Source organism: Myxocyprinus asiaticus, chromosome 27, assembly GCF_019703515.2.
Source record: "Myxocyprinus asiaticus isolate MX2 ecotype Aquarium Trade chromosome 27, UBuf_Myxa_2, whole genome shotgun sequence".
NCBI lineage: Eukaryota > Metazoa > Chordata > Actinopteri > Cypriniformes > Catostomidae > Myxocyprinus > Myxocyprinus asiaticus.
In genome coordinates, this window is record NC_059370.1 from 8,071,949 (window position 1) to 8,144,037 (window position 72,089).

Consider the following 72,089-nt stretch of genomic DNA (forward strand, 5'->3'; position numbering starts at 1 on the left):
GAACGTCAGCAGTCAGTTTACTGTCAATGTGAGCAGCGATTGTTTGTTTACTGTGAACGTCAGCGGTCAGTTTACTGTCAATGTGAGCAGCGATTGTTTGTTTACTGTGAACGTCAGCGGTCAGTTTACTGTCAGTGTGAGCAGTGATTGGTAATTCACTGTGAATGTCAGCGGTCAATTTACTGTCAATGTGAGCAGCGATTGTTTGTTTACTGTGAACGTCAGCGGTCAGTTTACTGTCAATGTGAGCAATGTGAGCAGCGATTGTTTGTTTACTGTGAATGTCAGCGGTCAGTTTACTGTCAATGTGAGCAGCGATTGTTTGTTAACTGTGAACGTCAGCGTCAGTGGTCAGTTTACTGTCAGTGTGAGCAGCGATTGTTTGTTTACTGTGAACGTCAGCGGTCAGTTTACTGTCAATGCGAGCAGCGATTGTTTGTTTACTGTGAACGTCAGCGGTCAGTTTACTGTCAGTGTGAGCAGCGATTGTTTGTTTACTGTGAATGTCAGCGGTCAGTTTACTGTCAATGTGAGCAGCGATTGTTTGTTTACTGTGAATGTCAGCGGTCAGTTTACTGTCAATGTGAGCAGTGATTGGTAATTCACTGTGAACGTCAGCAGTCAGTTTACTGTCAGTGTGAGCAGCGATTGTTTGTTTACTGTGAACGTCAGTGGTCAGTTTACTGTCAATGTGAGCAGCGATTGTTTGTTTACTGTGAACGTCAGCGGTCAATTTACTGTCAATGTGAGCAGCGATTGTTTGTTTGCTGTGAACGTCAGCGGTCAGTTTACTGTCAATGTGAGCAGTGATTGTTTACTGTGAACGTCAGCGGTCAATTTACTGTCAATGTGAGCAGCGATTGTTTGTTTGCTGTGAACGTGAGCGGTCAGTTTACTGTCAATGTGAGCAGCGATTGATTGTTTACTGTGAACGTCAGCGGTCAGTTTACTGTCAGTGTGAGCAGCGATTGTTTGTTTACTGTGAACATCAGCGTCAGTTGTCAGTTTACTGTCAATGTGAGCAGCGATTGTTTGTTTACTGTGAACGTCAGCGGTCAGTTTACTGTCAATGTGAGCAGCGATTGTTTGTTCACTGTGAACGTCAGCGTCAGTGGTCAGTTTACTGTCAATATGAGCAGCGATTGTTTGTTTGCTGTGAACGTCAGCGGTCAGTTTACTGTCAATGTGAGCAGCGATTGTTTGTTTACTGTGAACGTCAGCGGTCAGTTTACTGTCAATGTGAGCAGCGATTGTTTGTTTACTGTGAACGTCAGCGTCAATGGTCAGTTTACTGTCAATGTGAGCAGCAATTGTTTGTTTACTGTGAACGTCAGTGGTCAGTTTACTGTCAATGTGAGCAATGTGAGCAGCGATTGTTTGTTTACTGTGAATGTCAGCGGTCAGTTTACTGTCAATGTGAGCAGCGATTGTTTGTTTACTGTGAACGTCAGTGGTCAGTTTACTGTCAATGTGAGCAGCGATTGTTTGTTTACTGTGAACGTCAGCGGTCAATTTACTGTCAATGTGAGCAGCGATTGTTTGTTTGCTGTGAACGTCAGCGGTCAGTTTACTGTCAATGTGAGCAGTGATTGTTTACTGTGAACGTCAGCGGTCAATTTACTGTCAATGTGAGCAGCGATTGTTTGTTTGCTGTGAACGTGAGCGGTCAGTTTACTGTCAATGTGAGCAGCGATTGATTGTTTACTGTGAACGTCAGCGGTCAGTTTACTGTCAGTGTGAGCAGCGATTGTTTGTTTACTGTGAACATCAGCGTCAGTTGTCAGTTTACTGTCAATGTGAGCAGCGATTGTTTGTTTACTGTGAACGTCAGCGGTCAGTTTACTGTCAATGTGAGCAGCGATTGTTTGTTCACTGTGAACGTCAGCGTCAGTGGTCAGTTTACTGTCAATATGAGCAGCGATTGTTTGTTTGCTGTGAACGTCAGCGGTCAGTTTACTGTCAATGTGAGCAGCGATTGTTTGTTTACTGTGAACGTCAGCGGTCAGTTTACTGTCAATGTGAGCAGCGATTGTTTGTTTACTGTGAACGTCAGCGTCAATGGTCAGTTTACTGTCAATGTGAGCAGCAATTGTTTGTTTACTGTGAACGTCAGTGGTCAGTTTACTGTCAATGTGAGCAATGTGAGCAGCGATTGTTTGTTTACTGTGAATGTCAGCGGTCAGTTTACTGTCAATGTGAGCAGCGATTGTTTGTTTACTGTGAACGTCAGCGGTCAGTTTACTGTCAATGTGAGCAGCAATTGTTTGTTTACTGTGAACGTCAGCGGTCAATTTACTGTCATTGTGAGCAGTGATTGTTTGTTTACTGTGAATGTCAGTGGTCAGTTTACTGTCAATGTGAGCAGCGATTATTTGTGTACTGTGAACGTCAGCGGTCAGTTTACTGTCAATGTGAGCAGTGATTGGTAATTCACTGTGAACATCAGTGGTCAGTTTACTGTCAGTGTGAGCAGCTATTGTTTGTTTACTGTGAACGTCAGCGGTCAGTTTACTGTCAATGTGAGCAGCGATTGTTTGTTTACTGTGAACGTCAGCGGTCAGTTTACTGTCAGTGTGAGCAGCTATTGTTTGTTTACTGTGAACGTCAGCGGTCAGTTTACTTTCAATGTGAGCAGCGATTGTTTGTTTACTGTGAACGTCAGCGGTCAGTTTACTGTCAATGTGAGCAGCGATTGTTTACTGTGAACGTCAGCATTCAGTTTACTGTCAATGTGAGCAGCGATTGTTTGTTTACTGTGAACGTCAGCGGTCAGTTTACTGTCATTGTGAGCAGTGATTGTTTGTTTACTGTGAATGTCAGCGGTAAGTTTACTGTCAATGTGAGCAGCGATTATTTGTGTACTGTGAACGTCAGCGATCAGTTTACTGTCAATGTGAGCAGCGATTGTTTGTTTACTGTGAATGTCAGCGGTCAGTTTACTGTCAATGTGAGCAGTGATTGGTAATTCACTGTGAACGTCAGCGGTCAGTTTACTGTCAGTGTGAGCAGCGATTGTTTGTTTACTGTGAATGTCAGCGGTCATTTTACTGTCAATGTGAGCAGCGATTGTTTGTTTACTGTGAACATCAGCGGTCAGTTTACTGTCAATTAGAGCAGTGATTGGTAATTCACTGTGAACGTCACCAGTCAGTTTACTGTCAATGTGAGCAGCGATTGTTTGTTCACTGTGAACGTCAGCGGTCAGTTTACTGTCAATGTGAGCAGCGATTGTTTGTTTACTGTGAACGTCAGCGTCAGTGGTCAGTTTACTGTCAATGTGAGCAGCGATTGTTTGTTTGCTGTGAACGTCAGCGGTCAGTTTACTGTCAATGTGAGCAGCGATTGTTTGTTTACTGTGAACGTCAGCGGTCAGTTTACTGTCAATGTGAGCAGCGATTGATTGTTTACTGTGAACGTCAGCGGACAGTTTACTGTCAATGTGAGCAGCGATTGTTTGTTTACTGTGAACGTCAGCGTCAGTGGTCAGTTTACTGTCAATTTGAGCAGCGATTGTTTGTTTGCTGTGAACGTCAGCGGTCAGTTTACTGTCAATTTGAGCAGCGATTGTTTGTTTACTGTGAACGTCAGCGGTCAGTTTACTGTCAATGTGAGCAGCAATTGTTTGTTTACTGTGAACGTCAGTGGTCAGTTTACTGTCAATGTGAGCAGTGATTGTTTGTTTGCTGTGAATGTCAGCGGTCAGTTTACTGTCAATGTGAGCAGCGATTGTTTGTTTGCTGTGAACGTCAGCGGTCAGTTTACTGTCAATTTGAGCAGCGATTGTTTGTTTACTGTGAACGTCAGCGGTCAGTTTACTGTCAATGTGTTCAGCGATTGTTTGTTTACTGTGAACGTCAGCGGTCAGTTTACTGTCAATGTGAGCGGTGATTGGTAATTCACTGTGAACTTCAGCGGTCAGTTTACTGTCAATGTGAGCAACGATTGTTTGTTTACTGTGAATGTCAGCGTCAGTGGTCAGTTTACTGTCAATGTGAGCAGCGATTGTTTGTTTGCTGTGAACGTCAGCGGTCAGTTTACTGTCAATTTGAGCAGCGATTGTTTGTTTACTGTGAACGTCAGCGGTCAGTTTACTGTCAATGTGAGCAGTGATTGTTTGTTTACTGTGAACATCAGAGGTCAGTTTACTGTCAATGTGAGCGGTGATTGGTAATTCACTGTGAACTTCAGCGGTCAGTTTACTGTCAATGTGAGCAACGATTGTTTGTTTACTGTGAACGTCAGCGTCAGTGGTCAGTTTACTCTCTATGTGAGCAGCGATTATTTGTTTACTGTGAACGTCAGCGGTCAGTTTACTCTCAATGTGAGCAGCGATTATTTGTTTACTGTGAACGTCAGCGATCAGTTTACTGTCAATGTGAGCAGCGATTGTTTGTTTACTGTGAACATCAGCGGTCAGTTTACTGTCAATGTGAGCAGCGATTGTTTGTTTACTGTGAACGTCAGCAGTCAGTTTACTGTCAGTGTGAGCAGCCATTGTTTGTTTACTGTGAACGTCAGCGGTCAGTTTACTGTCAATGTGAGCAGCGATTGTTTGTTTACTGTGAACGTCAGCGGTCAGTTTACTGTCAATGTTAGCAGCGATTGTTTTTTTACTGTGAATGTCAGCGGTCAGTTTACTGTAAGTGTGAGCAGTGATTGTTTGTTTACTGTGAAAGTCAGCGGTCAGTTTACTGTAAGTGTAAGCAGTGATTGTTTGTTTACTGTGAATATCAGCGGTCAGTTTACTGTCACTGTGAGCAGCGATTGTTTGTTTACTGTGAACATCAGGGATTAGTTTACTGTCAATTTGAGCAGCAATTGGCTGGTTTTCTGTGAATGTGAGCAGCGACTGGTGGGTTTACTATGAAATTGAGCAAAGAGTGGTCAGTTTACTATAAATGTGAGCAGTGATTGTTAATTAGATGTTTTATTATTATATAAGTGGTTTAGTGCATGCAGTCTACCCAGGGCACAGTATTGTGGCTCTGAAGGTGAACCAGCTTGCAGTCTGAAGTCTGAACTGATAAAGTAATGTCAAGTTTGCACTATTGTCTTCCGCAACATTAGCAACATAAATGTTTAATACAAACCCAAACAATGTCTGTGCTTAAGCTCTTAAATGAATCAGACCATCCCTCCATTAACAGATTAAAAGCTTTACATTGTCTCCTTCTGTTCTCCATTTCTGCCTCTCTCTCCCTCCTCCATTTATCTGCTTCTAACTGACCATGGATAGAGTGGAGTAGAATAAAGCTTCCCCAGGGACCATGGCTGGTTAGATGGAGAATCTCAGTAGTGGATCGCTCCAGTGCCTAAAGAGAGAGAGAGAGAGAGGCTCTGTCCCAAAATCTAGTGAACTGCCTAGGTTGAGAGCATTTTTAGGCATCACACGTGCCCAGCACAAAGGCTATTCCAAAAGGGAGGCAGCATAGGTGGGCAACATAACATTATATAACATGACATGACATAACATAACATAACATAACTACATAATATCTGCTCTTTGCGTGAGAAGCGCTATTTGTATTACATACTAAGTTGCTACCTATGCAGAGAATTCCAAATCAGTCACTTCCTGTACAAGGTTCTTTTTGGTTAGGATGCTGCCTTAAAAGGCAGCTGCCCATGTAGGCAGTAGACAGCAAGGCAGCTCACTAGAGTTTGGATCAGAGCCACAGAGAAAGAGAGGAAAAATAGAGAGTTGGAGTCACTGAGAATGTCTTACTGCTGATTTAGATGATTGCATTATTAAATGATAGTTGTAAAGTAATCAAGCCTGCATTCTGCCCAGAGGGAGATGCCACACTATTATAATGTGAAAGAGAAAGGAAGTTTGAGAAGCAGAGGAGGGGTGGAGGATTTCTCGAGCCATCAGACAGAGACAACTCCTCACAAAGACAAAACCCAAACATTCCCGTGTAAAATGCGCTGTCTCTTTGGAGAATTATGATTCTCATCGCAAGACTGTGGAGGTCAGGGGTGCATTGACAGGGCCGGAGTGTTTTATTCCACAGACAGTGAAGAGAACAAAGTGATAAGTGATTTCCATGAATGTAAGCGATTGGCTGGTTTTCTGATAATGTGAAAAAAGGCAAAAGCTGTTGTTACTAATGCCATTGTATTAATATCAATTCACAGACATTTTTCTGGGTGCATGATTAATTTATTCCTCAGTTGAAAATTTCAGAGAATAGAGGGATATACAGTACAGTATGCTGCCTTCAAACGCACATGGGAAGCTCATATATCAGATTTGGGCATTCGTTATTACAAACTAAAGCAAATATAAAATAAACAACAGCAATATATATATATATATATATATATATATATATATATATATATATATATATATATTTCTTTTTTTCTTTTTTCTTTTTTTACATGACCTCAGTGGTTTATTAATGCATTGAATCTGACAAATTATTAGGGCTGTCAATCTATTAAAATTTGTAATCTAATTCATTACACTGTGTGCTGATTAATTAAATTATTGTAATTAATAGAATTATCATAATTAATCGCATATATAAAATTAATTAGAAAAGTCCCCAAACAAATTTAATTTAGAATAGGCTATAATAATTGAAATAATTATAAATATATAATTCAAACCATATACATATATTGTGGTAGCAGACAAGTGAAACATTTAGATATTACAAAAAGTTGCTTTAGAAGTCAAAATATTGTTTCTTTTATTTCCATATCATTGAACATAACCCTATTATTGGCCTACCCCTGACTGTGCTATTTTTAACTGTTGGTCTATGTACTCGTATGTCCAAACGACACGTTTGGAGCGTCTCATTTTGGTTTCATTGTGTCTCATCAGTTTTCAGCGTCTCACATAAGCACTGTCTTTTAGGACACTGTGTCAAGATAAACTTAGTTTGAAACTTAAAAAAAAAACACATCTCGAGATCCCTGCATTCTGTTGTACTCATGACGATACGACCCTTCAAACATTACAACTCAGTAACTTTGGTATCATCTGGAATTCCTTATTTCCCACTGGTAAATACGATGTTGCTCTGTTATTCATGTATTCGGAACTCATAATAATGATATTTCCAACTCCACTTGAAGGCCACAATATGCTGAGTAGTATTCGGCTGGCCCCAATGAGGCAACTATGGCTCCATGTAGAATGAAACAACTTTCTAGAAGTCATGTGAATGTACATTATTGTAAACATACAGTATTTTATAACAGCACTATTCATTTCAATATGTGTGAAACTTTTTAAATAAGCAAAAAAAATGAATGAGTGGAGCTTTAAAGGAAGATCAAACCAGGCCAATAGTGACTGAGCAAATATGGCAATGACAGAGATATGAGATGTGTAAAAATGTTGCTTTTCCTGGGTCCCAAAGATCATATTTGGAGAATTCTGACTTGTGAATTCAGTGTTCATATCTCTTTCTGTGTTTCATGGAAAAAAGAAAGTCATACAGGGTTGAAGCAACATGAGGGTGAGAAAATAAGGGCATAATTTTTTCCCTTGTCGTTTCGTTTTGTCTTTTTTTTTTTTTTTTTTTTAACTGTGCCTCTGTGGCACTATCAAACAGTGATCTGTTTATTTGAGTGGCCAGTTCAGTCCGACATAGCAACATTGGCTCGACCAGTGCTGTATGTTTCAGAGGGGACTATCTTTTTGTTTGACCAGTGGCGGATGGAGGTTATTTTCAGAAATCTGTTTGAAAATTTTTTTTTTTTTTTTGCAATTCTGTTTGGTGACGTTTGTGTCGAAGAAATCACACACTTCAGCTTTAACTTTTTCGCCAAAATTATAATGGGGTCTTTTGTGTTTGTTTCTGCAGACAGTGAAGAGATGTATTCTGGGAGGAGAAAGACAGAGATCGCAGACTGTGTGATTGAACTCGGTGGGACAGAGAGAAATATGATTAATAAATAAACACTTTCTCACCAGCTTCCATATGCCAGTGAGACTCCACCAGCACCTCGGCTGTCTTTATCAGATGTGATGATGCTCTGATTAACCCAGATGCAATTAGAACAATGATGCACCCAGGGGGGGTCACCAACCACACACGTACACTGCATTCCCACAATGCACTTTACAGTCTTAAACTTTAGTTCAGAGATTGTTTGCTATGTATCAGAGTTGTTATATGCAAACAGTAAAACATATGCACACACACACATACTGTATGCACACACACGTACTGTATGCACCCAGTGGAAAATGTTGTTGCTCAGAGGTTGATCACTCACAGCTAATGAGATTTAATGGATTTCTCAGTTCTGATTCAACAACTTTGTCTGATGCTTCTCCAAAAATTTGTTTCGAGATGGTAATAGATTTTTATGGTGGTGCTTGCCCGAGCAAAGCTCCAACATTTCAAAGTGTTGTGGGTGGTTGCTAAGTAGTCGCTTACTGGCACAAGTCAAATGAGCCCACCCCTAAGTCTGGGCCCTAGATCTAATCTGACTTGGGTCCCTCCTTCAATGCAAGTCTATGATATTTTTTCCCCTGTTTTTTCAAACACAAAACATAGACAATGAATGAGTACAGTTGTTTTCCTTTATTTTGGATGGTACATTATCATGGGTCACAGAAACAGTGAAATCTCAGTTTTTTACACCTGATAGGAAACAAAGCACATAAACAGAACCAGACTTCTGATGGGAAAGAAACGGCGAAGAACCGGCACTGTAAAACAGGTCAGAAAAGTGACCCAGAGGGCAGTGGTTGAGGAGGAGGTCCTTTTTAGGGCAGATGTGTTTGAGCTGTTAAAGGCAGATCCAACATGGCATTGAAAGACATACTCAAACCACAGCAAATTCCACTTGACCACTTAACAAGTCTCTAAAAAAACCTCAAATTCAAGTAAAATGACAACCCAAAACATTATATTGTGTGCTATTTTTTCCCCCACGTAAACTTTATGATGTTTCGTCACATTAAACGTTGACAGTGACTGAGTATGTGCAACGATGAGGGAATCTGATTGGCTGGCTGAATGACATGAACATTAAATGGAAAACAATTAGACCCAGACAAAATCTGCAGAATTTCGCTTTTCGATTTTCCAATTTGAGGGATAGGGCACAACGGGGCTAAAGGTCCCAACAGGGAAAATTCTCCCAAAATGCTTAATAGTAATAAAAACTACCACAGCAATTTCCTAAACACATGTTTGTCAGTATGCACGGCAACATTTTTCAGAACTTCACAACTTTTAAAATGTTGCATATTTATGTAGCTAATGAGAATACCTTAAAGGGGTCATGACATTCAAATTTTCCTCAATATTTTGACTTACTGTAGAAGAGGTCATTGTACTATAAAAACATACTGTAAGTTTCAGAACTCAAAGCTTCCTCCTCACAGCAAAAAGGGCATTTGTTGAAACCGAGCTGCCAAAACGACTCGTTCTGTACTTCCTCCATATTGTGATGTCACACTGTGGTAGATATTTGCATCTGATTGCCTCCACAACAACACTTCAACGCCTACTTTACCTTATCACCTCAGTAGCCCTGCCCAATAGCAGTGAGCAGTGAGATGGCAGGTCAATCAAGAGCAGAGGGTCAATCACAACAGTGGACATTTACTGTCAAGTCTTAAAGGAGAAGCAGCACAAAAACCAAGCATTTCTGACAGAAGGTCAGAATAATGGGGGGGGGGGGCTGGGGGATGATATTATGCAAATGTTTTTTTGGCAAAAAACTTTACTAATATTATAAGTGAACCTCAACAAATATTACAAGTGAACTTCAAGGAAACATGTCATGACCCCTTTAAACTTACTTTTAGTTCAAGGTGTTTAAATCGAATGCTTTTCAATAACTGTTTAATAAGTTAAAGGATAGTATTTGTTGCAGGAGCTAATAATAACCCTATAACTATTGCCCCACGTGTAGCTACACTACATCACTATTACCCCAAAGTGTGGGGTTAAAGGCCCCCTCACCACCTTTTTTTTTTTATTATTATTACATTTTAATCAAAACAAACTTCCGTTATTATTTCTTATCACAAAATTTATGTTGCTCCATCAATATTCAACAAAAAAAGATTTTTTTTTCAATCTTGATACACTTGATACATTTTCCATAAGGGGAGACTTTAGCCCCATTGTACCCGTATGATATTCTGCAGATTTAAACATGGTAAAATGTGATAAACAGAGCTGACAGTACAACACTTTTATTGGCAGCTGAAAGCATGAATTACCAAAAATATTAAATAAATGAACACGCAACAGCGGGAAAACGTGTACAGCTTTGTGGGAATTTCAATTCTGCATAAATCTGCGAAGCTTTCCGTGTCAGCCTGCACATGATCAGATAGATAGACTTGAGGAAGTGTGTTCAATGTTGATAGTTTCCTTAAAATTAACTCCAGTAAAGACAAAGCAAATCTGTAAAGTCATTATTAAAAGTGAAAATACGGAGTTATGAAAATAAAAAAGCATAAGTGCACTCCATTAAAGAGGATTAAATACAGATACTATTTTTGGCATCTTCATTAGAAAAACATTAGCAGTGCTGATTGTTCATGTAATTGATGGTGCATTGTGGGGTGAAAAACAGTGACACACAGTCCAGTGCACTCACAAATGCAGAGCCAAAGGAGAGAGAGAGAGAGAGAGAGAGAGAGAGAGAGAGAGAGAGAGAGAGAGAGAGAGAGAGAGAGAGAGAGAGAGTCAACATCAGTACCATTGAAATGAGTTTCAGTACGGGTGCCTGCAGCCGCCAAATAAATCAGTGATCGCATACTATAATAATAAAGCTATGAGCCTACAGGGTAAACTATTCTCTCTCTCTCTCTCCCTCACTATCTCTCGTTCCTGCGTTTTGCCCTCATGCAATCCCCCTCTCTCTCTCCATCACGCTACCAGCTCTCTCACTGTGGTGCTTTTTTCTCTAACCCATACTCTCGCTCTCTTCTCCACTTTCTCCATCCCTTTATCCCTTATTGTGTGTTTATCTCTTTTCTGTTCTCTTGCTCCCTGCAATCTAGCGCTCGGCGCATACGATTTGCCGTGGCGAGGTTCTCCTGTGTACACACAGGCACAGATGGGCGAGGAGGAAATGGTAGATTTATATTAAGCAAATCTGTATGTGTGCCAAACCGTGGTTGTAATGCTGCACATGCAAATAAACATAAACAATGAAAATTGCTATGGCTAATTTAGTGTGGGCCTCTAAATCTGTTCCAAAACCCAGTGAGCTACCTTGTTGTCTGCTGCCTACATAGGCAACTGCCTTCCAAGGCAGCATCCTTACTGAAATAAAATAATTGATCTACGTACATTGCTCTAGTACATATGCAGCAACTTTGCATACCATATAAATAACGTTCAATTCACAACTGATTAAAATAATGCACAACAGTGTGGTTCTGGAAGTAAAAATCCAATAAATGTTTCCATAGGCAAATATGTTTTTATAATAACTTATAAACCTTTAAAGACAGACTTAGAGTAAGCTCCGAGGTTGTTAATCTATAGTATATGCTTCTGTTGAAGCCATTAGTGCGCTTTATTTTAACTTTTTTTAAAAATTATGTTTAACAGTGGAATTTGTGGTGAAGAACTACATTACCCATAATCCTGAAGAGAGACCTACCAATCAGAGAATCATTTGCATGTTGTACAGTAAATGACACAATCGAGTTGGTCTTCCTATTCTCTCAAACTACTTACAGTATATATTAGTAAATATCTGAATATTTTGCAATAAGATTTAAATATATTGTTTCTATACTTATAATAAAAAACTTGAAATCAATATTTATATGTTTTTAATTCAATTACATCATTAGCAATACTTCATGGGAATGTTGTTCATTCCCTCATGACAGATGTTAAGTACACAGTACACAGTCTTGTACTTTTGTCTTTTTGTCCGATTTTTAAATAATTTTTTGGTTCAAATCAAAGCTTGTAATGTTGTGATTCACCTCGAAGCTGGTTGGTTTGGTTCATGGCTTAGAATGCTTTTATGAAGGATTTTATCAACATTTTATCGATTTACTTTTAGCAATACTTTTAGCATTTCTTTCACTTAGTCTTCCATCTTAGGCTACGATGTCATACTGTATGCTACACATACACTAAAGGTGCGATTGCGTACAGCAAAATTCCGCAGGTGAAATACAGTCATCTCAATGGGAATCATGAATTTTGCGCTATTGAATTCCAGTGGTGAAGAATTCCCTTGCGCTGATTTCGCCTTGAGTTCAAGTTTGGCGAACTTTAACAGGCGAAATCGCCGGGATGACCAATAGGCGGTGACCTCTGTGTGGGCGGTGTTTCGTATACAGCTACACTGAATTTTCACAATGGACAAGGATATAATTTTAGCAGTGAGTTTCTTTTTAATTTAAGTCTCACGGAGTATAAAGTGCAGTATTAAAACAGGCTGCTTGATAATTATATTTTTGCTGGTTTCACAAGCGATCAACATCTTTGCCTGCAGAATTTTGCTGTGAGAAGGTACTTTTTTGAAAAGGCATTGATCTATGTTTACGCCTCTCTTCCACATTGGAACAATGTTATCCTCCAAAAACGAAGCATCATTCAAAAACACTCTCCATTACTGCATACTTTGGAAAACGATGCCGTAAGAAAACTGCAAACAGAGTTCTCAAATGAAAACAGATTTTGTTTAGATGTGGCCATAAAATGCTGTCTAAGTAGGCAGCTCACTAGGTTTCACTAGATTCTGTCTTATCCTAACACTTTGTCTTTTCCTCCCCAAACTTTCCTGCAATGTGCATTTATTTAACGCATGGCTTATTTGTTTATTTTTTCCTGAAATATTTTAATGTGAATCACTGACACCCATGCCGTCCTTTTCCTCCTCCGTTGTCACTCATTCTCAGCCTCCCTCTGTTACGGCTGGGCGGACGACAATGGCCCCTGATTACAATTAAAAAATAACAACAGCTATCATAAAGGCTGCCCGCTATTTCGACAGGCGCATCAGTCCAGAGGCGTGCGCGTTTCTTCTCTTAATTAAACCTACTGATTGAACGGGTGTGCTGCGTGCCTCGCTGACCTTGCCACGGAGGAGAAGACGTTGAAGAGCACAACGTCTGTTCAACCAGAGCATTCCCCTCTACGTTCCTCAGCATAATAGATCAGTTCACAATCTGATTGTTAAGTCGTGTCGGTGTAATCTAAGGTGCTCCATGTGAATGCGAGATGAGATATGAGCACTTTAGCTAAGCTTTAATTTCTTCTGCAGAGGAGGAGGGAGGCGAATGTCTCGAATGGCCCACACACTCTAAAGGCAAGGGTGTAATTCATTTTTCCACGTGCAGTTACGTCTAAAACACGGCCGAGCGTTCTGGCCTTTCAAAATATATTCTTTTAATCCTGAGCCCATATGGATGTGCTCGACACACGGGGACTACGACTGCTTTGTGATACTCTTTAGTACAGTCAACTCCAGTTTCACACACAGATAACACGTACAGACTAAGACAGTCCACGTGACTACAAAAATTGGGATGTATACAGATGATAAAAATGTATGTCACACACACTGTGCAACAAACAAAGTATCCTTTGGCCTTAAAGGAATATTCGGGTTCAATACAATTTAAACACAATCGACAGCATTCGTGGAATAATGTAAATTACCACAAAAATGTATTTCCACTCGTCCCTCATTTTCTTTAAAAAGAAGCAAAAATCGATGTTACAGTGAGGCGCTTACAATGGAAGTGAATGGGGGCCAATTTCTGAACATTAAAATACTTACATTTTCAAAAGTATAGCCACAAGACACATAAACAATATGCGTGTTAATATGATTTTAGTGTGATAAAATTGCTCACTAACCTTTTCTGTTATAGCCAATTTTATAACTTCGTTGACATGACGATGTCATGTCAACAAACCCTAAAATGACTGTAAAAGTACAGCTCAAATAATACATGAGTTTTAAAGGTGCTATAAGTAATATTGTTTAATGTACTAAATCATAAAATGACCATAATATGTCATTAGAGAATTAGGAAACATGCTAAGTTGAAATACTGGTTTCTCCGATAACAATGCTACAGCCAGAAATTTCCATTCCGGGCCAGAATTTCTGTTTATGTTTTGGCCTGTGTGATCCCGCCCACTGCCCACTCACCAATAGTATTTTGACACTGCTGGGTTGCCAGATTTGAACAAGTTTGCAGGCAAACAATACTGCGTGCTGCAGCCATGGGAGCCAGCAAACGAACTGGATCAGAGATAACAGATTCCACCTGACCTAAAAAGCCTCGCCATCCGTCTTAAAAAACACCATGACCAGAGGCGTAGAAAAACAAGGATAAATACTGGAGATGCCTTTGGAAGATGGAGACAGCTTAAAGCCCAGAAATCCTTTAAAATGGATCCTGTTGCATGACCTCATTCTGGCAACCCGCATGAGCTTCGAGTCTGGGACGGGGCAGACAACTCTCCAATATTTAGAATTTGGACTGCAGTACACATTTCAAACGCTTGTTGTCAATCTTACATATAGCACTTTTAACTAAAGAATGAATGGATGTGATTTTATAAAATAATAAGCTTCACATTTCTGCCTTTAAGCCTTCCAAAAACTGGCCCCATTCACTTCCATTGTAACTGCCTGACTATAACCTTTTTTAAGAAAAGAAGGGACGATTCTAAATTAATTTTTGTGGTAATCAACATTATGTCACAAATGCTGTCGATTGAGCTTAACTTGTATTGACCCCGAATATTTCTTTAAAAGGCAGACATGTGAAACTTATAACTTTATAAAAGCACTTACATTAATTCTTCAGTTAAATGTGTATTATCTGAGCCGTAAAGTTGTTTCAATCGTCGTTTTTATTTTTGTTTTAGGTTTTAGCATTTACGCCACACCAAAAGCTCTAGTGTGAAAGTGCCCTAAGAAAATCTTCAACTCTTACTTCAACAGTCGTACATGAGAATGAATGGAGAGAGGGGGTGGGAGGAACGAGAAGAAACGAGATTGAGAAAAAAGCATCAGTGTCAGCAAAAGATTTATAAGAAACAGAAAAAGCATGCGATTCCAGACTGCATGTTTCTTTTTGCTGGAGGGTTTAAGTCTCTGTTCCAACCCCCCCGCCCCCAGATCTCTTTTTCAATTTCTTTCCCATCACAAGTAATTCTTTGCCGTGAACACACAACAAGATAAACAGTTTGTGTTGTAAGCCATTATCTCTGTGAAAGTAAAACAACAGGCACCGAGAGAAGGTATCGGGTGACAAGCGGCTGGAAAATGACTTCCTGTTTCTTCCCCTCAGGTTCTAAACCCAGACCGGACATCGACACCTGCTGTGCGGCGATATATTTCTTTATTTTGCTTGTTTATTTCTTTATTACTCATGTTTTTTCTGTTCGAGGTTCTATTTATGCCCCTGGTTAGAGTGCACAGTCTGTGCTAAGTCAAAAATGAAAGCACATCGCAGATAGAGCAATAAATGAAAAATGCTTGCATCTGCGCGATCGGCTCCACAGCAGGGCAGAGGCGCACGTGTGTGTGTGTGTGTGCAATGTTAGGTGTGTGACCTGGCTTGTGAGACACAGAGGTGTGAAAAATGAAGGAATAGTGCTCGACAAGTTTTTTTTCTCTGATGTCGACGAGCAGCGATGTCAAGCAAATCAAACTTACAAGAAAACACATACATTTTTTTCTCATACAAGTTCAGCAACAACAAACAGAGCGGGTTTCTGAATGCAAGCTGCGATGCGGAACATGTTTAGGGAAAACCACATAGTGAGTCTTCAACAGCAATGTTGCCTAGTTTAACTCACTTTTCCTTTCCATATCTGAAGCACATTGACAATATACAATAGATACAAAGTATGATCAAATCACTCAGTAACCATCGGCTGTAATCAACACCAGTCAGTCCGAGGAGTCGTAGCTTTGTGATTCAAATGATTCAGCTGGGGAATCGGATTCCGAAATCGGAAATCGGATCCCTACAAGCAGATATATCTATAGCAGACCCCCTTCCCGAAAAGGAGAAACAGAATGGATGAAAAATATAGAGGGATAAAACAGTTTTCCTCTTGTTTTGCTCTCTTCCTCCCTCCCATTAGTCATTCTTGTCATCCATCTATAATATGTCTTAGAGTCTGGATGTGAGTGAGTACTTCAGTAGAGAGTGTGTTTGCATGTATATGTGTTAAGACTGTGTGTGTGTGTGTGTGTGTGTGTGTGTGTGTGTGTGTGTGTGTAAGGGGGGTGTCTACCCCCAGCTGAGGGCAATCAGCAGCAGAACTGAGAGCAGGAAGTGAGGGGTGGAGAGGGTGGAGGCCAGGCTGTGGACCCGGCCGGCCTCAGAGCCCAGGTTGGTCACTGTCGCCTTCTCTGAGAATGGAAGGATCACATTGAACCCTCCTCCAGTTTCATCTTCTTCCTCCTCCTCTTCCTCCTCTTCTTCACTTTCCACCACCTTTAGGAAAAAAAAGAAAAAAAGAGAGAGTGTTAAAGGAAGCTGTGAGCTATAAGATCTTTTCAAACTTAGCAATTTTCTAAGTATTTGACCTGTAATATTAATTCCCAACATATTAACTGGTTGAAAAAAGATTGTGTCCCCTGAAAATATTTTTTTTTTATAAATTTTGACAAAATTCCAGAATTTTAAAAAATGCACCACACCACGTTTGAGCCTATTCAGTAAATCAAAATAAACCACTCCAATTGATTTTCAGCTGTTTTCTGTGTGTCATTTAAAAAAAAAGAAAAATCATTGTTGTATGGTATTCATGGTACTGTATTCATTGATATGATGGGTATTTTTATTATTTTGATTAAACTAGCAAATATATCATAAATGTCAATAGTCCTCATTAGTTTTAAAGAGTCAAATTTCTGCTTGTCTTTAATTATGGTACCATGATTAAAAAAGTAATTCCAACTCTATATCTCACATTTGTGGCATTATTTCTTGCAATTCAAATTTATTTCTCATAATTTTGACTTTATATCTCGCAATTTGGAAGAAATAAACTTGTAATTACAAATGCAAGTTTAAATCTTAAAATTGCAATTTCATTTTTGCAACTGCAACTTGATAACTCAGAATATAAATACAAGATATAAACTCACAAAAAACAGTCGCAACTATGAAAAATAAAAATTAAAAGTCAGTATTGAACTGTGTTGTAAATTCAAACCATTTACTTACTGTCTAAAACAGTGGTGAAATTGTGCAAACCCTAAAACTCAATTGTGCAATTTTGCAACGTTAATTTTCATAACCAGTAGCTTCCTAAAAACACTTTTAAGGAGGAAAAAATATATATAATCAATTTCAGTGCTTGGGTCTCAGGGGCAGAGTTACAATTTCTGAGGCCCCAAGCAACCTTCCGCCGTACGACGGCGCTGGATGTGACATGTCTCCAAAAATTATATCATTTTTTACATATATATATATATACTGGGGGTTTTCTTCAGTATGTTGATGAAATTTCAGAATCAGAATCAGAATCAGAATGAGCTTTATTTCCAAGTATGCTTACACATACAAGGAATTTGTCTTGGTGACAGGAGCTTCCAGTACACAACAATACAAAAACAACAACAAGACTTTTAAAAAATAATTAAAATTGAATAAAAAATAGATAAATATTGAAAAGAAAAAAGTATATATAGAATACACAATAGACAATATATACATATATACATACATATATATATATACATACACACACACACACACACACATACACACACATAAACATACGTAGTGCAAATCTAAATACAAATCAGTTATGTACAGTGCAAGGGCAGAAGAGGTAGGATGTGTTGGATAATATAAAAAGACTAAGCTGTGTATTGCACATTAATTATTGCTCAAAGGGGCAGTTTTAACTGTTCATGAGATGGATAGCCTGGGGGAAAAAACTGTTCCTGTGCCTGACAGTTCTGGTGCTCAGAGCTCTGAAGCGTCGGCCAGAAGGCAACAGTTCCAAAAGGTAGTGGGCTGGGTGAGTGGGGTCTAGAGTGATTTTTCCAGCCTTTTTCCTCATTCTGGAAGTGTATAGTTCTTGGGGGGGGGCAACCAATAATCCTCTCAGCAGTCCAAACTGTCCTTTGTAGTCTTCTGATGTCTGATTTCGTACAGTAGCTGAACCAAACCAGACAGTTATTGAAGTGCAGAGGACAGACTTAATGACCACTGAGTAGAACTGTATCAGCAGCACCTGTGGCAGGTTGAACTTCCTCAACTGGCGAAGGAAGTACAACCTCTGCTGGGCCTTTTTTGCAATGGAGTCAATGTGGGTCTCCCACTTCAGGTCCTGTGAGATGGTAGTGCCAAGGAACCTGAATGACTCCACTGCTGCCACAGTGCTGTTTAGAATGGTGAGGGGGGACAGTGTTGGGGTGTTCCTCCTAAAGTCCACAATCATCTCCACTGTTTTGAGCATGTTCAGCTCAAGGTTGTTTTGACTGCACCAGACAGCCAGCTGTTTAACCTCCCTTTTGCATGCAGACTCATCATCATCTTGGATGAGGCCGATGGCAGTGGTGTCATCTGCAAACTTCAGGAGCTTCACAGAGAGGTCCTTGGCGATGCAGTCTTTGGTGCAGAGGGAGAAGAGTAGTGGGGAGAGCACACATCCCTGGGGGGCACCAGTGCTGATTGTACAGGTGCTGGAAGTGAATTTCCCCTGTCTCTGAAGCTGCTGCCTGTCTGTCAGAAAGCTGGTAATCCACTGACAGATAGACGTGGGAACAGAGAGTTGGTGTAATTTAGTCCGAGAATAGCTGGGATGATGGTGTTGAATGCCGAACTGAAGTCCACAAAAAGGATCCTTGCATATGTCCCTGGTCTGTCCAGATGTTGCAGGATATGATGCAATCCTATGTTGACCGCATCATCCACAGACCTGTTTACTCAATAAGCAAATTGAAGGGGATCTAGAAAGGTCCAGTAATGTCATTCAGGAGGGCCAACACCAGTCTCTCAAATGACTTCATGACCACAGACGTCAGAGCGACAGGTCTGTAGTCATTAAGTCCTGTGATTTTTGGTTTCTTTGGGACAGGAATAATGATTGAGTGTTTGAAGCAGCATGGGACTTCACACTGCTCCAGTGATCTATTGAAGATCTGTGTGAAGATGGGGGCCAGCTGGTTAGCACAGTATCTAAGACATACAGGTGAAATGCCATCTGGGCCCTGTGCTTTCCTTATCCTTTGTTTTCGAAAGACGTGGCTCACATCATCTTCACAGATCTTAAGTGCAGGTTGAGTAGCAGGAGGGGAGGAGGGGGGTTGCAGGAGGTGTTGGTGTTTGTGTGAAGTGAAAGTCAGAGTGGGTGTGGGGTGTGAGATTGGGCCTTTCAAATCTGCAGTAGAACACATTCAGGTCGTCAGCCAGTTGTTGTTTCCCTACAGGGTTGGGGGTAGGAGTCCTGTAATCCGTAAGTTGTTTCATGCCACTCCACACTGATACAGGGTTGTTAGCTGAAAACTTGTTTTTCAGCTTCTCAGAGTATCTTCTTTTAGCCACTCTGATTCCCTTATTCAGTGTGTTCCTGGCCTGATTGTACAAGACTTTATCCCCAACTCTGTAAGCATCCTCTTTGGCCTGACAAAGCTGCCTGAGTTCCGCTGTAAACCATGGTTTTTTTGTTGTTAAATGTTAAATAAGTCCTAGTAGGAATGCACATATCCTCACAGAAACTGATATATGATGTAACCGTATCTGTGAGCTCATCCAGGTCTGTGTGCTGCAGCCTCAAAAACACTCCAATCAGTGCTGTCAAAGCAGGCTTGTAGTTCCAGCTCTGCTTCGTTGGTCCATCTCTTTACAATCCTTAATACAGGTTTAGCAGATTTTAATTTCTGTCTGTAGGTTGGAAGATCAACCAGACAGTGATCAGAGAGTCCCAAAGCTGCTCTAGGGACAGAGCGATATGCATCCTATATTGTTATGTAGCAATGATCCAGTATGATCCTGTCTCTGGTTGGGCATTTATTATGCTGTTTATATGTGGGCAGTTCACGTGTGAGGTTTGCTTTGTTAAAATCCCCAAGAATAATAACAACTGAGTCCAGGTATTGTTGTTCGGTGTCTGTGATTTGATCAGTCAGCTGTTGCAGCGGTGCATTCAAATACGCGTTTGGTGCGATATACACACTCACCAGAATAAACGAGGAAAACTCCCATGGTGAGTAGAAAGGCTTACAGTTAATAAAGAGCGCTTCCAAATTAGGACAGCACATCTTCTTTAACGTTGTTACATCTGTACACCAACTTTCATTGATGTAAAAGCATGTTCCACCACCTCTCGTTTTCCCCGTTAACTCCTTGATGCGATCCGCTCTGAACAGCTGGAAGCCCAGAAGATGTAACACGCTGTCCCAAATGGCTTCACTCAGCCAGGTTTCTGTGAAGCACAAGGCAGCAGAGGTTGAAAAGTCCTTGTTTGTGCGGGTGAGGAGATGTAGTTCGTCCGTTTTGTTAGGGAGAGAGCGGGGATTCGCAAGATGAATGCTCGGCAGCGTTGTTCGAAAGCCCCGCCGTCAGAGCTTGACCAGCGTGCCTGCTCGTCTCCCTCGCCTGCGTCTCATAGCGCGTTTAAACAACACAGCCGCGCCTCCGACTAAAATGTCAAACAAACGTCTGACTATTAACAATCCGGGAAAAGATTGACTGGTATATGCTATCGAATGTTCAGCAGTTCGTCGCTGGTAAAACTGACTGGAAAAAGATTACTAAACACAGGACAAACAAACAAAAACAACAAAAGAATAAAAGCGCTCCACACCGAGGCGGCCATCCGCGGCGCCATCATGATGTATTTGAAATTTGTACATGAAATTTGATATATATGTTGATAATTGTTTGTGTTATTTGCTCAGAAATTACATAAAAGTTATTTTAAATCATACTTTTAAATTCATCCAAACAGCCATTGTACTACATTCAAAATGTTTAGTGAAATAAATATATACTTCAGGATAATGAATGCATGTTTTCCCCAGTTTTTACACTAATTGCACACAGGGAAGAATGGTATTTAATTTATGCTATAATAAATATAATTTTGATGCACCAATACAGTAATAAAAAAGCAATATTTACCTACACACACATATATATATATATATATATATATATATATATATATATATATATATATATATATATATATATATATATATATATATATATTTTAAAACTTGTTATTTTAATTTTTTTTGTGAGTGAACAGGGTGTGTAAAAAAATACAACTTCACTCACTTCTGTTTGGGAACCCAGTTGTTATTGTTATTTTTATAACCCAAAAATAATTTATTGTTGTCCATTTCAGTTTATTATTATAAAACAGTACTGAATTATTAGTATTTTAATCATTTGTTTTATACAACAGTAATACATTTCCGTCGTACTTCACCTTCACCTTGAGCTTTTATTTTGACGGCTGATAGTACATTGCAGTGCCTCATTACAAAATCTGGTGAAACTCTGTCACCACCTCTATTTCTGTGATACTGTGACTGATTTTTAGATTTGTATAATAACTTTAAGCGGAATCACATGTTTGGAATTGAGCGAATGGGTGCACCTGCAGCACTTTGCCTTCACAATACACGTGAACTGCTCCGAGATGGCTGAAAAACGCATATCCGCGAGTAAACACAGAACAACGCTTCACCCCTTTGAGCGTTTTGCTCAGTTTTCTGACTGCATGAGATTAAGATGGTACTATCTGTAGTTCACAAAATCCAAATATTTGGCGATAAAGCACCACTAACAAAACGTAAAAACGTAACAATCTTTTTGTATACTCCTATACTTATACTGTACACTTTCAACAGTTGACTTTAGAAGAAACATCTGAGACAAAGTTGATAAGTGAATGAATTATAAAATGATATCTTCATTAAGTCTCCTGAGCTATGAAATACCAACCCCTGAGCAATACAATTTTCCTTTGGGAAGTTGTAATGGTAGGATGGTGAGCATTTGTCAGCGAGAACGACGGAGAGATTGCAAGGGAGAGGGATAAGGAATGAACGATAAAAGGAGGAGGAAGAGAAAATGAGACAGTGAGAGATACAGATGAGTACGGATACATTAATATTAATGAAGTTTGACTGATGCAGTGCTGCTTGCAAACACCTTTAGCTAATCCGTTCAGAGAGACAGAGAGAGAGAGAGAGAGAGAGAGGCAGGTCGAGAAAGTGAGAAGCACAACAAGAAAGACAAATCAGGAGAGACAGGGACATTTGGAGAGGAGAGATTTGGAGGAGAACACAAGTGAGCGAGAGAGAGAAAGAAAGACTGTAGGAAAGAAAGAAATGACAGCTGAAACTGAATTGAATCCTTTTTGTCAGTGGGCCCAGATTATCTCTAAGCTGAATGCTGTGGTGTGCTGTGAGAACAGAGGATGTGAACAACGTCCAAACGTGAAGACACACAAACACATAGATCAGAGGACCATTTCTTGATAAAGTTGGTACGCCTCTGGACACCGGAGGATTATTTGGTTCTCTTTTATGTGGGTAGCAAATACAATCCATTTTACAATAGATAGTCTAGTAAGTATTGGTATCATGAATGCTGCCACTCCCTGAAGCCCTAAAGGCTGATTGGCTATCTAGAAATTGCTTTGGTGGGATATTAAGATAATGCTAATATCATGGCCAAAGGGTCAAGGTTTGGCCGGGTAGCTTCAGCGGTTAGCCTCTAATGGTAAATGCTTTTAGTACAATAGTATTATACTGATAAAAAGCACGTGTCTCCATTATTGGCCACTCAAAATTAGATTTTTTTTTTTTTTTTTTTAAATGCAAGCAACATATAAACATACAACAAATAAATTGCATATAGTTTATTATAATATAATAAATGTTTCACCGATGACCTAAAAGCTGACTGCTATCTAGAAATGACTTTGGCAGGATAATATGCTAAAGCTAATAACTTGGCCAGAGGATCAAGGTTTAGCTAGTTAGCTTTGACAGTTAGCCTCTGATGAAAAATGCCATAAGTATACAGTTACACTGACAAAAAGCATAATTCTCCATTGACGTACGAATCATATATTTTTTTTTATTTTGCATGCAACATATATTGCATATATTGATTTTATGCAATCGCAATCGTGCTGTATGGCCCTAAATCAGCACGGCTGTTACATATAAACACACACTACCGTTCAAAGGTTTGGGGTCACTTGCCTGAAATGTTTCTCATGATCTTAAAAATCTTTTGATCTGAAGGCGTATGCTTAAATGTTTGAAATTAGTTTTGTAGACAAAAATATAATTGTGCCACCCTATTAATTTATTTCATTATAAAACTAACATTTTATTTAAAAAAATAAAAACGTTTTTGAAATGGATGACTTGGACCAAATAATAAAGAAAAGCAGCCAATAAGTGCCCAACATAGATGGGAACTCCTTCAGTACTGTTTAAAAAGCATCCCAGGGTGATACCTCAAGAAGTTGGTTGAGAAAATGTCGAGTACATTTCTGCAAAATCTAGGCAAAATGTGACTACATTGAAGATGGTAGAATATAACACACTTTTGATTTATTTTGGATTTGTTTAGTCACAACATAATTCTCATAGTTCCATTTATGTTATTCCATAGTTTTGATGACTTTACTATTATTCTAAAATGTGAAGAAAAAAAATATATAAAGAATGAGTAAGTGACCCTAAACCTTTGAACGGTAGTGTGTATATATATATATATATATATATATATATATATATATATATATATATATATATATATATATATATATATACTCTTATTTTGAAATTGCACTTCCAGCTGCTCACACAAACAGATAAGGGAAATAAAACTTACAATCATCTACAAACTCTTTTAAATAATATCAAATATGAGCCTTAATTCATCAAGAGTAGATCATCACTGGACATAATTGTCTGGTATTCACTGATTGCGAACCGCTCTGAAACCGCAGGAAACACTGTAACATGCGCTCCTCACCTGCTTGGAGAATGTGCAACAGACCCACGACTATATATTTTTTTAATTAAATCATAGCCTTTTGCAGTTTAATGATTACATTAGGCCTTATCGCAATTCCTGTCTTTCCATCCCCAAATTTAAGACCTCTTAAAAAGATACTTAAGACTTTTGTTATAAAATGTAAAATATTTTTCTGGCCTTAAATTTTGAAAACTGAATTTAAGACTTTTGATCATATCATAAATACGAGTTTCCTAATCGGAAGTTGCACATGAACGTCCCCTCAAGTCGTAATTACAACTGGGAAACTGAGATAATTTTGATACCCGAGTTTCTAAGTTGGAAGACATAAACATTCAACATGGAGGAATTTCAATAGTGAATGACGGTTTTATTCATTTTTCTAAATGCAGCTACCATATAATCTCCTTTTCAGTCATATACATGTCCATCAGGAACTTTTTGATGCTTATTGTACATTTTTACAAAGAGAAAATAGCATTTATTTGACCAAAATTCCATTATTGTCAGCCAGTTGGCTAACATGTATTACGGTGTCAAAATAAGAGTTGCCCAAAACTCAGCTGACCTTCCAGTGGGTCCGTGGGGAGGCGCAATATATCAAGCCATTTTATCACTTAAAACGCTGAAGACCCTGGACACATAAGTTAGGCATATGTGGTATCATTTGAAAGCTTAGAATCTGAACCTTTTTAGAGAACTCCGACATTTTTGCATTTAATTACATAAAATAACAAAATATGGCCTGAAAACCTTTGTGTCACAAATTGGCCCCACCTCGAGTTTCTGTTGTACAAATTTTAAAATGAATATAAAAGTCCTTCAAGCACTTAAATAGACAAGTCATATTTCAAATTAAAGCTCTCATTCTCAAGAAGGTGACAGTATAGTTTATTTTTTGTTGCTATAACACCACAGTTTGAATTATTTAAAAAACATATCACAAAGTTACATTTTATTTCGGTAAGGCATAAAATGCAAATGTCTTTTTTCAGTGCTGACCAATGATCTGTAAGCCCCAAATAAACCCAAACTTTATATCAAATCTTACCTTGGGTTGTTAGCTTTAAAATTAGTTAAAGAAATTACTTGTTTACCTGTCCGTGAGCTTGCTTGGGTGAATAATCCAATTTTGTGTCAAATCATTTTAACAAAATATGAAGTTCGGTAGAAAGAGTATGAGAATAAAATCATCAGCAAAATAGGTTCTCATCTATTGAAGATGAAATGTTACACATCATTTTAAAGCTGGGATTCTCTGTTTTCTAATGACACCTAGATTGGGCTTCTAGACAACTCAAAAGTCAAGATATTCAACAAAACAGTGTGGAAGCTCTTAGCACTTCAAAAAATTACTTGTTGTCTATGGGTGAGCACTAAAATGCGTTAGAGCACCACCTACATTTCAGATCAGTATAATGTAATGGAAGGTGATAGAGGAAAAATTATTTTTTCTAGTACTTGCTCCCATTCAGTGGAATAAAATAAGACTTTTTGCTTGAAAATAGAGGGCACAGAACTGAAATGCATGCTTTTAAACTTTAGAAATAATAATAATAATAATAATAATATTAATAATAAAATGTATGTACGTTTATCATAAAATTGTAAACATATACAATGTTATTTCTTAATTATTGCAATAATTTCTTAAAAAGTAGGGGGTTATCTGTAAAATGAATTTATGCAATTAGTCCACGGTAAGTGTGAACATGGAGCTTTTAAATTTGTTTTAAAAATGTTCACGCGGCAGCCCGAAAATCCTGCAGAGCGTAAGAGGTTAACTTGCCGTCTTCCATGTTTCCAACAACAAAGCACTTGAATGTGACATGCTCATAATTACGATTTACAAAGTAGGATAATTCCGATAGTACGTGAAGACAGCATAAGTGCTTGAGAAACAAAAGTGGCAACATTCAGGAGCGTACTTCTGTGGTGCATGCCGAACAACTGCCATTGAGATAATGTTGAATGTTAACGGATAGCTTTCACCAAGTATATTACAACAATGGTGAGTCAAGTTTTGCAAAGTGTATGGTAACATTCATATAAAGCTTAAACCCAAAGTAACAACAGGATTGACCACAAATTAAAGAACTAATTCGGTGACGCTGTGTACTAAGTCTCACTGAGTCAGTTGAACTTTGGCAATCGGCCATAATGAAAGAAAAGTAAAGCTGACACCCTCATTCCAAAGCACAGTATAATCTGACTAAAGGGAAGAGCAAATCGATAGAGATTTAATTCCTTGCCATGATTGTGTTCCTGGGGACCTGTAGGTTCTGTGATTATTTCTGATTGAATTTAAGGTGGCAGTTCAAGCTGTTGGATTCAGATCCCACAGTGATCTCTTTAGATACATGTGACATTTCTTCACTATCTTCATGCATTATATATATATAAAAAAAAAAACATGACGTCAGGTGATCCATAAAAATAATATTTTAAAGTACGATAAAGACCAAGCAGGACATCAAAATAAGGTCATCAGTGTAGAAGTCAAAGGATAGACTTAATGTCAAAGTGACTTGACCTTTAAGCCTATTGATTAGTTGTAAGAGATGGTTCTCTTTAAGAGGCTGTAAAGAGGCATTGCAATAATAAAAACTAAAACTCTCATTTATCACATAGATGGGATGCTACGAGAGATCAGTGAACAATCCCTTTTTCCAAAATATGTGCAACTAGGGGTCATCACTGTGTCAACGTGTGGCAGACATTTTTATCATGGACACATAAAAATGCACATTTTTAATGATATTACCAGAATAGAAGTGTGAACCAAAAGTGTGTTATTAATTGGAGCCTCTTGACAAATTTGGGGTCGATTTTGCTTGCAATTTCTTTGAAGGTATCCCCTGTAATAAATGATAGTTTTGCTTTGACAAGTTCAAATGCCAATGTGAAGTAATTTTCATGTTCAAATTTCTCTTGACTGACAAAACTATATGTGAGGTTAACTTTCCCCGTTCTTCCCTCCTTTGTTTTGTTAGCAAACTGCTTCTGTTCAACAGAAAACATCTGTTTTTCCCTGTTTAACCCATTATCTCTCTCTCAGATAAAAAAAAACTCCTTTTCCCACAATGAATTACAAGTGCATTTCACTGACATTTTGTCAGATATTTCACAGTTGGCTAGCTAGATCAACTCACTGGGAATAAATGTCTCATTTGATCAAAGCTCGGCCTCTGAACCCTGAGAATTCATGCAATATTGTGCAACCTTTAAATATTCTCATAGATGACATTAAAATGTAGCTATTTAGTCAGAAATAACTTTACCAGGCATTGTAATTTGAAATGTATTGTATATACTTTTTCCTATACATATTTTTGCCATGGACATATGCGAGTCATGCCACGGACATGTTTGTTAGTGTACATAAACTTTGATGATCCCTACCTGTAATCCAAAATTAATGCAGTCAGTTAGCGAGGAAGTTTGGCACATCCCACCACACACACACAGAAAGCCAAACAAAATGCATTGCACAAGCGTTTCTGTGCTTACTGTAGCGGCTGCAGGGGCGATGGCGTGTGACCGTGTATTTCTGCAGTGACACGATCAGCCGCACATTAAGAGGTTCAGTTCACTTCCTGAGATCCATCAGTATGCTCAAAGCAGCAGGACTGTGGGTTATGTTAGATGTTTTACGAAGTTGACGTAGCAAAGGGACAGAATTAGCAACAAGGCCGAAACTGTGGTCGTTCGTTTGTTAAATCGAGGCTATGACCACAACAAGTATTAAAATTTGGTTTGTTTCAAGCACTACTGATGTGAATGAGGAACTCCCCTTCTGAAAAGACAGTTTTAGAGGAGAATGAGTTTCCAGGCTGGTTTATGCTGGTTAGTGCCGGTTTGGAGCTGGTCTAGCAGCTGATAAACTAGCATGGTCTTTCTGGTGAAGCTGGTTTCCCAAGGAAATCTTGCTGGTTAAGCTAATAAAGAATAAACTGGCCCGCCAGTTCATGGTAGTGTTTTTGATGAAATTGGTTCAGTACTCACTGTATTGGGTTCAGGCAGCAGGTTAATGTTCAGCTCATCGCGCTGGACCTGGGGGGAGGGACGAGGTGGAGGAAATGGTGTGCCCTCCACTGGACGAGGAGTGGAGCTTCCCATGCTATCAATGGCATTACCTGTCAGGGAAACAGGTGGAGTAAGTTGTAGATTGCATTACTAAAGGTTTTACTTCCAAAGCAGAATAAAAGAAAGAGGATAATGATCTAAAACATAAAAGGGTGAATCTCACAAAAAATGTCCTGGTAACATTTCACCCACAAATCAGAACTGGGGAGAAAATGTGCATAATTGGCATCAAAATTATTTCACAATGGTCCTAAACACAAGCTTAATTTATAGTACTTTAAACAAAGTATCATTTTTACTTTTGTGATTCTGGGGTGAAATATGGCCTGGACATGTTCGTGAAAAAAGCTTTTAAAGAAATGTAAAGTCCCAATGCAATTGAAATTGGACTTTTGTGGCTTTTATAATAATAATAATACATTTTATTCATATAGTACCTTTCATACATGCAAAATGTTTCACATATCGGAAATTAAGTCAAAGAATGTAACTGCATTCAAATAAAATTTACATATATACACACACACATACACAGTGCATTCAGAAAGAAATTAAAAAGAAAAAACTGAAATATCACATTAACTTACGTATTCAGACCCTTAACACAGTACTTATTTGAAGCACATTTGGCAGCGATTACAGCCTAAAGTCTTTTTGGGTATGATGCGACAAGTTTTGCACACCTGGATTTGGGGATTTTCAGCCATTCTTCTCTGCCGATCCTCTCAAGCTTTGTCAGGTTGGATGGGGACTGTCGGCGGACAGCCATTTTCATGTCTCTCCAGAGATGTTCGATTGGGTTCAAGTCCGGGCTTTGGCTGGGCCACTTAAGGACATTCACAGAGTTGTCCCTAAGCCACTCTTGCATTGTCTTGGCTGTATGCTTAGGGTCATTGTCCTGTTGGAAGGTGAACCTTCGGCCCAGTCTGAGGTCCTGAGTGTCTGAACCAGGTTTTTATTAAGGATACACCTCGACAGCATGATGCCACCACCATGCTTCACCGTTGGGATGGTACTGTATTGCGCAGGTTATGAGCTGTGCCTGGAACATGACATGATGCTTGGAATTGAGGCCAAACAGAATCTTGTTTCTCACAGTCTGAGATTCCTTTAGGTGCTTTTTTGCAAATTTCAAGCGAGCTTTCATGTGTCTTGCAATGATAGCCCATAAAGCCCAGATCGGTGGAGTGTTGCAGTGATGGTTGTCCTTTTGCAAGTTTCTCCCATCTCCACACATGATCTCTGGAGCTCAACCAGAGTGACTGTCAGGTTCTTGGTCACCTCTCTTACCAAGGCTCTTCGCCCCCCTTTGCTCAGTTTGGCCAGGCAGTCAGCTCTAGGAAGAGTCCTGGTTGTTCCAAACTTCTTCCATTTAAGAATTATGGAGGCCACTGTGTTCTTGGGAAACTTCAAAACAGATGAAATTTTTTGTACCCTTCCCCAGATCTGTGCCTCGACACAATCCTGTCTCTGATCTCTGCAGGCAGTTCCTTTGACCTCATGGCTTGGGTTTTTGCTCTGATATGCATTTTCAGCTGTGAGACCTTATATAGACAGGTGTGTGCCTTTTCAAATCATATCCAATCAATGGAATTTGCCACATGTGGACTCCAATCAAAGTGTAGAAACATCTCAAAGATGATCCAGAGAAATGGGTTGCACCTTAGCTAAATTTCAAGTGTCATAACCAAGGGTCTGAATACTTATGTTAGTGTGATATTTCAGTTTTTTTCTTTTTAATACATTTGCAAAGTTATCAAAAATCTGTTTTTTAATAATAATAATAATATAATATAATATATGTATATATATATATATATATATATATATATATATATATATATATAATTATAATAATAATAATTATTATTATTATTAAAACAATAATAATTTAATAAGTTTAGTCCATGTCTGTTAGTTGTGAGTCCATCTGACAAAATGATTGAAAAATACTGCTGACATCACCTTGTTTGTAGGGGCAACATTTCAATTTCATAACAAATTTCCATCAAATTAAATTGTGTTATCTTTAACAAACTTAAATTAGTAAAATGTGAAACATTTAGGTTTTTTTAATTATTATTAATATTAATAAATCAAGTTAAGCTCAATCGACAGCATTTGTGACAATGTTGATTACCACAAATTCATTTCCACTCATACCTCCTTTTCTTAAAAAAAAAAAAAAAAAAAAAAATGGAGGTTACAGTGAGGCACTTACAAGTGAATGGGACCCATTTTTAGAGGGTTTAATGAAACTTATAATTTTATAAAAGCACTTACATTAATTCTCCTGTTAAAACTTGTGTACTATTTGAGCTGTAAAGTTGTTTAAATTGTACTTTTTACTGTCATTTTAGGGTTTTAGGGTTTGTTGACATTACATCATCATGGCAACAAAGTTGTAAAATTGGATATAACAGAAAAGGTTAGTAAGTGATTTTATGACACTAAAATCATATTAACATGCATATTGTTTATGTGTTGTGTCTATACTTTTGAAACAAAACAGGAGTTTTTTTTTACATTCACTGATTGCCCCCCATTCACTTCCATTGTAAGTGCCTCCCTGTAACCCAGATTTTTGCTTTTTTGAAAGAAAAAAAGTAGGGCAAAACTTGATTGTATCCATCTGGAATTCATTAGATTATGAAAAGAGGCCTCTATGGCGAGAGGTTGAAAAATAAGTGGGCTTAGTGAAATTTTGTTCCTTGCAATAACACACACACATGAATTGCTCACGATAAGACCAGGAACATGTATTAAGAAGGGCAGTTTTGATTTCCTGTAGACTTTATGATAATCTCTAAATGAAATTCTCGGTACTCACGCAAGCAGGTGTTGCTGTTGAACATGTGCAGGATACGCAGGCAGTCTTGCCATTGGTTCCCACTGCCTTCGCAATTACACCACTGCGACACCTCTGTACTGCTGTTACTCACGTAGTTTGGAGTCATGATGGTGCCTGCAGAGGGAGGGATAGAGAAAGACAGGATGAGAGAGAGCTAGAGAGAGCCAGAGGAAGAAATTTCATGCCAATTAGCCTGAACTCCCATCTGGGAGAACCTCAAACCAGTGTAGTCTTTCCACCCCCCTCCAGTGTAATTATGTTGCCTCAGGTTTGACCTGCTAATTCAGTGTAGCTGTCTTGTGTCACTCTGGCTGGCTTAAAAGAAAAGTTCACCCAAAAATGAAAATTCAGTCATTATTTACTCAGCATCACGTCATTATAAACCCCAATGCTGTTACCTTTTTTCGTGGAACAGAGAAGGTGAAACATTGTATGGTCTTGTGAAGGTTCTTTATAATTTCTCCTTCTGTGTTCTATGAACAAAATGACAGCATATGGGTTTGGAACCACATGAGGGTAAGTAAATAATGACTGAATTTTCATTTTTGGCTTAACAATTTCCCTTAAGTAAATCCACAAAATGAAGTTGATCCCAAACTACTCAGGCCAACTGCTTAACTGCTCACTGTTTTAGTGCACTCACTCCACTAGGATGCAGAAATGATTGTCATTAAAAATGTAATATTATTTAAGGACAGATTGTGCAGTGATGTATCGATTGGTGCATTTTGTACTCTTCATTAAGTTTGCGGACATTTCTCAAAGTCGTCTAAGGTGGTTTCTCACCGATGAGTCCCGCATAGGCCTTGAGACACACGGCTCCACTTTCCCGGAGACAGCCGGAGGGGGAGAGGGAAGACGGCTGACAGTTCTGCTGGAAATCAGCCAATCTCGACCTGACACAACAGACAAATTTGAATATGGACATGGGCATGATTAAAAACAGAATGTACCATATGCCATAGTCATGCATGATCAGAATCTTAGAGTTGATTTTTTATTTCTTTTTTTTTTTTCTGATTTGTACAGTTTTCCTTCTGTATTTTGAGTTGCTCCAAGCCATGCACATTTGTCCTTTGTAGTTATTGTAGTTTATTCGCATGGTTGCTATAGACGTGCCGATGCTGAATTAAATAGAATAAAAAAAGTATGTATAATATTTAATACTTTTAATTTAATAATTTCATGTACAGTACATTGAATATAAAATATTATAAAAAAAAAATATTATATTTTTTATATTTAATTTTAATATATAATTTATATGTATATGTTATTTAAAATTATAACATTTTGAAATTCTATTAAAATTATATAAATAAATATGTATAATGTGTAATTTTAGACACAATTGTATAAAATTAAAGCTCAAAATATAATATCAAAATTACACAGTATTATCAAAATGATTAAATACGTTTTAAATATTTCCAAATAACAACATGTGAAGATGTTGTGATATTCATTATATTTCTTAAAAGGCAAACATTACTTAAAATAGGGGGTACATAATTTAGCTCATGGGCTTTCAGTTGACAAAAAAGTTTGGGAACACCTTTTCTCCATTCACAGATACAGTGGCCACAAAATGTATTTGGAATATTAAGCCAAACAAAAAAGTCACTTTTCTGAGCAAACACTTTGAATCAACTGCTCCCAAAGTCATTTTTAGAGGGTTTGTGAAATAAGTTCACACACATAACCTATTAAAGTAATGTTGCCTTAAAGTTCTACTGAGAAGTTCTTATACTATATGATTTTCTTCAGAAAAAATATAGATTTTATTTATAATCTTTCTCTCTTTTTCACTTCCCAACAAACACATGCTTTTTAACACCTGCTCAACCAATGCAATGAGTTCTGTTTGCAGACAGGTGAGTGTTCAGGAACTTTATTATTCTAGAAATTCAGTTTTGTGTTGCTAGAGGCACAAAAATTACATATTTTCACCTTTAATTATGATCAATTCCTATTAGCTTTCGCAACGTTTCTTGAATTGACAACCCCCCCAACTCGGAAAGTCTGGCTTAAAGAAATCCTTTGTTTCCCAGTGGTATTTACACAATCTGGTCTCATAGAATCACGTTACTATACTCACTTAGCAAAATTATTTTTACATGGCTTGTTGTACGTATCACGGCACTTTACTGGTAAAAAGACCACTAGAGGTGCTATAACAACAATGACTTGTATTCACTTTCACACAAATCACGAGTAAAACAGCAGATTTTCTGTTCATAAACACCCTGTTCATCCTACAACGCTATTTTATGACATCTAAACACTTTTAATATGGCGAATGATTTGTCAAGAGATACATTTAAACATTTTGCATTACATACAGGCTTGCTCACACACAATCAACATGTGCAGTTCTCATAGAGCGTTGCATTTGCAAAACAAAGGACCGGGGTATGAGTCCTGAAGAGCACGCGAGTAAACATATGAGCCAAGAGTGTCATAGAAGCCCCACAAAATGATGTGTTTGCTTCAGCAATTGTGTTTTTAATCTCAAATTTTCATTTATAACATTGTCAGTTAGGTTTAGGTTTAACGTTTAGGTTTAAGGATGTCGGTTTTGTTGATTTAAAACTCAATGGAGCTTTTTATCTGTTTGGATGAAAATTTTACTCGCTTTTAGCGCCACACAGTGGACATTTCACATCAGAACTGTCGCGATGTATGTAATGAACTATGTAATATCGTTTTATAAAAATATTTGGCACCGTAATGTAATTTCCATGAGATTAGGTTGTAATTATGACATTTTGGTTGCATTCAAGTGCACTGATCTCGTAAATACGATCTTTCCGGCGTGATTTGAAGGCAGCATAACAGCCGTTATAGTTCATCACATGAACTAAGGGCATGTTTCACGAAGTTTTCTGTAAACATTTCTAGTTTTCATCCTTGCTTATATTCACAGTAGACGTGTCTAATCATATATGTGACTCGCTGTCCTTTCTTTTATCCTACTCAGCATATTCTTGTGCTATTAATGTTGCTTAGATAAGCAGAACTGCCAGAGACATCTGTGTCTAGAAAAAAGACTAAACAGAATTCTTGTTCCTCAAAGAGGAAAGTGGAAAATACAGTATGATGTTATGATCATGATGTCAGATCATGAGAGGGTATCAAAGAATTTGTTCAAGGGGTAAGGATCGGTCATTCAAAAATAGATGTGTATTCTGTGACAAGATAAAATTTTTCAAAAGTGACATATAAATGATGATTTTTGAAGGGTTCTTCAAAAGTGTGAAATGGACGTCAACAATGAAAGAAAACTGTGTTTGTCAAGCAATTTCATGGGGTCTTTAATAACATCTGCTTTGAGCCCCTGCTAACAAACAAGTATCTCACCTGCACAGGTTGTCTTTAAGGCAGTAGCTCTCCAGATGGAGGCAGTTGGGCTGTCCGTCTCGTTCTTCATAGGAGCATGAGGGGACGATGGTCTTCCTTCTCCTCTCCCCACATAAAGTATCCGAGCATGGGCAAAACAAGACACCAAAGCTGTACTCCTCTGGAACGCGCTCCAGGAACCTCCGTAAAGCGCGATGACATTTGTGGCGGTTACAATGGTTTGTGCCCGGTATGATCTTAGTGCAAGCCAACGCATACTCAGAACGCAGGGAACCACACTTTTCATACAAGCCACAGTCCTGAGCTGCTTTGAGACACTGGTTCTGATCCGTCAGAGGAAGTGAGGACACTGAGAAAGAGAGAAAGAGAACTATGTGTACACTGAACCTTTTTAAGTTCCACAAAGACCTTTTTATTCTTCAGACCACATCCAGTTCAGAGAATTAAAATTCTCTCATCATTTACTCACCCTCATGCCATTCCAGATGTGTATGATTTTCTTTCTTCTGCAGAACACAAATGAAGATTTTTAGAAGAATATTTCAGCTCTGTAGGTCCATTCAATGCAAGTGAATGGTGATCAAACCTTTGTACAGTAAACATAAAAGTAATCCATAAGACTCCAGTGTTTAAATCCATGTCTTCAGAAGCAATATGAAAGGTGTGAGTGAGAAACAGATCAAAATAGAAGTCCTTTTTTACTCTAAATCTCCGCTTTAACTTTCACTTTCAGATGTAAAAGTAAAAATGAAAGGGGAGATTTAGAGTAAAAAAAGGACTTAAATTTAGGTTTCTCACCCATTATACCACTTCTGAAGACACGGATTTAAACTTTGGGGTCATATGCATTACTTTTATGTTTCCTTTATGTGCTTTTTGGAGCTTCAAAGTTCTGATCACCATTCACTTGCATTGTTTGGACCTACAGACCTGAAATATTCTTCTAAAAATCTTCCTTTGTGTTCTGCAGAAGAAAGAAAGTCATACACATCTGGGATGGCATGAGGGTGAGTAAAAAAAGAGAATTTTCATTTTTGGGTGAACTATCCCTTTAACCGTAGAGCTATTTTTAATTTTTGACTGGGATGAAAACAAGGCTGTAATGGATATACCTACCGTCTTTTCAATGGGTTGTACTGTTATTTAAATGGTTTTTGGTTGTTCTGCATTAAAAACATTGAAAAAAAAAAATGCCATTGAAGAGACTGTAAAAGTCAAAGTATACTTCAGGTATCTGCGTTTCATATCAGATCGCGCACAGTAATCGTGATGCAAATGTCATCATCACCGCAGTCTGCACGGACAGTCCGCGTGTGGCCCAGTTTTTCTCGACATGCAGTCAGTCCTTGTCTGTGTGCATCGTCAGCTCATGCGCCTGCCGTTGGCTGTACTAAAAGAGTATCACAAAGCAGTTGTAATGCGACAAATGCATACATTTTACTTGCGGTCAAAAGAGTATACTTTGAAAGGCTGGACGCTCGATCACATGTGAGATGACCCAGCATGCAGATAAACTAAGTATACCCGAGCCTTAAGTTTATCCCTTACAGGCTTGCTTTCATTCCCGTCAAAAATCAAAAATGGCTCTACTGTGAATAAGGTCTATTGAAAGAAAACTATATTTTAGTGTGAATGAGTGGCATAAACACAGCTAAATCAATGCGTTTTTAACCAAAACGTGTGGACATGGCCTTTTTAGACCTTTTTATACATTTGTTGTTGTTTTTTTCTTTAGTTCATAGATAGATCTATATACTTGTGCTTTAACCGAAGAATGCATACAGTATGTGGATCAAAAATGACCTAGCATCTAGTTTTGAAGACATCATTTTTACAAGAAGTGGTCTGATCTGCCACTCCAGGTATTCCTCAATGAAGGTGTCTTCTATCATGTGAAATTACTTTTTGGAATTTAGTTGAATGTTTTTCAAATGATAAGAGAATTTGCATCACAACCCCTAGAATGCATATGTGGGTGCTAAATAACCCATATGTGTTTCCTGTGGTATTCAATGCATTTAATAGTGGTATTATTTTCGTAATAACTTGATTGTTTTCAATTTTGTTATGTAATTAAATATATGTTAAATACTATGTTCACGTAGATATTTGTGTGTGGTATACAAGTATAGAAAATTGTCATTCAACTGATGCTTCATATAGTGTCATCCATCAATATAGAGTACTGTACATATGGTTAAAACACAGTACGTACAGTAAGTTTATTACATTTTTTTTTTTTTTTTTTTTGTAAAACAAACCATTTGATCCTAGTCCATTGCACTCATAAATATGTGTTTGTGTAGGTAGAGTTCTAAAGACAGATTTTACCAACAAACATGAAAAATGTCCATATTTCTGTTTTTTTTTTCACCCAAAAGTCCTACTTCATTTGCAACCTGAAACTCTTCAGAATTGAATAAAACCTATATGAACTATTTAGAAATTAAAATTACTAGTAAAATTATGATCAGAGCTAAAACTAGTTTTATAAAGAATGAGCATATAGATTTCACCTGTGTTTTTTTATTTTTTATTATTTATTTATTTTTATTTTTTTAAGGGGGTGAAGTTACAAATCCGATCTAGGGTTAAAGAATGTAGCAATTTGGACACTTAAGTTTACCCTTGTCTCTTCAGCCTATTGATGAGTCGAATACATTCAGTAGTAATCAAAAGTTCCATTTGGATAAGGCCTGTGTCCCATTGAGGTCTGAATCATCCTTGAGAGAAAAAATAGCCTATGTTGTGTTCTGTCTAATGATGACATTGGAGGGATGGTTTGAAGTTTTGAGAATAATGTGACTAAGTCAGAGGAGCTGGACACCAGTTTATCTGGAGAGAAGACTCATTTCTGCTTACCAACTTGACTTAGTATTTTAAAAATATGATCTTTTGAATAATTGCATTCACATATTTAAACAGAACATCATGTTTGTAAGATTTCTAGAACTGTCTGTATGGTTCACCTATCAGATCTCTGTACTCGTAAGAGATGATGTCAATTAATTTGCATATGCCTATAATTACTGTTGTTTCTGTAATCTAAGATAGTTCGAGGTAAGATCCTCAACTAATTTTCTCTTTCTGACTTTTGCCTTTGGAAATGTGGAGAACTTTGTCAACTTAGTAAACTCTCTCTCTATTGTTTGAAACTTCAACTTTGACTATGTCTCATCATTGTTCATACTGGTCTCTTTACTGGGTAGAACCGTACTTCCTTACATAAGCTACACTGTACAAATGTAAATGTATAAGATAAAATATCAAACCAAATATTTTTTTTTAAGAAAGGTAGCACAAAATATATAATAATTAATAATAATTATATTAATTAAACTTAAAAATTAAAGCAAAATAGTATTTGGACACTTAAGAAACAGCTGAAACTGTATGAGTGGCATAATGTGGATTAAAATAAAATGAAACCAAGTGGCATTTATTTTGAAGAAACAAATGCACTTTTCAAGCAAAACATGTCACAAAAAGAGGTTTGTTAGGTTTTAAATGATACACAAATAGGTATACTGTTAAAAATGAAGACTAAAAATATTTGAACACTTTTTGATTATCACCATATTCATAGTTAATGGACCAGTTGGTTAAAAGTGACTGCAAAAATGGCTCAGTAAAGTTTGCTCTGCATAGTCTAGCATCATTTGTTTGCTGGTGCCACTTGGTTTGATATTTTGTTCTCTAATGCAATGAAATATGCATTTATAAGTGTGGCTAACGTGTCCAAATACGTTTTGGGGCCACTATATAAACCAGTATGCCTTTCTCATTTCACACAGAAATACAATAGAAACCCATCAGTGAAAACACTATCAAACACCAACAAACAAACTCTGCGTCCATCATCACAGTGCATTCAGCTGTGGAGGAAAACATCTTATTCCATCATATCACTGATGCGTGTGCTGTACCTGAAACTATTGAAGCCAGTTTTGATGTTTCCGTGTTTCTCACCAGTTCCAGTTCAATGTCTTCATATGGGGATGTCTCAATGTCATCATAACCTGTAACACACAATGCAATCTTGTGAAAGCAGATAGACCCTTGATTGTTTGGGATTAATTAAGCTCACCAAACTGCACCATTACCTTATCATTACACCTAATTAATAGCACTGCATATAATCAAATTACGGGGACTATATGATATTTCTTTTATTCATAATAACTGACACCACTGATAGCTCTTGCAGGACTCCTAATAAGAGGACAGTGTTTGTGGTATATGTGCATTGGCTGAATCTGTCCATTCACAGTTTCAGGGGTCTGGATCAAAGAAGTTAAAATAGGGACAAGTCTATTTGTGTTTCACAACCCTGGAGACCTCGCACGCCAAGAGGATTTGAACAATCCTCTAAAACTAAGTATTACATTTCAGCGCAACCATTTGTACTACGGACATGAATGATACCTCAAATCGTGCAGTTTATTAAGGCGAGGTGTGCTATTACTGTACCTTTCTAAGCAATAAGATTTACGATATTCACCTTGCAGACTTTGAAAAGACTGAAAATCCCATAGATTTATATTGACAGAGGTCCCCCGAGGCCCCATAATGACTTCAGAGTGGGACCTTCGGACTTTGGCCAGTAAATATATAGTAATATGCTTAAGATTAAATATGAGACATGGGAAGTTTGAAGAAAACAAAGAAATATCAAGGCACATTTCACTAGAGCATAATATTTTTTGGGGCGTCATTTTCAATCAAGCTATAATTTTCCCAAATTACGCAAAAAGAGTGAAAATATTATTTAATTGTGTGAATTTAGGACATACAATGTTAGCAATGAAATGAGCTTTAATAAGACAAAGAACTTGGCAAAATATATTTTCATTTTCATCATTATCATTTCCAGCACAGAATTCTATTAAACACAAAACAGAATTTGAGATGTGCTGGAAATGACACTGTAGTGGGAATTTCTAAAAGAAATGACTAAAATGACACAAATTTCCTGTAATGCATGTACGTACATACACTGTTGTAAATTGTAAGTAGGCAAACAAAGAAAAAGAAAAATATTTTAACGAGACTTTACTTTGCCCACAGTTAAAACCCATATACATATCTTGCTCAAATTGACACATCCGTAACAATTCAATCTACAGAGAAGCCGCATCGAGTGTGCTATATTTACAATTATGCATCTGATTTTTCTGCATAAGACATTTTTGATTTGCACCACACAAGAGAAGCACACTTGACATTTTCATGTGCTGTGCTTTAAAAGCACTCATTTCTGAGACTGTCGATAAGGCCGGCCCCGGCGGCCCCTGTGCTGCACTCAACGCATAACGAGTTCTGTTCTCGAAGAAGCCTGGGATTAGTCAGCATTTACAACAGCTCTTGATGAGTCGCTGTGGGAATCCATCATCCTGTTTCATAAGATCTAATATTAATAAGCCATATTGGGTGGGAATATGGACACACAATCAATTAATTTTGCAGCCGTGCTTTGATTGTCCAACTAACGCCATTCACCGGCACACCGTAATCTCTGTGGCTCATGAGCAAACATACAAAGATCAGACATTCGGTCCCAACAATGTAGGCAAAAACCTGAACCACACACACACACACTAACGCTTATATGCAGGCATTGATTATCTTTGACATCTCAATTGTTTTTCCTAGACAGCAATGGGATTAAATGGAAAGCAGACTGAGATGTTTGCCTGTGCTCTGAAGAAGTCTTACCACTTTTTCTTTTGAAGTCTCCTGCTTCTAACCTTTTTTCTCCTAAGCAAAACACCCCAGTAATCTCACATGTGTCTCCTCTAGAGTTTCAGAAGAGATCTCAACAATGTCTAAAAATGAGGCTCAAAATCACCAAGATATTATAGTGTGCAATTAAAAGTCAAAGATTTCAATATGAACCCAAACATTTCTCTTCAAATTCTTAGCTATGATCTCCTCATTATTTTTATAGCTATAAACACTTAATGTATGTCGACAATTGTCTTATTTGTGTCGATTTTGGATGGTGTTTTTATGGTGTTAGTTTGGGATGGGGCTCTCTGTTAGTCTGACCAATGGAAGATGGAGGAAATCTGTTCAGGAAACCTGTTTGAAAACAGTCATTATTTTTCCAACTTAATTTGGTGACAATATTTGGGCAGAAATGGGACATTTCACCTTTAAAGACCAATGAAATAAAAATTGTGTGTTGTAGTCCATGTCTATTAGCTTTGAAGCCTTCTGTATACTAGTAGTATACTCCAAAAAATTTACAAAATTTACCTTTAGCATTTAAATGTACAGTCTTTCTCTTCTAGGAAAACAGACCAAAAATACTGATGACTCATCTTGCACTGCACAGATTTTTTATTTTTATTTGTATTTAGTATTTTTTATTTTTGGTAACACTTTACATTATTGTTCCCTTTGTTAAGGGTTTATAAATCATTGATATGCAGTAGTGAGACTTTTAGCTTATGTTATACATTCTTAATAAAATGAACTATGTATAAATAGGTTTCTAATGTTGCCAACTCTTTAATAAATAGTTAATATGTGTCCACTTTACATTAATGTAAATTTGTATAAGTTACTAATGTTGAATAAGTGTTATTAAGCATTTATAACATGGTAAAATGGCTCACTATTTAGCAGGCATTGCATGGAAGACACCCTTTTATTTTGCATGTTATTATAAACATATATCTGTGATTTATAACATATTTGTAAATTACTTATTAATCATTAATGAACCCCTATATAAACCCTTAACAAAGGGAACATTAATGTAAAGTGTTACCAATTTTTCTCCAATTAAACGCTCTCTAACTTGAGAATGTCCCTCCCTCTAATACCACCTGCAACTGATTAGCAAGTAGTACATCAGGGTTCACAACTGTGACAAAGTAAAGGCTATTGCCTGTTTCATAAAAGTAACAAGTCCTGCGAAATGTCCCACTCGCCATATCGACTTCCTGTATCAAAGTAACCAAGACAAGAAAGAAATCTGAGGCTGTCAAGCAATTTCATGCATTCTTGAAGTCTCCTTTGAAAGAGCAACCTCTGAGCAATAACATTTTCCACTGGGCACACACATGAACACAGAAGATCTGCCACGAGACAGAACCAGACACTCTCAATGGTACAAAGCAAACAGTAGTTCCTGCTTGTATTCATGTGTCCTGCTGAGTGTAATGAACTGATGAAGCAATGTTTGAGATTAATCATGATAAAATAGTCAGAGAGCCAGTCGCTTGTTTAGTGTCTGACTGGGTTTTATGCCTGCTTGCCAGTTTATATACATTACCAAGCAGTAATTAAATGCTATTACTGGCTAAATCTGAATCCTCTGGTAGCTCACTCAACACTCTCATTAAGGCATTTTGGCATGTCCTGAAAGAACATAACAAACGGCTTCCACTGAGATCCATGAGTTCACTGTTTATGACTTACAGTCATGAAAGGCAAAACAAATGCAGCTATTTCGAAAATAATTTCCCGGAATTTTTTATGCATGTATTTTCTCTGGAGCTACCAAGACTCATTTACATTGTTTCTTTCTTTTTTTTTTTTTTTTTCTTTATACCTGTCCCTTTCATAATCACAATCTTGTATTTTTTGGGGAGAATTGCTAGACATGAGCAGTTCTGTCATGGAATCTTCTTGGGGTCTTTCATAAACATAAAACAGTATTCATAATATATTTAATGTCTGTAATGTGACATATTTCCTAGTAAAACAAAATATTCTGAGAGAAACCATGTGGGGCAGGACTTGATTTTATACTTTGATATTTGATTGGATTGTGAATGATGGGCTGTGATATTATTGGTTAATAATATTTTTCTCCCCCAACACAGCCTTGGTTACATCAGCAGAAATTAAAAGTCATTCAGAGGTGGAGAAAGTTATTCAATTTTGATGAATGATTATGAAAACAGGACTTCAATGGTGAAATTAAAAAACAGGATTCCTACACTTCTTGACCAGTTATTACCATGATTACTTTTCCTTTACTGGATAAGGATTTTTAAAAAAAAATCATTTAATAGAGATCGCTCTCATGAAGACCAATTTGTAGCCAATGAAATATTTTAGAGCACAGCATAACTAAAAAATCTTCTATTCACTTGAGATATTTCCATGATTTTTCAATGACTACTTGAGATTTAAGTAATTTTAAACTTGGGGGTTTAAAGTATGAACAGTGCAAAAATGTAACAGCATAACCCCGGATTATATTAAACCAGAGTTTAGAATGACTCTGGATTAACAATTTCACGTTTGAAAGGCTTTCAGACCTTTTTTGATTCTTTGGAATAACATGCACCAATGAATCATTCACAATAGAGCAAAACAGTGCCCACCATTTTTTCAACCATCTTGGATCTGGAAATATTTTTCCCATTTATTTTTTCCCATAAGGATTTCATAAAATCTTTCATATTAGATTCTAAGCCATGAATTAAACCAGCCAGCTCAAAGGTGAATCACAACAATACAAACTATGACTTGAAGCAAAAAATTATTTGAAAATCTGACAAAAAGACAAGACTGTGTACTTACCATCTTAAATGAAGGATTGAACTACAATCCCATGAAGCAAAGCGAATGATGTAATCAAATAAAAAACTATGGAAAAATATAAAACTATTGATTTAAAATTGTCAATTATAAGAATATAAACAATATATTTAACTTCATTGCAAAATATTCAGATATTTGTAAATGTATATTTTGAAAGTGTAGGGAGACAGACTTGATTGTGTCATTAACAGTGTGTCATGAAAGTGGGCAGTCGCTTCAAAGCTTTTTGCAGGGCTTTTTTGTTTCCTGTGACTCTCTGATTGGTGGATCTCTCTTCAGGATTATGGGTAGTGTAGTTCTTCACCAGGAATTCTGCTATTAAACATGATTTTTAAAAAGTTAAGTTTAAATAACATGGACTGATGGCTTCAGCAAAAGTATATACCATCGATTAACAACATCAGAGCTCACGTTAAGTATGTCTTTAAAGTTATCATTAAATATCCATTCGCCTAAGGAGAAAATTAATGGGATTTTTACTTCCACAGCCTGAGTGTTCAACTCTATAAGAATGTATTAAGAAAGTAAATAGGGGTTAATTTTGATTTCATGTTAACTATAAATACACATACACACCAACACACACTCTCGTCTAAAAACAGAAAGACAGGGGACCCTCTCAGCAGTTCAATTCATCAAAGGCAATTGAAACTAGGACAGTAGTTGATGACAGTCACCATGTGGGTTTACACAGCATTAGTTTAAAGGTCAACAACACACCCTTCACACCCCTTACCCTGTGGAAAACGGACGGTCCAGTAAATGATCAAGCATTGTTGCTCCATTCGTGACCCACGCTGGCACTTGCATTCTTGCAGGTGTCGATAGTGCATGAGGTTGTTCTGGGCATCCATGCAGGCCTGCCGCGCCTCCGGGCTCAGGGGGACCACCGCCTCCTCATCCACGCAGTACTCCAGGTGTCGGAACTGTCTCTTACATTCTGGATTCAACATGCATTCCTGTACTGCAGCAATGCAGTCCAAAGTCCCGGGGAACACGGGCACCACAGAGGGAACAGAACCTGAGGGGTGGAGGAGTGTTGGTAAAATATTTTTGAGTTGAATGAGGAAAATACAAAAGAAATCAATCAACTAAATATCTATAAACCACCTGCTTTACCAACTTGTTAATTGAAAGACTGTTTCAGGTATTGGCAACAGTTCTTAGTAATGGTAGACCAATAAACTAGTCAGGGGAGCATTTCCCGAAACAACAATAATATATAACAACATAACTTACTGCTTAACCACCATAGTACAATGCATCGTTTGGTGAAATTAACTAGCTAGTCAAGACCCTAGACCCTAGTAGACCCTTTTAACTTTGTCGCACATCCATCATTCGAACCACGTTAATGACGTTATGCAGGGGGTGGAGTAATAACAGCCATGAATATTAAATTATCAAACCTCATTTACACATATCAGAAAGCCATTTTATGCAATAAAGCTGCATGCAGTGTGTAATGCGACAGATGCATGCGCTGCAAAAGTGGGGTTTCCCTCTATATCAGACTTCTGTGTTCCCCCGACACACTTGAGCACATACACACATGTGCACTCTTTAAAAACATATAAACTGCACTTATGCATTAAAATAAACATATAATAGCCGTGTTCTCCATCAGAAAACTTGTGTGATGAAGCGCTTTTTCTTAACAGTCTTTAATCCCTTAAATGTCTGCATTCGCATTACATTATGTTTCAGAATGTCGCTTTCTGCAAAACCCCAGAATAAGTCATGTAAATGTGGTCAAAGTGTTGACAGAATTAAATATATATATGGAATGAAAGATATAGAAGCCTCAGCGAAGTCAAATGATGTCCACACAGCCAACTAACAAGACATGTAGTTCCAACCCACAACTTTGAGATGCTGTTTGCGGATGTTCGTTGGAACTACGGTTTCCGGAAATAAGGTGCAGGGGTGGGAAGGTCGTGATAATCTGACTTGGTGTGAGCTGTGAGGCTATCATCTGTGTTCCGCGACTGCCATCAGTTCATTGGATAATGTATAACATGTGAGGAAGGGCAGCCGGTGGAGTTTCTGGTGCCCCCCTAGGAAGTTGGTGCCCTACGCAGACTGCGTTATATGAGTATATGGCGCGGCAGTACTGCATTATTATGTCCCGACTATTTATCTAAATCAGGGATTGGCAACCATTTTTGACATGGAGTGCCATTTTTTATTTTCCTGGTCAATGGCTGTGCATATTTCTAATTTAATTGCTTATTTTTTATTACAAATGATATTATCAGCATAACAGTTTGAGGGGAAAATTTGTACAAAACCCGATGATTATGATATAATCATGATCCTTCATGTGAATTTTCACAGAGCATCTTGTGAAAGTGCTTTAATGAAAGAAAACCTGTCCTTTTGTACAAAATACGTTAACACAGTTAATGTCACAAATGTGCTTATTTGATTACTGATCACCAAATTGTGTGGAACCTTAAATATTTCTTATATTATGTCATATATTTTTCAAAATCACACAGAGGGGTAATCACTAGCATGCAAGCAACAGCGAGAGAGGAGCAGGCTATTTTGTTTATATGATGTTTTTCGCACCTGCATTCCAATCTACATCTTGATGTAATCCTTCCTCATGATCACACAGCGTGTTTTCATCAGCTGAATGGGAGGCTAAACACTGTTAAAGTGTGACGAGACTTGCGCTGCGTGTGCAAGCCATTCATGCATCACAAGCCGATCAACTATTAACCGTTTCGGTGAATCACACCTGCAAAATCCTAAAACTTTATTTCCAGGTTTAATTTATATTTTGAATAGACTCATATTTTTGAACCCCAAGATGTAGGTTTATGTTTTCTGTTTTAATCATTTAATGTAACTTTAAGTTTTACTATGGTTTAAGGAGGATGTACCTGTATGTTGGGTTGGAAACAGTGTTGCCAACTTAGCGACTTTGTCGCTAGATTTAGCGACATTTCAGACCTCTTTAGCAACTTTTATTCAAAAAAGCACCTAGCGACAAATCTAGCGACTTTTTGTGATTGATAAATATAGGGAATTAATAGGGTATTACAGTATGTACGGTAAGCACAGAGAAGCAAACACATGTAAAGGGTCAGACATTATGCAAAATGCAAATGAGACGCATGTGCTAATTAGCGTATGACATCATCTAGCGACATTTAGCTACTTTTCGAGCAGGCTTTAGCTACTTTCCATTGAAACTAGTTGGCAACACTGGTTGGATATCTCAAGGATTAATAGTGGTGTTTTCATTATTACATCACGTGTTGTTCTGAAAGCAAAAAGAAACAAATGAAACAAGGAATGTAGGCTGTCATCCGCGCAGCCTGACCAAAGCAAAGCGGGCGCGTTTACTTCAGGCCCGGTTCCAGATTAAAAAATCACTGAGGGTGCTTCTGAAAATAGTGGGGGTGCTCTGTATAAAGTGGAGATATATCATAATTACAAATTTTTCGTAAAGAAAAGTTTACAAAACATTTATTGCTTCGGGTGTTTTTCCTCCATGATCTGTCGCTGAAAATGACAGCAAAATTCTGCGCCTGCAGATACAGTACATACAGGATATACTGATTTGCAAAATCATACACGTTTATACATTTTGATGCAGCATTTTGTGTATTCACAAACTGCAGGGATTTTTGTGTGTTTGCTGGTATTCAAGAAAATCTGCTTGCCAATTTACAGTATTAGACATACATATTCAATTGAGCAGAGGTGTGCAATTGTTTTGGTACTGGGGCCACATCAGCCATTAAGTAGAACATGAAAGAGAGAAGATAAAAAGTTCTGCAAGCCCAGACATGCACTCAATGAATGATGCACAATTTTCTGAAGTGTACACAGACTGATGGGGCCATTCTGCGATTGCTTGAAATATTGCTGCTATACTTTCTATACTTTCTATACTTGTGTTAGTCAAACTGAATAAAGGCTGAATAAAATTATTAATTGATTATTTTACCATACTTCAATGCAGTGGTAATTTAGTATTCAATTTAACACTCTACATCAGGAGTCTGGTTTAAAAGTAAAATAAAATATTCGGGAAAGAGTTTCTAAAAGCTTATTTTAATGTTGGCCGCAAAGTGGACCCGTTTACTTGTTTTATTCTCAGAACATTATCAACCTGTTTACATGCTCATGGGTCATGATGTGGGTCTTGTCAATGTTTGGCACCCCATTCAGCACACCACTGAATAAAACAGGCTGCATGACACTGATAAATGATTACTGCCAGAGTAACATTCACATACAGGTGTGAGGGACTTCAACATTTAATAAATATATTCCTCTATCGCTTGGTTTTACTCGCGTGTCCCCTCCGTGCACTATTGAGCGCTAAGTTGTTGTTTGTTTGTTTTTTGTGGAAAGCGCGTGCACTTGTGTGTATGGTTGCCAGATTGCATAAATTAAGTATGACATAGGGTGAAATATATATATTATATTATATAATATTTCCAATTTGTGCAAGTATAAATCTCTGATTGGGGTGTTGCATATACAGTATTATCTGGCAACCTTGAGCATATTAAAAGCTTGTGGATGTGCGATAGGTCCAAAATCCAGATAAATGAAAGATCTAATAAAAAAACGTGCATGATAAATTGACCCGCAGGCAGTAGTTTGCCCTGGTCTGCAATTGAGGGTGCTCTAAGTTTCGTTTGAGAGTGTTTAGCACCCTCAAGCACCCCCGTAGAACCGGGACTGGTTTACTTACACGATAAACCGAAAGTGAAGCGCTGCCAGCTTGTCAGTTTTTAAAATCAAAAGTTGTATTTGTTAACGTTAGTTAATGCACTATGAACTAACATGAACTAAGAACAATTGTATTCTTATTAACTAACTTTAATAAAGATTAATAAATGCTGTAAAAAATACATTGTTCATTTTTAGTTCATGATCCCTGATGCGTTAACTAATGTTAACAAATGGAATCATATTGTAAAGTGTTACCAATAAATGTTTTACAGCATTTATTAATCTTTGTTAATGTTAGTTAATTAAAAAAATGCAATTGTTCGTTGTTAGTTCACAGTGCTTTAACTAATGTTAACAAATACAACTTCTAATTTTAAAACTGTTAGTATATTTTGGAATTAACATTAACCAAGATGAATAAATGCTGTAAAAGTATTGTTTATTGTTAGTTCATGTTAAATAATGTTGTTAACTAATGTTAACGAATGTAACCTTATTGTAAAGTGTTACCAAAAATTGTTTGTTTGTTGAGTTTCACCATACTGTACACTGTATGTGTTCCAGTTGTGGCTGGTGTTGGTGCTTTACAAAAGTGGGGAAGTACAAACTATTATTTTTGGCATCTACAATGTTGCTCCCAAAAGCTGCTCAAACTACTACTTAAACAGTTAAATTTCCTAATGAAAATAACTGACCTCAAAACTGTTTTTGCAACAAATTAGGCAAATAGCCTATTAAAATATCCTGTGTTGGATATTCAAATAATTAATTAGTTACTCAAATAATGAATCCCTATACAAATGACAAATTACTTCTCTTAAAATTAGAATCAGGTTAAAAGTTACTTTAAAGATTACTTTAATCAAATCACTACTGAAAGTAATCATATTACTACATTTTTTATTTAGAATTTATATTCATTCATGTAGAAGATGCTTTTATCAAAATCGACTTACAAAATGAGGAAGGATACAACAGATGCAATTCATCTTAAGGAGACAGTAACATGAAATGTGCTGCAATACAAATATTTCTAATTACTTTACTTTTACATTACTTTAGAAAGCACTTTTTCGTAGAAAACATTTTTATTTTCCGCTCAACGTTCATTGTTGCAAACCCTTCAGCTGTCACAGAAACGCAAGCAGAAGAACACATGAACATAACAATTCATATTTGAAATGCATTAAACATAATATTATTTTAGAAATATGTGTAATCAAAGCAATGTACTTAAAAGTAATTACCTTCATTGCAAGTCAGTAACTGTAATCTGATTACAATAATTTAAAATGTAATGTGTTACACTACTTTTTGAATAACAAAGTAATTCAACAGTAACTAATTACTTTTTAATCAGATTACACCCAACACTGGTGTTACGTCACTTTGTAAATAACAACACATGTTCTCCAAGCCACCGGACACTCTACGCTCAATAGTGATGCATTTACATTTCAATCGCTGTCAGTCACACACATCGCAGTTTAAGAGCTCTACCAATCATCACAGCAGCCGGGCTTAGAGCCTCTCTTCCAATCAACATCTATCTTTCGCTCCACAGATTTGATTAGTTCAAGTATCTGCCATAGACTCCCATTGAAGAACGGCTTCAGTAGCACTCTATGGGCCGTGCATCCACCGACATCTATGAACACATTAATGTAGAAAAACAGCGGATTGTGTTACTTGAACGAATCACGTGAAAGTGCTGTGTGATATTTTATACTTTAATTCACTAAAATATGAAAATCCACAAATAGTGATATGTAATTTATATAGATTCTTTGTGCATATATTAAATTCATCATTGCAGTATTTCTTATGAGATTTTAAAGCAATCACAACTTACAGTATGTGTTCATCACAACTGCTATAAGATATATCAGCATTGTATCGGCCATCACCTACTTTGCTCTAGTAATCAATATCACATTGGTTATTCAAATATTCACATCGGTCGACCACTAGTTCTTAGCGACACATGACAGTAATCCATCATATTTATAATATTTGTATTCAACACAAATAGAAAAGATGCTGACTGTGAAAGTGGAAAAATGAAGATCAAAGTCCCTTAACTTGCACTCAAGGGCAGAATGAATATGTGTAAAATCATTTAAAGAGACCTAAAAGTAATTTCCTGGCTAGCTGTTGCAAGAGGACAGATAACTTTAAGGAGTAGAAAATTGTCATTTATGAAGTTCATGCATCAAGTCCCTGGTTTCAACCCTAATCCTTGTTGAAAGTCAGGATTTTTGGATTGACAGCTGTATTTACTAACAGGTGTGACTTATAAATTGTCTTGTATAGCTTACAATAATACTGTCTGTACATAATGAATGAATTACGGAAGCCAAGGCCCTTTTCTATTCTCTCAAAAGCCATGAATAACGCCTGTACCCACAGTGACAATCATATTTAATAAATGATTCCAATCGAGGCGCAAGTTCATCTGTCAAATCCTACTGTAATTAACCACTGTGGTTCACCAAACTCATGCTCAAAATGTGGGTGTGAGTCCTGAAAATTCAAGTGAGCTGAGTGAGTTCAGTTATAGACTACAGTTGTCACTACTGGCTGGGCTTAAGTAGAACATTAATAGCACTTAAGTAGTATTTAATCTCTAAGGTGCGTTTCCCAAAAGCATAGTTATCTAAGTAGTTCGTAAAAACATTCGTACATTAACGAGAGCTTTGAACCGCTCATAAGTCCATTAAGTGCAACTTAAACATATCTTTCTGGCATCTTTCACAGTTTATCAAAGACAATGGGACATTGAATAAATTGTATTAATATATTTTGATCACTGGAAAGCCATTGTAAACTATTTCAGAGGATAAATAATGTTTAAAAAAATTGCATTGAAATCAATAGGCAGTCTCCGCAGTCTGTGCATGTGACGTGATAGGTCTAAATTTACAAGACACGTAAAACGGTATAACGTTATATTAGCCTTCTTTGATAAGCATAATTGTAATGGCAATAGAAAGACGATATGTTCTTATTAAACAGATGATATAAAAAGACATACGTGAGTTATGTGACCACGCAGTTTAAAACTTAAATAAATATGCCTAATAAATAATGACAATTTGGTTAGAGGAGATTAGATTGAGAGTGTGCAATGAGAGATTCTCTCTCTTTCTCCTCCTCTTCTTTCTTCCTCCAACGGCTGGTTCAAATCGGCTCGCCTATAGTCTTTTTACAAGGCAGTTACAAATTGCATGATGCATAATGGCAGTAAGGCTACAAGTACACAGTACCTTGAACTAACCAGATGACCTATTAACATTTAGACAGGCCTATGAGTAGTTCAATACCGATGCCCGTCGTTTTAATCATGTTCTGTGCGCATTTGTTCAGTTTCCAGCCAAAGGAACAAAACTTCAGGCTACACGAGAGTCCCTTATGATTCACATTGTGTGCATTCACGTTACATGCATTTATTGTGTCACTTTCATTAATCTCTATGAGTGAGCATCAATACATCTGAAACTCTTACTATCCTTATTTCTTCAATTAATTAAATTCTGTAATAGTTAGGTAATACATTTTGGCACCTCAACAAGGTTACAAACAACTTCCATGTTAATCACACTGTAAAAAAAACTTCAATTTTGTCAGATAAGCTCAATTTTAAAAGTTGATTGAACTATCTAATGTTGATAAAAGTGAGTTTACTTAAAAAAAATCAATTAAGTCAACTTTTATGCCATTTAAGTCAGAGCGGCATTTTTAAACAGTGAGCACATACAATATCAAGTTTGGTGGTGAAGGTAGAACATACAGGCTTTTGAGCATGCTCAGTTTGATCACTGACCCTCCAACACCCCCCTATTTGAAACTTTGTGAACCGCTATGAAATGGAAGTTTAAATTGTTCTGTTGTAAGTCTATGAAGCCAGGCTCTACCATGGAAAATCAGGAAATAAATGGGAATTTACATCTTTGATTTCGATGTTATCCATTTGTTAAAGTCATGGAAAGGTCTTGAAACTCATGGGTCAAAATCTGGGGGAACTTTGTAAGGCTGAGCACTATGAACTTCATATTGTTGCGTCTGCTACTGAGCATGCCCACTGGAGAAGCATTGTGGCTGAAGACACTACCCACAATTCCCTGCTCTTGAATTTATTTAAGTGTGTTTGGTCAAAGCATGCCTACTTATGAGGACATATAAATAATTTGTAAATAATCTGTTTTGAATTAATAGCTGTTTTTGCTCTTTATGTGTTTTTAATTATGTTTTGCTGTAAAAAAAATTAAAATAAAATTGTGTTTTGTTTAAAGTCATCATCAGGGTAATTAGTGTTCGCTTTGATGACGTTTCTTTATTTATGCAGTTGATTCAACTTCTAAAATTTAAAGTATTTGTAATCTACACCACCATTTAAGTTAGACCAACTATTTGGTCTCTTGGTGGGACTCATACATGATCATATGTCAAAATACAGATCTGCTTAAAAAAATATTTTTTTTTATATTGTTTTCAAGAATATTGAAAATCATGGACAGCTATACTTAAAAATTCAAGTTTACTGAACTTAATGATCATTGATATTTTTGAGTTCGCTGAACTTACTGTATTAAGTTCATGGAACTTAAGATCCAACTTGAATTGTTAAGTTGGTAAAACTAATTTGCCTGAAGTTGAGTAAACTTAAAAATACTTTGCAGCTGGTTGCCTTACTTTTTATTTTTTACAGTGCAGTATTTCCACCTTTTCATTTTGAGAAGACAAACTCTGGACATACTGGCCAAAGTGATCAGCACCTTTGGGCTGGACAGCTCCTGTAACTAAGCACTTAAGTTCGACTTTATAACGAGCGATCTACGTGCTGGTTTGGGAAACAGGCATTACTCCATCATAAAATAACGAGCAACGTTAGTTAAGGTTATCGATAAAGCTTAAGTTGCAACGTTATCAGGAAACCCAGCCCTTGCTTATAACTGAACCGTGTGGGAATGTACTGTCACCGTATTTAGCATTCTAAAACTCAACCAACATTCGTATTCAGCTGCTGTGTTAACGTTGCAACGAGTCCATTCTCAAACCCCGTCCTGACAGATATTATCGACTCTAGAGACCCCTGCTGTCAGCCAGGATTTCAGGGTGACCTGAGGGGGAACTGTGACAGGCCTGGGTAATTTCAAAGCCACATATTCTCTGTTTTTCATTAAGTAGCAACAGAATAACCCTTGCACTCTTATGGAAGCATGAGACATGTGTTTCTCTTTCTTGTATTTCACCCTGTCTGACCCTCATCCCCCTTTGTGTCTCTCTTTCTGTGCTGCGGCAAGAACTGTAATTGCAATAGGCCTCATTTTGAAGTGCGTGGTGATTGAGAAGCCACGGCTGTGGATGGCAGACTAAACGTTGGTCATGGCTTTGGACTCTGCCACCACAAAATGGCACCTCCGTCCAAAGCTCATGGAGAGATAATCCATGCGTGAAAGACCATCTACCGCAGCAGCCCAAGACAAATAAATGCACTTTGATCACACAGACATTTGATAAACAGTTAGTGGTTTGGGTTTCAATATTGAGGTGTAACAATGCACATTTTACTATAAAGACAGGTGTTCGTGATTGGTGTTCTACCAGTATTTTCTTCTTTTTCAGCTGCCTTTTACAGTTTCAACTTTAGGAATACTAAAAGGAAAACCAGACAAGAGCTTACATTTTTAACATGTATTTACACTGCATTACATTATATTTATACAGCTTGCAGATGCATTTATTCAAAGCGACTAACAGTGCATTCAAGATATACATTTTGTCAGTTTGTGTGTTTTCTGGGAATCAAACCAATGATTTTGGTATTATTAGTGTCATGCTTTACCAGTTGAGCTACACGCAGGAACAAAAGCTGCACGTAGATATTTCTGGTTAACATTAGTTAACATAGTCTACTCTTTTGCAAAATATTGTAGTTTTTTCAATCTATAACTTTATAGCTGACTAGAGCTGTTTTATATATGCTTTTAAGCATATTTAAGCTACTTTTTTTTTGTAACTTTTCTGGTTAATATCAGATAAGCATAGTCTGATCTACTGTACAATTACTGTTATTATCTGTTTTAACTGTTTATTAACAGCTTATCAAACCTTTTTTGTATTCTTCAAGGGTGAATCTCATGAAACCTGTCAAGAAATTGTCCCAGTCATATTTAACCCTAAATCAATACAGAAAAAGATATGACATTATATTACATTTTACACCAAATTCTCATTACCCTCATTACATTTCACTTTTACTATTATAATTTCTTGCTTGTTTCTTTTGATTTTGGAGTCAAATAGGACCAGGACAATTTCTTGACAGGTTGAGAATCCTCACAGAAATCTCTTTTCAGATGCAATTTAATAACTTAAGTTCTAAATGAATAGATAAATACCTGAACATGATACAAAACATACATACATACTGTAAGTAACTTAAAAATAACAGTAACATAATATTTCTTTACTAAATAAACGTTTTAAAATCGGTATGTTCAGTGTTTGTTTTTTAGACAGAGAATATGGAGCGGTTCAGAGAAGGACACGCACACAGAATTTATGTAGAGATGGAGTGAGAAAGGAACAGAGAAAAAAAAGTAAACAGAATGACAGATAGTAGACACTTCACACAATAGGAGACAGTCTCAGTATGGAGGCTGATGGCAATCAAACACATGCTGGCCGGGTATTACGAGCTGTGTGTGTGCGTGCACTAAAATCACATTTAGCAAGTGACAGTGCCACACACACACACACACCTTGAGGCTTTAAGTCTTATGCACGCACTGAGAGAGAAACAGACACAAAGGCAGTTTCAGCTGTACAGGGGAGTGAAAGAAATAAAGCTTCGAGTGAAATGGAGTAAGTGTGTGTGTACATGTGCGTGTACTGTAAATCGAAGTATCCTTGTGTGGTTGTATTTATGGCCAGCGACAGTAAACTGACTCTAGCTGTCGATATGTGGAGATCTAACGTGATTAGCTAATCAATGCGTACAGAGGTCTAAACCTCTGTGGTAAACCAAGCACCACTATATCAAGATACATATCAAGGAAACCCACAAAGCCTTGTCTGCTCTGTCGATGTGGACAAATCTGAAGAATCCATCAGCTAAATTACCACGTGCTACATCTCTAGAGCCGAAACCAACAATTACAAACAAAACCCTCAAATCCATTAAAAACTGTTGAGGAATAGCTAAGTGTTTTGTTCAGCACTTCAGCCTCATGAATGACACAAAAATCTAGAAGAATGAACAAAAACAAAATAGTTTTAAAGTCGTTCAGCTGCAGTCTGGCAATGAATGTCCACTCTTGTTTGTGCTACAGACTTTCAGCGCACACTGTTATTTGCTGCATTGAGGTTTTTGTCAAATGTGGGTCAGAGCGCCGTATCTGTTCACTATTGGTGACACGTCACATCAAAGCATGGTGGCGGTATTAAAACAACCAGCTCGGATGGGCCCATCTGATTGACAGTGAGGAGAAACGGAAGACAATCCAAAAGCCCCGGGAAGAGAGCGAGTTCACTGCGGGGACGTGATGCTGAGACGGTCCTTGGCACTAAATTACACCACTCGGTGCCTTTAATGAAAACTGGCTACAACATCATCATAGAGCTGTGTGTTAAAGGAACTCACACACACACACACGCACACACACTGATTCTGTCGCTTGGCTTGAATCTCCCTACACAGAGTCCAACACCATCTGCCATCACCGTGTTTGCCTTTGTAAATCCTGGTTATCAACAAAACACACACACGGCCCTGAAAAGGCCCAAACATCCCCTCTTGCCCCCATATGTAAAGAATACAAGACTGAAGGATAATTACCTTTGTGAATTCCCGTTCTATTAACTAATCCCATGTGGTTTATTGAATCATTTTTCTTTGATTTTCTTTTTCTTCGATCCAGTGCTGGTCGGACCAATCAGACTCTACGCTACAAGACTGTTTTGATCGCACGGACTGGGAGATGTTCCGGTCCGCCTCTGATGACGACATCGAGCTTTACGCTGATAGCGTAATGTGCTTCATCAGAACGTGTGTAGAGGAGGTGATTCCGACCAGAACTGTGCGAATCTATCCGAATCAGAAGCCGTGGATCAACAGCGATGTTCGCGCAGCACTTAATGTGCGGACCTCCGCTTTTAATTCCGGGAACGCGGAGGAGCATAAACAAGCCAGTTATGCCCTCCGAAAAACTATCAAAACAGCAAAACGCCAGTACAGGAGTAAGATTGAAGGACAGTTTAACACCACCAACTCTAGAAGCATGTGGCAGGGAATTAACATCATCACGGACTTTAAAGGGAATAAAAACTCCGCCATGAACACCGCTGCCTCTCTCCCAGATGAGCTAAATACTTTTTATGCTCGTTTCGAGGGAAATAACACCGCCCTCGCGGAGAGAGCTCTCACGGCCGAAGCTACAGAGGTTAGTTCACTCTCCGTCTCTGTAGCGGATGTAACCCGATCATTCCGACGGGTGAATATCCGCAAAGCCGCGGGTCCAGACGGCATTCCGGGCCGCGTCATCAGAGCGTGCGCGAACCAGCTGGCTGGTGTTTTTACGGACATTTTCAACCTCTCCCTCTCTTTGTCTGTAGTCCCCACATGCTTTAAAACATCCACCATTGTGCCTGTTCCAAAACAATCGAAAATAACTTGTTTAAATGACTGGCGTCCTGTTGCTCTGACCCCCATCATCAGCAAATGTTTTGAGAGACTAATCAGAGATTACATCTGCTCTGTATTACCACTCAATCTTGACCCGCTGCAGTTTGCTTACCGTAACAACCGCTCCACTGATGATGCCATTGCATCTACAATACACACTGCTCTCTCCCACCTGGAAAAAAAGAACACTTATGTGAGAATGCTGTTTGTAGACTACAGCTCAGCATTCAACACCATAGTGCCCTCCAAGCTAGATGAGAAACTCCGGGCTCTGGGCTTAAACAGCTCGCTGTGCAGCTGGATCCTGGACTTCCTGTCAAGCAGACGCCAGGTGGTTAGAATAGGCAGCAACATCTCCTCATCACTGACCCTCAACACTGGAGCCCCGCAGGGCTGTGTTCTCAGCCCACTACTGTATTCCCTGTACACACATGACTGTGTGGCAACACATAACTCCAATGCCATCATTAAGTTTGCTGATGACACGACGGTGGTAGGTCTGATCACTGACAATGATGAAACAGCCTACAGAGAGGAGGTGCACACTCTGACACACTGGTGTCAGGAGCACAACCTCTCCCTCAACGTCAGTAAGACAAAGGAGCTTGTGGTGGACTTCAGAAGAAAAGACAGAGAACACAGTCCCATCACCATCAATGGGGCACCAGTGGAGAGAGTCAGCAGCTTCAAGTTCCTGGGTGTCCACATCACTGAGGAACTCACATGGTCCGTCCACACTGAAGTCGTTGTGAAGAAGGCTCATCAGCGCCTTTTCTTCCTGAGACGGCTGAGGAAGTTTGGAATGAACCGCCACATCCTCACACGGTTCTACACCTGCACTGTGGAGAGCATCCTGACTGGCTGCATCTCCGCCTGGTACGGCAATAGCACTGCCCACAACCGCAAAGCACTGCAAAGGGTGGTGCGAACTGCCAAACACATCATCGGAGGTGAGCTTCCCTCCCTCCAGGAAATATATACAAGGCGGTGTGTGAAAAAGCTCGGAGGATCATCAGAGACTCCAGCCACCCGAGCCATGGGCTGTTCTCACTGCTACCATCAGGTAGGCGGTATCGCAGCATCAGGACACGCACCAGCCGACTCCATGATAGCTTCTTCCCCCAAGCAATCAGACTTCTGAACTCTTGATCTCCCACGATCAAAATACATCATCCCTGCACTTTATTACTCTTTTATCTCACACCGGACTGTCATAAATTATATTACTGTCATTATATTATGTCTCTCTTAACAACTGACTATCAACCGACAGCCTGAATGTCAATACAGTACAATACTGTACATTCTATATATATACTTTTTTCATATATATTTTAATTTTTATTGAATAATGTGTATCTATATAGTATCTATATAGTAAAAAACAAAAAAAAAAAAAACAAAAAACAAAAACAGCATATTGTATACTGTGCAATGTATGTTATTATTGTATATTGTTGAGTGTAATTGTGTATAACAGATGTTTAAATTGTGTTGTGTTAATTTGATGTTTTAAGTTGTGTAATTATGTATAACAGATGTTTAAATTGTGCTGTGTTAATTTGATGTTTTAAGTCGAGTTTAATTATGTATAACAGATGTTTAAATTGTGTTGTGTTAATTTGATGTTTATTGTAGATTGGCGTATGTCTCATCACTGTCACGACTGCTATGTTGATCGGAACTGCACCCAAGAATTTCACACACCATTGCACTTGTGTATATGGCTGTGTGACAATAAAGTGATTTGATTTGATTTGATTGATTTGCTAAAAATGGCAGTGTAATTAGGCTGTCCTGGGTATGTCCTTGGCTAGCGTCGACAGGAAAGCATCTGTGTCCATTATAGCTTTTTTTGCAGCATCATGCAATTATCAGATCCGCTGACAAGCCACTGTTTCACCTGTGTATATTAGACTTCTCTGAATGCACTGATACATTTCTTTATTGCAGCATGTGTTTTTGTGAGAACTCATTTGGGTAAAAGCATAAATAAGGGAAAGGCATTAGGTAAGCATTCAAGCCATGTTTTGTTATGACCTTCTAGACCTGTCAAACATCTGTTACTGGGAAAATGATCTGAAAGTCCGGAGTTCAACGCGCAGAAACACACCTGGGCACGCGACTGGCGCGCGCACACATACTCACCTGCCCAAAGGCCGATAAGAGCAGTCAATATGACATTTCATATGTTTGTACACAGTTCAAGTTGATAGCGTTTCAGGTCCCGGGGCTTGCACCTCTTAAAATCATCTAAATCAAGCATCCAGAGCGGCACGCGGCATATCTTTATGCAAATACACTCAGTGCAAAAGTGGAAATGTATTTGTTTGTTTGTTTCGCGAGCTCTCAGTCAGGGGGTCTCCTCGCGTTCCGTGCGACTGATATATGATCCGACCCCCGGGGGAAACGCACAGCACGAGCGAGCACATCAAATCTGCAATCATTAACACAGCTAATAAATAAACCTGTCGATCAGCGCGCGCATTACAGCGTGTTCTCGAGGCACTGGGGTGCGACAAATACTACTCACGATGATGAATGCCACTTGTGCAATGGACTACAAAACACTCGCAATGCTGCATCGTGTCGTCCCAGGTGTGAAAAGAAACTGCTGGTTACTGTGTTACGAAAACACAGTGGAGTTGCCCTTTAACAACTCGCGAGTGTAATCTGCCTGTGTGCGCGCGCGTGTGTTCTTGCCATCACATAATTAGGAAAATATTGACTGTGACAGATGTCTCATAACATGCTGTTATTTGTCGACGGAATTGTATTTTTAGACCTGGCCTGCAATGGTAATCACGCTCGGAGGAGCTCCTGTAATGTCTGGGATATTAAAACTATGTATTGATTCAAAGAATAAGAATATTATAAATAGTTCAAAAGAAACGCATTTCAAACAAGACCACAAAAGTAGGCTACCTATAATTGGTAACTTTACGTCCACAAAATAAGATTGTAGTGCAAAACCAGGCCTAATATGCAAATGTCTAATATGGAGAATACTCAATTTAACTTCATTTAACCTGACGGTTCCTTATATATATATATATATATATATATATATATATATATACACACACACACACACAGTATATAATAGTTCAATTTAGAACCATATCAACCATAAGAACCCTTTTATGCTGAAACGGGTCTTTATGTTTAAGTTTAGGGTTTTTTACTCATGCCCTTTCAAAACATGGTTCTTTATGGGATCTAAAAACCTAAAAAAAAACAAAAGAAAACACCTAAAATTATATTTGCCACATCTACAGATGCAAGCCAAAGAAACCCTAAATTCAGAACAACATTTAATAAGAGTTAATTGGTTGTTCAAACGCCATAAATTAAAGATATATATCAGAAATGTGAAGGGAATGAGAGGCACATCTGTTCCAGTGCACAACACTCAAGAAAATGAAGCTCTTTCATTGTTTCAGCACAAGCACATGGTACAGTGGTCACCCTGAAATACTGATAATGCATGACAGTGTTCATGTTACACATATACTTGTAAATATAGTCAATAGCAATGGTTATTACACTAACAAAGTGTATGCACAAGCAGCTCCACAGAATAATAACTGGATTATGCACATGTTGTTCATCAGTATAACTCAGTGCTTGTGTAAATACTGTGTAACATGAACACTGTAATGTAAAGTGTGACCCAGATGTGTCCATATAGCCTAAGTCATTTAGGTTGTTTCTCAATGTGTCTTACCCTTAATGAAGAACAGATTTAGAAGTATTCCCAGAAGAATCATCTCGTCTGCTGCTGAATGCGCTCGGCTGGACGGTGATGTTTCTGCTGCTGCTGCTGGGGATTCTCTGGAAAGCGTGTCTGGAACCCCCGGATCGCTCCGTATCGACCCCTCAGACCGACACCCCGCCGCCCACTACATCCATACACAGGGACCACCGTCCGGCAGAGAGTCTCGCAAATAAATCTCCAAAAATGGTGTGGCCTAAAATCAGATTCCAACTAAAAACTTCAATGTCTGACGTATTCTGTTGCGTAAAATGTGCCCGAAGAGCTACGCCACACAACCAAAAAATGACAAACTGTCAAATGAACAAGCATTAAGATGTCACATATATAGGCTACTCGCGATCGGAGTCGTTCTGATATAAAAATCTTTGATTCAAACACCTCGCACCACCACAGGCGCGTAAAGAAATGCGCGCAATAGATGTGACAATGTGCGCATCAGATCGCTTAAGTTGAATGTATGTGAGCGCTCGACCCCAGATGCTTGTTTCCGAACTGTCCCACAGCACAATGTGCTCAATCCAGTCCTAAAACTCCACGGCGAATTTGACATGCATCTGCCTCCCTGTGATTGGCACAAGCATTCTCAGGCGCATCCGTGCAAAATCCCTGACCAGCCTTCTAGAGTGCTGGGATGATGACACGCATAAAAATAACGATTGCAAGTTGAACCAATAAAGGTTTTTCATGCTGATGCTATAGGAGGACTTTTTACTCTCGAGTTCTTTAGAAAACCGTCTATGTGCTTGTGCTTTAAAGAACCCAGAATCAATGTAGGCTACACATCTGATGAACGTATAATGCAACTTCAAGAAAAAATTGTAATCTCGGAAGGAACATATAACCAATTCAAGAACCCTAAAGAGTGAAAATGATTCTAGATAAATAAATAAATAAATAAAAACCTTGTTAAAGGAATATTCCAGGTTCAGTACTAGTTAAGCTCAATCAACAGCATTTGTGGCATAATGTCGATTACCACATTAAATTAAAAAATAAATAAATAAATAAAACTTTTCTTTCATAAAAAAAAAAAAAAAAAAAAGAAAGAAGAAGAAGCAAAAATCGAGGTTACAGTGAGTGAGGCACTTACAATGTAAGTGAATGGGGCCAATTTTAGGATGGTTTAAAGGCAGAAATGTGAATTTTATAAAGTTTTTATAATTTGATCTGTTAAGTTGTTTAAATTGTTGGTTTTTTTAAGGTTGTTTTAGGGTTTTCAGGTTCACAGCATTATGGCGTAACTTTACACAGAAAAGGTTAGTAAGTGATTTTGTCACATTAAAATCATGTTAACACGCATATGTCATATGTGTTGTGGCTATACTTTTGAATTAGTGAGCATTTTAATGTTTCCGGATTGGCCCCCCGTTCACTTCCATTGTAAGGATTTCACTATGACCCAGATTTTTGCTCGATATTAAGTTTTGTGGTAATGAACATTATGGCACAAAGGCTATTGATAAAGCTAGTACTGAACATGGAATATTCCTTTAAGAACCTTAATTGTAAGAGTTTAAGTCTCAGGTATGTGATTTTTCATCAACAGTTGAGACCAGTTAAACCAATTGCTTAATTTAACCAATTTAACCAACCAATTTAAAAGAAAATGTGGTAACACTTTAAAATACAGTTCTCTTTGTTAAGGGTTTATAAAGAGGTTTATTAATGACTAATAAGTCATTTACAAATGCATAATAAATCATTAATGTACGGTTATAGCAACATGCATAAAAAGGGTGACTTTTACGCAATACTTGCTAAATAGTGAGCCATTTTACAATGCATGTTATAAATGCTTAATAACACTTATTCAACATTAGCAACCTATGAAAATGTACATTAATGTAAAATAGACACATATTAAGCATTTATTAAAGGAGTTGCCAACATTAGAAACCTATGTACATAAAGTTCAGTATGGTTTAACAGTCATCAGGCTTTATTATATGATATATGCTGTGAATGAGCATGAAGAGCTGAAAAGTGTTTTTGCAGAGGACTTTAGGTAACTAGGACTAGTTAAGTCGGGACAGCACTCGGAGTAGCACCATCCTTTTGACGTCAACGTGACAATGCGTCAATACATTACAATAATGAATATAAACACAAAGCAGACTGTAGCAAAATTACATAATCCATCCTTTTAATCTCACTATAATAGTCTATTTTGCTAACATTAATCATGAATCAGTACATTTTATGTTTTTGATTATTATAAGTATGATTAAGTGTATTTATTAAGCATTTATAACATAACAAAAGTTGCCCTTTTATGCATATTGCTATTACTGCATGTTTATGCTTTATAATGCATTTGTAAATGATGTATTAGTCATTAATAAACCCCTTTATAAACTCTTAACAAAAGTTAAGGGTTAAAGTGTTACCGAAAAAGTGCTTAAAATGTGGAGAAGATATACCAGTCAGAACTAAATAAAAATACATTCACAAACCTTGACAAAAAGTGAAGATTGCATTGGTCCCCTTTATTGAGTAACACAACATTACTCTACAGCTTCAGAGTACATAGTAAAAAGCAAAAGAAAATGAGCAAATGTTACCATAAGGAGCTATTTCTTCCTGATCTGACCTTTAAAAATGACTTTTGTTTGTGTAACCCAATGCAGTCAGGTTGATTCAGTCATGTTAAATTAGATGTTTCCACCTGAAGTGCAATTATAACAGTGTATCCCAACAGGAAGATGGGAACAGGCAAGATTTCAGCAGTAGAGTTCACAGGGTATTCCATTTCCTTTTGTTTACAAAACTGAATGTTGAGAATTCCCAAAAGGGCCACAAGCCATTCAGACAGTGAATACTGTCAACAGAACAAATGTTCGATTTCAAACTTTTGTTGGCAGGACAACACAGAAATGACAAGCCTGTATGCTGGTTCCAGTTTCAGGATTAGTGATTGAAACTTTAATGAGAATTTGATTTGTCCAAGAGGGTTTGACTTGGTCCAACAACTGGGGGCCGTAATCATGAGGCTTATGTAGATACACATTCTGCTGATTACTGCAGTGCAACAGCCTGGTCATTTGTGTGTGTGTGTGTGTGTGTGCGCGAATGATTTGTTGGACAGACAATCACAGCCATTTAACTAATCAGAGTAAATGCCATAAAGAGCCATTGCCCTGATGATGTCACAGCTCTAGAGTCGTCACTTTGAGTGCTTCCATCTGCTGGAGTTTTTGAGGGGCTGAAGTGCCACACACTTCACTTTTTCTTTGTCCTCTGTCATTTTCAAGCAATCGGGCTTTTAAAATGCAAGATGTTGTTTTATCATTAATGGTGTTTGCAGAGCTCAAGCATCACTATTACTATATCTTATAGTAATAGGTGCTGTATGAAGCAGTACACAACTGTCAGGGGAGTGGCCACCGTTTTTTAGCTAATCAGAAAACTTAGCTAAATCACAAATACTCTCTACCTGTAAAACATTTTGGACATTTGGGTTTGCTGACAATGGGCACCGTCTAACAGGCGGAAGTGAGCAAAATGGCTAAAATCCAACCTAGTCTATTAGAATGAACGTTAATATAATGTAACAACATTTTCGCAAACTGAGTTTTATGTCCGCGTTCTACATTCCGCCGCAGTTTCCCGGTGATATTAAGCACTACAACAACTGTGCGGTTGATTCACTTTCACACAAATTACAAGTACAAAGGCCAATAATGACATTGTAAACACCTGCTAGAATCGTTTACAGCACCTTTAAAGGAATAGTTCACCCAAAAATGAAAATTCTCTCATCATTTACTCACCCCCATGCCATCCCAGATGTGTATGACTTTTTCCTTCTGCTGAACACAAACAAAAATTTTCAGAAGAATATTTCAGCTCTGTAGGTCCATACAATGCAAGTGGATGGTGACCAAAAATCTGAAGCACAAAAAAGCACATAAAGGCAGCATAAAAGTAATCCATAAAACTCCAGCGGGTAAATCCATGTCTTTAGAAGTGATATGATGGGTGTGGGTGAGAAACAGAGCAATATTTAAGTAATTTTTCACTATAAATCTCCACTTTCACTTCTTTTGTTTTTGCCGATTCACATTCTTCATGCATATCACCACCTACTGGGCAGTGAGAAAAATGTATAGTAAAAAAGGACTTAAATATTTCGTACCCATACCTATAATATTGCTTGTAAAGATATACAGTAGATTTAACCACTGGAGTCTTATGGATTATTTTTATGCCACCTTTTTGTACTTTTTGGAGCTTCAAACTTGTGGTACCTACTCACTTGCATTGTATGGACCTACAGAGCTGAAATATATTTCTAAAAATCTTGTTTGTGTTAAGCAGAAGAAAGTCATACATATCTGGAATGACATGAGGGTGAGTAAATGATTTTGTTTAATTATTATTATTTTTGGGTGAACTATTCCTTTAAGGTTAGGGTTTTGAACAATGATGTGAACTTAGGTACTGTATGTAACTCGTCCTGCACCATTTGTCCTATAAACAGTAATGAAACCTCATGCAGCTTGTTAAGGAGATGTGTGCTATTACTAAGCAATCAGACTTATGATTTTTGCCAGATGATGTACTCACAGTTTTGAAGGAGGGACCTGAGAAATGTTATATCATAGATGGTTAGTAAGTAACCACCTAGCAACCACCAGAACACATTAGCAATTGTATAGAAACCATAGCAATCACCAACAACACCCTAGCATTGTGATGGCAAGTTTTGCTTGGGTAAGCATCACTCACATTTTTGGTAACACTACATTAATTTTCCCTTTGTTAAGGGTTTATAAAGGGGTTACAAAGGCATTATAAATCATTGATGTGTAGTTATAACATGAATAAAAAGTTAAAAGTTAATGAAATACTTGCCAAATAGTGAGTATTTTTACTTATATGTTATAAATGCTTAATTTATACACTTATTCATACTTATATTAATTAAAAACATAAAACGTCACAATGTCACAATGCAGCAAAAAAGACTTTTATAGTGAGATTTTTAAATGATGGCAGCTCCTTAATATGTGTCACTGTTTGAAAATGTTTGAGGTGCATTTTCATAGGTTACTAATATTGAATAAGTGTTATTAAACATTTATTGAAATATACAGTAAGTTAAATGCTCACTATTTGGCAAGTATTCCATGAAACTCCCCATTTTTATTCGCATGTTATTACAGCATATCAATAATTTATCGTGCATTTATTAGTCATTAATTAACCTCTTTATAAACCCTTAACAAAGGGAAAGTGTTACCTTATTTTCTAAATGTACCTATCTAGTTTTTTTCCAATCATCTGATGTTCCAATCATCTTTTTGTTGCATCTTCTACACTTCCACACAATTCTACAATTTTCTGTCATTTTATTTCATTCTTTCCTCATCATAAAGACTCTGTCTGTACATCTTTCTGTCCATTCCTTCCTTAACTCACTTTTTCCCCTTCTCTCCACTCATCCTTCGCTCAGCTCATCATTGCTTTACAATGGCTGTGACCTTTTTCCAGCACTCCACTATCAGACTCTTATGTGCAGCCAGGCGGTCATTCATGAGGTCACTTCACAGAAGTGGACATTAGCGATAATGTACTTCCAGTGACTCAGGTGTCACACTAAAGCAAATGCATGCACACGCACACACACACCGGCACATCATCATCCAGCTCTTTGCGTGCGTGACAGAGATGTGGACGTTGCAACAAATTAAAATGTCTGTAGGTGGAAGGAATATATTGCTTGATGACAGAGAACTGGGAAAAAATGAGACAATATATATTTTGTCAGAGTGTTACAAACACACACACACAATTTCTGAATCCCACTCGGTCTGTACGCTTGTTAGTTCCACTTGAAATGGCAAATGACAAACAATCAGAGGCAGTGAAGCAGTGGCTTACCAGCTCACAGAACCAGCCAAAACAAAACAAACAGGGCAATTACTGCAATTCACACTACACCAGTTCCCCATGTTAAACACACACTCACACACACAGATAAACACAAAGGCCTTTGCAATTATAAACATTATTCTCATACTTTGCAATCTATTTTTGACGTGCAAACTAACAGACACACACATATACTCATATACATAAACACACACATACACACATGCAGCTGGAGCAGAGGGGATATATATAGTATATTAAAATGACTAAATCCACTGAATAAATATTTTCTCATCTCCAAGGTTACTCAGATTTTTCTCCTGACGTGTTATGGAGAGAAGACCAAGGTGGAGAAAATCTCTGAACTGATTTTTTTATTTATCATTTGCTGTGCAGGGCTATGATAACCTCGGGCCAAAAAAGGAAGATGGCAGATGTGTTTAGTTTACGGCCCGTTTGAATGTCTGCCTTTCAGAGACAGAACAACTTTATGCCTTTCTGCTACACAAATACATACACATATTCGGCCGTACACATACAAAAATAGCACTATTTAGCACTCTTGATAGGCAAAGCTTTATGGCATGTAATTTGTGGTGCTTGCCTAACCCTAAAAAAAAAAAAAAAAAAACATCACTATTACTTATACTTTTTCGTACTTTTTCAAAACTCCTAACCCTAAACCTCTCAAAATGTGCGGTTTGATAAGGACAGGTAGGCAATTCCATTTCTAAGCAATTGGAATTGCATGAGGGTTATTCTGTAAAATTGGTGCTTTTTTGTGTGTTCCAACATTTGTGTAAATTATTTTAACAATGAGTAGCTGATGCCAAATTTTGCAACGTGTTATTTTAAGCAATTTTCTTAACACATCAGCAAAAATCTGTTAACTTTATTATATTTTTAAGTGTTTTTTTTTTCATCGTCTTTATTATGAAGATGCATATTGGCCTGTCCCCAGCCCTGTGTTTCCAACTTCTCCTCGGGTATTGGCAAATATGCAAATTTTGACTGATAGATAAATAAATATTTTTATGTTTTAGTGGACATAATATATTTTTTTAAAGACTTAAAGTTATGTGTCAACCCTGGTACCATCATAACTCCCCTCTATTAAAATAATGTACAATTCTGTAAATAAAAAAACTCATAATAACATCATCATCCATTAAAGGGTTTGTTCACCCAAAAATGAAAATTCTCTCATCATTTACTCCCCCTCATGCCATATCAGATGTGTATGACTGTCTTTCTTCTGCTGAACACAAACAAAGATTTTAAGAAGAATATCTCAGCTCTGTAGGTCCTCACAGTGCAAGTGAATGGTGACCAAAAATGTAAGTGTCTCTTTTTTATCACTTTATCTTATATTTTGTTAGGTTTGTCAGTAGGGGAAGATCTTAAATTGACATCCCTGTTACCAAGATTTTATATAGAAAACAACTGATAATTCAAAAGTGAATATTTGTAGAAATATCAACATTAAATTTCTTATAATCAAAGACTTACACTGAAGGAGGTGTCGAGCCACATCTGAGGACCAGAGTATCATAGAAACTTGGGGGTGGGCTCTTTTGACTTGGACCAATAAGTAACCACCTAGCACCCAGAACACCCTAGCATACACTTAGCAACACCCTAGCAACCACAGAACACCCCAGCAATCACAAAGAAAGGTCTTGTTAAAATAACGGGAGCCAGCTGGTACGTGATAGCTGTGAAGTATGTGTAAACCTCACTCCGCTGGCCTCAAGAGGTGCACTAGCGACTGACGCTAGAGGCTGTAGCCTTTAGCCTCCTCGTTAGTGCGCCTACCTCCCATGCCGGAGATGTCAGTTTGGATCCTGTTCAGAGCAGGTTGAGCAGGACTGGTTACATTAATATATAAAATGAACTGCTAGATAACTAATATGTATGCAACATGTGAAGCAGTATAACATTTACAAAAATAGTACATTTTATTTAAAAAAAAAAAAAACACACACATTTGTTTTATATCTCTCTCACACTACTTTTTGACTGATATTAACTTATACAAATGCAAAAAAAAAAAAAATAGCATAAAGTGAACCTGTTGCAAATCTAAATAGGAGATTAAATATAGACTAAATAGAGTTAATCAAATATAGTTAGATTTTTTTTTTATCATACATTATCTATGTGCATCTGGTACTATTAGACCAATATGCAAATATAATACGCAGATGTATGTCTATATGTGCATATATCTGAAGAGGTGTAAATATGCTTGTTAAGTTTTGCATGAAGCTATCCTTCTGCATGTTTGGTGTTGTGGGCCCCTGACATCATCCGGATGAAGGATCCAGGAGGCTTGGAGGAAGTAGTTTGTCCTGACCCCTGTTGGCCCTGAGGATGTGGAAGTGTTTATCTGACCACAGCAGTGTGGCTGAAATCCTTAGTGATTTTTCTTGCCATAATCCTGCTTAGATGCTTACAGTACATGTCCTGCAGTCTGGGGTATCACCATGACAGTGAAATGTTTTTATTTGAATTTTTTATTTTATACAGCCAACCACTCATGATTGTGCTTGACAAATACTGCATTGAAAAGTCAATTTTAAATTTTTTCAGCTTGATCTTATGAATATTACATGACCGTAATGACATTTTCGCAAAATGATAAACGACATGGATTATTACACATATCATGACAGTGATGTCCACTGTGTGGTGCAAAAATCAAGTTAAATTTTCTCCAAAACAAACAAGGTTTTTAAGGTTAATGCGCTATCCATTTTAAATCAACAAATCCCTACCCTGAACCTTAAACCTAAACCTAACTGACTGACAAATTTTGGCTCACATGAACTTCAGGACTCATACCACAGCCCTTTGCATCGCAAGTGTAATGCTTAACCACTGCAGCTATTGCGCAACTTGATAGTATCCAAATAAGTTTATTAATGTAATTGGTTATGTAATGCAAACGTTAAAATGTACAGTAAAAGTGTTTAAATGTCATAAGCTAGCATAGTGTGAGGAACAGGGCTAAAAGTAAGTGTTTAAAAACTGAAAATCTGTCGTAATACTTTGTGATTTGTGTGAAAGTGAATAAAAGCCATTGTTGTGTATAGCACCTCTAGTGTATATTTATTTTGCCTTTAGTGTTCATTTATACTTAACATAGGGGTAGGGGTTTGTTCAAATTCCTGAGCCTAGAAATGAGCAAGAGTAATAATAATGCTTGCCATAGTAAACACCACTAATTAATATAAGAGTTGTGCAAAATATAGCAGTTGGAATGGTGAGCAGAGAGTGTTTTCCAGGAGGCAACATTTATCATTTTCTGTCGTGATTGCATTCAGTAGTTCCTGTGGTGGTTTGGTTTCAGGTTCATGATCAAGAATGGATTGTCGTTCCTGCCCTTCTTTCTCCTGAAGTCCACTAAGTAGGGTGGCCAGATTCCTGCTTGTGGAAAACGGGACAGCCTCCTCCCAGCAGAAATTAAACTGGTGCATCCTTACCTAGGCACAGATCAATGCGAAGTAGAGGGTGCATCCGCATCTGTAACTGTTGTCACCTTGTACTTTTCAATGGCAGCAATTTTTCTCAATGTGTGCTTGTCTTTCAAAAGTTTATCATAAAATGCAGAGCAGTCCAGTCCAAAATTAAGACGTACGAAAAGCACTGCCTTCATGACTGTTACACTGAGTCGAGATTTATCCGGTGTCCATGCTGCGTTCATTAATGAGAATACATGCTCCACAGATGCAGATGTCCCAGGCAGGCATAAAACAAACTCCACAACCTTGGCTAAGACTCCATAGTTGATGGTCTTGCTCTCCAGCTCACAAAAAACATCTGTCCATCTCTCAGATACGGCCAACTTGTTCATGTTCCACTCAGTGATGGGACGAGTGACAATGTTTTCACACAAGCCCATTCATCAAAGAGCATGATTTCGTCAATCAAACTGAGAGCGGGGATTCTGAAGTAGAAGTGTTCGGTGCTGCTCTGAATGTCTTTCCACTCTGGGATGTCTCTCAATAGTGCCCACTCAAGTTTTTCTGTGTTCTCCAATGAGTGGCTCCAATTTTGGAGGTAATCCACCCATGCTGAATAAAAGTTTCTTACTGCACAAAAGAAATCATCCGCTCGCATGTCACAAGCTTCAACCAGGGCATCCAACTGCTTTTTAATGTCAGAGGGTATGAATGATTCCTCCAGCCTGGCCTGCAAGAGTTTTCTCAGGTCATGAATGTGCAAAGCCACTTCTGTGGCTGATATGTGGTTTTGCTCTTCTATCTCCAGTACATGGTAAAAGTTTGCTTGAGTGCAAAGCCAATCCAAAATTTTGTGCAAGGATCGCTGAAATGTCTCTTAGAAACGTTCGGAATTATTCTTGAGAAAGAAAGTATGCACGCAGACCATTGAAAATGTGTAGTATTCTTTCAAGAGCTGGACCAAGAGAGAGGAAATGTGTGTTACATAATTTCTGAGAGTCCAGCTGCACAAAAGCGAGTACGTTGCATACGACAGCTTCAGATTTGGTGTAGGCAGAAGAAAATTTTGGATCATACAATTTCTTGATCAATTTCGCAGTGCAGTCAGAAAACTATGGCCGTGCACAACAGAGTGATAAGCAAAAAGTCCTTCACTTGCGGGCACCTTGTCAGATTTAGAACTTTTCTTCACAAAAACAATCGCTAACACTTGGTGTGGCACACTTACTTTTAGCAGCATCCACATGCTTTTTTGTATGAACATGCTGTGCGATGTCGGTGTGGCCTCCATGGGCGATGGAAAAGCGAGCTCCTCAAATATCACACTTCACCTTTCTAGGCTCTGTCTGTGACTCATTTTTTTAGAAATGTAAACTCTTTTTGAAGATCCTCATTAAATGTACATGCATGCTTCCTTGACATATTTCCAGCCGCAATTTCATCTGTGTGCTCTTTCAAACTGACTCTTCAATCAGTTCACTAACTGGACGTCTATTGATAGGGGATTTGATTGGATAGTTTAATCCAATCATGTACTTCAAATAACATGGTGATTTTATTGGTTTTGCAAGCCGTATGATTAGATTAGATTGCCTTTGATTAGAATACTCACGTGACTGAGAAAGCCACAGTCAATAGAGAAATTTTAGGAGAGGGAAAATACGGGACAAAACACGTTTTTTTTTTTTTTTTTTTTTTCAGAATAAGTCGGGGCACTAGAAAAAGTGCTTAAATACGGGACTGTCCTGGGAAAAACATTCATGGAGACAGTTTTGATGGAGACATGTCAGATTCTCCACCTCCACTTCCTCTAGACAGATCTTCTTACCATTACTGTGATCACACCCATAACAAACAGAGAGAGTGAGAGAGCCAGAGCAAGAGAGAGTAAAAGAAAAAAGGAGGAGGGTGGGGTGGAAGAAGAGCAAACATGTCCTTTTGAGATAGACTCTAGTACTAATATTGACCAGCACGTTTCCCAAAACACATACGCACGACCCTGCCACAGTAATGAAAGAGCCACAATGGGCCATCGACAAGTTTTATCAACAACCTGAATTAGCAACTTCTGTTCACCTTGATTGCTGCAGTCATCATATGTTTCACATACACACACATACACACACACACACTCAGTGCACATGCAATCAGCCAGCAAATAAGAGCATGTGGCACAAAAAAACACATAAAGCACATCTCAGCAGGTATGAGTCAGGGCTGTACACCACAGGTGGTACTAGGATTTGATCTTCTTGGGGGGGGGGGGGGGGGAGTTAGTGGAGTTAAAATGTAATGTTAGAGGGAAAAATGCAACCTCCGAATCACGCTAGTCACTGATTAAGTGATTATATATTGATTGATGGTTACGCAATTCCTTCAATCTGAACCCGGGTTTCCCATGCTGTTGACGCAACGCGCTTCCGTTCGCACCACAAGAGAAGGTAAACACACTGGAGCCAATGCAAAAATGTCTAATAGGAGATGACACTTGTCAGTGAGTCGGCATAATGTGGCTGATCTAGGGTACCGGAACTGTCGGAAACAACATGCCGACTTCCCGTGCAGGGATTATGTTGATTATGTACAACATAAGCTAAAAACTCTAATTAAAAGGTACAAAAAAGGTCCCCTTGGCTTTGTAAAAATCCCTAACCCTAAATATAAACAATACAAACAGTGATGCTTTCTTTATGAACACCACTAACTGCATAAGCAGTGTGTTGTTTCTGATGAGAGAATCAAGTTTGAGTGGAGCCTGAGGGATG

At 37.8% G+C, this 72,089-nt stretch overlaps 1 protein-coding gene across 2 annotated transcripts; it reads right to left on the reverse strand.

Annotated features, from left to right (window-relative positions):
* Window positions 1-10,545: 10,545 nt before the first annotated feature.
* LOC127418037 (GDNF family receptor alpha-4-like) lies at window positions 10,546-60,446 on the reverse strand. Of its 2 annotated transcripts, none has more exons than XM_051658364.1 (8): window positions 59,936-60,446; window positions 43,558-43,842; window positions 38,186-38,278; window positions 34,260-34,608; window positions 31,686-31,795; window positions 30,879-31,013; window positions 27,968-28,098; window positions 10,546-16,429 (listed from the first exon to the last, which is right to left on the reverse strand). In XM_051658364.1, the coding sequence occupies exons 1-8, from the start codon at window positions 59,976-59,978 to the stop codon at window positions 16,223-16,225; spliced, it is 1,353 nt and encodes a 450-aa protein (XP_051514324.1). In that variant the 5' UTR covers window positions 59,979-60,446; the 3' UTR covers window positions 10,546-16,222. The 2 variants fall into 2 exon arrangements, with proteins under 2 accessions (XP_051514324.1, XP_051514325.1); XM_051658365.1 differs by lacking the exon at window positions 59,936-60,446 and adding an exon at window positions 55,363-56,879.
* Window positions 60,447-72,089: the final 11,643 nt, after the last annotated feature.

Excerpts from the sequence above, each read along its gene's own strand:
- LOC127418037 (XM_051658364.1), bottom strand. The coding sequence starts at position 59,978 with ATGATTCTTCTGGGAATACTTCTAAATCTGTTCTTCATTAAGG. Across the intron at positions 43,843-59,935 it reads AAATCTGTTCTTCATTAAGG|GTTCTGTTCCCTCTGTGGTG; the intron begins GTAAGACACATT and ends TCCACCCCTCAG. Across the intron at positions 34,609-38,185 it reads ACTGGCTTCAATAGTTTCAG|TGTCCTCACTTCCTCTGACG; the intron begins GTACAGCACACG and ends TCTCTTTCTCAG.